The sequence below is a fragment of the Podarcis melisellensis genome, assembly GCF_964234715.1.
Source record: "Podarcis melisellensis genome assembly, chromosome: 12".
Classification (NCBI taxonomy): domain Eukaryota; kingdom Metazoa; phylum Chordata; class Lepidosauria; order Squamata; family Lacertidae; genus Podarcis; species Podarcis melisellensis.
The window spans coordinates 11,025,211-11,095,500 of NC_138544.1; the positions used below are offsets into that span (position 1 = coordinate 11,025,211).

The 70,290-nt window shown below is 42.3% G+C and overlaps 4 protein-coding genes and 1 long non-coding RNA gene across 8 annotated transcripts; 3 read left to right on the forward strand and 2 right to left on the reverse strand.

Moving 5' to 3' along the window:
* Window positions 1-4,057: 4,057 nt before the first annotated feature.
* On the reverse strand, window positions 4,058-23,112 carry LOC309380922 (CX3C chemokine receptor 1-like). Of its 3 annotated transcripts, XM_081931158.1 has the most exons (4): window positions 23,078-23,112; window positions 17,566-17,791; window positions 16,607-16,673; window positions 4,058-5,495 (listed from the first exon to the last, which is right to left on the reverse strand). In XM_081931158.1, exon 4 carries the CDS (start codon window positions 5,480-5,482, stop codon window positions 4,430-4,432), a length of 1,053 nt encoding a protein of 350 aa, XP_081787284.1. In that variant the 5' UTR covers window positions 5,483-5,495; window positions 16,607-16,673; window positions 17,566-17,791; window positions 23,078-23,112; the 3' UTR covers window positions 4,058-4,429. The 3 variants fall into 3 exon arrangements, with proteins under 3 accessions (XP_081787284.1, XP_081787282.1, XP_081787283.1); XM_081931156.1 differs by lacking the exon at window positions 16,607-16,673 and having other exon boundaries at window positions 23,078-23,110; XM_081931157.1 differs by lacking the exons at window positions 16,607-16,673; window positions 23,078-23,112 and having other exon boundaries at window positions 17,566-17,919.
* A 441-nt stretch (window positions 23,113-23,553) lies between these two features.
* SLC25A38 (solute carrier family 25 member 38) lies at window positions 23,554-34,645 on the forward strand. Of its 2 annotated transcripts, none has more exons than XM_081931170.1 (7): window positions 23,554-23,641; window positions 27,113-27,234; window positions 27,937-28,021; window positions 28,746-28,925; window positions 29,071-29,239; window positions 30,492-30,658; window positions 33,381-34,645. In XM_081931170.1, exons 1-7 carry the CDS (start codon window positions 23,573-23,575, stop codon window positions 33,501-33,503), a joined length of 915 nt encoding a protein of 304 aa, XP_081787296.1. In that variant the 5' UTR covers window positions 23,554-23,572; the 3' UTR covers window positions 33,504-34,645. The 2 variants fall into 2 exon arrangements, with proteins under 2 accessions (XP_081787296.1, XP_081787297.1); XM_081931171.1 differs by lacking the exon at window positions 23,554-23,641 and adding an exon at window positions 23,727-23,841.
* A 4,628-nt stretch (window positions 34,646-39,273) lies between these two features.
* RPSA (ribosomal protein SA) lies at window positions 39,274-46,001 on the forward strand. Its single transcript, XM_081931172.1, has 7 exons — window positions 39,274-39,428; window positions 41,532-41,698; window positions 42,838-42,956; window positions 43,191-43,436; window positions 43,968-44,096; window positions 45,465-45,636; window positions 45,852-46,001. Exons 2-7 carry the CDS (start codon window positions 41,566-41,568, stop codon window positions 45,944-45,946), a joined length of 894 nt encoding a protein of 297 aa, XP_081787298.1. The 5' UTR covers window positions 39,274-39,428; window positions 41,532-41,565; the 3' UTR covers window positions 45,947-46,001.
* Window positions 46,002-48,183: 2,182 nt separating this feature from the next.
* LOC309353520 (uncharacterized protein) lies at window positions 48,184-51,931 on the reverse strand. Its single transcript, XM_081882848.1, has 4 exons — window positions 51,814-51,931; window positions 51,087-51,165; window positions 49,599-49,719; window positions 48,184-48,690 (listed from the first exon to the last, which is right to left on the reverse strand). The coding sequence occupies exons 1-4, from the start codon at window positions 51,924-51,926 to the stop codon at window positions 48,455-48,457; spliced, it is 549 nt and encodes a 182-aa protein (XP_081738974.1). The 5' UTR covers window positions 51,927-51,931; the 3' UTR covers window positions 48,184-48,454.
* LOC309353521 lies at window positions 48,870-51,915 on the forward strand. Its single transcript, XR_014161921.1, has 3 exons — window positions 48,870-48,945; window positions 51,108-51,149; window positions 51,788-51,915. It is a non-coding gene; the product is annotated as an uncharacterized lncRNA (long non-coding RNA).
* Window positions 51,932-70,290: the final 18,359 nt, after the last annotated feature.

The window sequence follows — 70,290 nt, forward strand, 5'->3', positions numbered from 1 at the left end:
TAATAATTATGATTATTTGTCAGCAGTTTGCAGAAATCAATTATCTCCAAATGTGGCAGCCTTGAATTTACGAGTCCAGAGCCAGTGCCATAAAGCAGAAGAGAGCAGTTTTGGAGAGCAGCTGTCACCTGGGCTCGCTCGTTAACAGTTCTGATAATCAAGATGTTTCTCTTCCTTAATTGATAACTAGTAGCATGTATCTGGCTCGACCTTGCATTTGGCACTGCCTAGCAAAGTGCTCAGCCCAGCCCAGCTTCATGCAGCCTCAGAGTTTAGGGGAGTTAGAACAATAAAACAATGAGATAAAACAACAAATTAAAACAACAAAAGGTAGCACTAAAAGGAGTTAAGAAATAAAATGGAAGAGGGGATAAAAACAAATGCTAAGGGTCGGTTATAGAGCAGAAACTTGCCTTAGAGTTGGCCTTAGAGCTCAAAACCCTGCTTCAAGCATTCAGCAGCCATCTTCCTACCCAATGTGGTTTATTTACACACCTGAGCCTACTGTGAAGGGGTTCAAAGCATTGCACCCCCAATGCTCTCGCACTCCTTTCTGCAGCACCAAAGCAGTCTGCCCTCCTCGTGCTGTAACCTCCGCCACTCCCACTTGCCACTGAGAAGAGACGGAACAGGATTTTTCTTCACCCTACCAGGCAAACTGCAATCCTGCACATCTCCCTCCTGGACTTTTGTCTTACTTTACTAACTAAATCCAGGACTCAGGGAGGGGTGTTTCCCCCATTTGGCTGTATGACAGTTTTGTTAGGTTAATGATTTTGGCCATCATCAGGCTTTCACCCCACTCGGTGAGCTATTTTGAACAGAAGCTGTTTGGCACAGTTTCACTCACCAAACATTGATTAATTCTAACTTTCATTGGACCAAGGAATTTAGGGTGTCTCGCATCGAACAAACCCATCTCTCTCTCTTTCTGTCTGTCACACACACACACACACACACACACACACACACACACACACACACACTTGCTGACTTGCTCCTCTTTCTTTCTCTTCCCTTTTGGGCACAGCAGTGCAAAGTTTAATACTGTTTTGAGCTGAGTCAGCTTAATGGCTGCTATTTATTTATTTGTACGGCTGTTACGTGGAAGCAGCTCAGGAAATCGTTGTGTCATTTACCGGTAATTCGCAAGCTTGTGGCCTCTGGTCCTGCCAAAAGGAGAAAGGATGGAAGGAAGGCAAACGCTGCACCTTATCCCTCTGAGGTTTGGGCAATTTGCAGCAAGGCCAGGAACTGGTTGACAGGGAGTTACTACAGCTCTGCTGTAGCCGCTGCCTTCCCTCCTTCTGTTTGCGCTGCGGCTACCATTTTGCAATCCTACAGCTTCAAGGATAGCGTCCAGTTTCCCTTTCAATAAGATATGACTAGAAGAAATTGTCAGACAGGAGATATCTGCTTTAAACAACCTAACATTTATTCGTTGTTCATATTTGCAGTGCCGGATTTACGTATAAGCTAAACAAGTTATAGCTTAGGGCCCCACTCTCTTGGAGGCCCCCCAAAAAATTAAAGGGAAAAAAAGGGATGTGCATTTCCAAAATATAAGATAAAAACCAAATAAAATAAAACCTACATACAGCAACAGTGTTTTGTGTTGTGTAGGCTCCTATGATGTAAGTAATGGGCCCTGCCTGCTAGCCTGCTCCCTAAAATATAACTGTTTTGCTCATTTCTGGACCCATTACCTTCAGTAGCTTAGGGCCTCATCAAACCTAAATCTGGCCTTGCATATTTGCTATTTGTTATTCATTGTAAACGCATAGTCCAGCACTAATAAGTAAAGCAGATGTTACAAAAGTGTTGAATATATTTACATGATACTATAAAGACGAAGGATTTATTGACTATTCTTTTAGTGGCTGCTCAGCTATCAGTAGCTCAAACCTTGAAGGCTTTACAAGGATTATCCATGGACAAATTTTATGCAGTATGCTGGCCGATTGGTTGGTTAGCATCTGCCTGTATTGGGAGACAACAGACATGTGTGCCATTTATCCAATATACAATATGAAACTATCTGCAGATATGGCTATGTTGAACAGTATGGCTTTCACTATATTCTTTCCTGGTAATGACTGACTATGATGGCTAAAACAAATTTTACAGGAATGCTGCATAGTTCTTTGTTTGTGTGTGTGTTTTGAAATAATTTTTATTAAAGATTTTCTTGAATTGCAAAAGAACGTGCAATGTCTCTTTTCTTATGCTGGATAGTTGAATAATTCGTATGGCTTAATAAGAATCCTTTATTTATTTCATAAAATGTATACATCTCTTGATTATAAAAACAACAACCTTCAAAGCAGTTTACTAAAGGATAAAACAATAAAAATGAAGAAGAATTACAACCATGCTTCAAAACCTACAAAAGTAAAAATACTGAAATAAATTAAAATTCCCTGAACTTTCTAAGCATTCATGTTAATGCACAATCAGATAACTGTTTGGGGGGGGCATGCTATGTGTGTGTGTTGTTTTTGTTGTTGTTAAAGATTTTATTGATTTTCCATTTTCAAAACAAATATCCACTATCAATACTAAACATTAGCTCTTTCATCCCCCCCACATTGACTTCCCTCAGCTTCCATTTCTGGTTTATTACATCAAATTATACGTTCTGCTGTTTATATACAATACTATGTTATCACAGTGTTATATTCCTTGTTTTATGTAAATCAAATTGTAAATGTCTATTTAAATCCTGCCAACGAGTCCATTTTTTTTGGTGTTTCTGCAAATATATTGTAATAGGTTCCCATTCTTTTTCAAAGTCCCTGCTGTCCTTTTCTCGCAGTTTGTCCGTTAACTTTGCTAACTCTGCATAGTTCATCAATTTTTCTTGCCATTCTTCTTTAGATGGTACTTCTCCAGTCTTCCAATTTTGTGCTATTAGAGTTGCTGCTGTTGTAGCATACATAAATAATATCCGTTTTTCCTTTGGCAGCTCTTGTCCTAAAATACCTAACAAAAATGCTTCTGGTTTTTAAACAAATGTTATTTTAAACATTCTTTTCAGTTCATTGTATATCATTTCCCAAAATATTTTGATAATCTTGCACTCCCACCACATATGATAAAATGTACCTTCCCCTTCTTTACACCTCCAACAGTTCTTTTGTTCTATTTTATACATTTTTGCCAATTTTACTGGCGTGATATACCATCTGTACATCATTTTTATGTAATTCTCCTCCAACAATGTACAATTGGTAAATTTCAAATTCACTTTCCACAATCTTATCCAGTCCTCAAATATATATATATATATATATATATGCAGGTTTTGGTGTCCTCGGGTGTCTTCCCGTGTAAAAGTTGGGGTGTCTAGGCGACGTTTCGACGAGGTCTCACTCGTCATCTTCAGGCTGGTGCTTTCGGCTTCTTGTTACTGGAACAGAGCAGGATCTCAGTGTTTGAGTTCCTATAAATACTGTTGAGGGGGTGTGGTGTATAGCCTCCAATGTTCTGGGCAGAGAGGAAGTTCCCAGGCTAGTGTGCCTTTTCTTCTTTTGTTCCTTAATTACTTGAGGGATATCTTGAGTGATTTCTTGAGTGATATCCTGAGTACCACTTAGGTGGGTCATTAGGTGTGGATTAGTTGCTAAAGTCTTTGTGTCAAGACACAAAGACTTTAGCAACTAATCCACACCTAATGACCCACCTAAGTGGTACTCAGGATATCACTCAAGAAATCACTCAAGATATCCCTCAAGTAATTAAGGAACAAAAGAAGAAAAGGCACACTAGCCTGGGAACTTCCTCTCTGCCCAGAACATTGGAGGCTATACACCACACCCCCTCAACAGTATTTATAGGAACTCAAACACTGAGATCCTGCTCTGTTCCAGTAACAAGAAGCCGAAAGCACCAGCCTGAAGATGACGAGTGAGACCTCGTCGAAACGTCGCCTAGACACCCCAACTTTTACACGGGAAGACACCCGAGGACACCAAAACCTGCATTCCTGTACCCGTGAAAATCTACGAAAGCATATATATATATATATATATATATATATATATATATATACACACACATTTCTGGTTCTTAGTGGCAGAACATGAATTTTGAAACCTATGGGATGTATACAAATGAATCCAGAGATCTGTCCCTAAAAGGGGGCAGCTAGAAGTGACATTTCCTGCTCCCTTTCTCCCCCTCTCAGCCCCCCCTCAACTTGCAACGAATGGTTCCCAGAGATCCAGAGCCTCTGGCAAGGAGCAGAAGGGAAAGAGAGCAGAAAATTGGACAGAAGTACTTTTTGCTCCCTTCGCAGGGGAAGCCCATGATGCTTCCCCCATGGGCGGATCTTTGGACCCAACCCTATTCGCTCACTCACATCTAGGTCAAATTGTAGGCTAGCATTCAGTATACAAAATATTCTTCTGGGCTGGCCTCTAGGGAGCAATCACAGAAGGATGGAGCCATCTTGGTCACTGGTGTTCTGCGTATGGTTGCTGGTTATGGTGACCTCTGGAACAGGAACTGGAGCTCTATCGCAAGGCGCACAGAAAAAAAAGAAAGAGACACATCTGAGAGCCAAGCGAGAAAGCTTCTTTCTGAATTTTTCACCGGCAAAAGCATAGATGATGGGATTAAGGCAGCAGTGGCTGAAAGCCAGCGATTCGGTGATTTGCATGGTGTAATCTAAAAGCCTCCTTGAGCTGCAGCTCTGAAAGAAATCGGAGAGCCTCAATATCTGCAGAAAAAGTGATATGTGGTATGGAGTCCAGAACAGGAAGAACACAACCACCACTAATAAAATCAGCTTCATGGCTCTTCTTTTCCGGTGATTTTTGCAGGACATCAAGGTTTTGACGATCATCAGGTAGCAGAAACTCATGATGCACAGTGGGAGAAGGAAACCAATTACGTTATATTCTATGTAAGTGAAAATGGGCCAGATTTCCTCAATGTGTTCTGGATACAGAGAAGTGCATTCTCTACCTATATTTCGGATGAACACGAAATGGGGAGCTGCAAACAAAATGGCCAGGGTCCAGACTGCAAGGCTAGTGAGAGATCCATGTCGGATTGTTCTGGCTTTCATGATGCACGTTGCCCGGACGATAGCAAAGTATCGATCGATGCTTATGACAGTGATGAAAAACATCCCTCCGTACAAGCCCACGGAATAGAAAGAGGAAACGATCCGACACGGAATGTTCCCGAGTGTCCAACCTTTTACGATGTAAGAAGCCCAAAAGGGAAGAGAAATGACAAAAAGGAGATCGCAAATGGCCAAGTTCAGGAGAAATATGTCAGTGACACTCTTTTGACGCCCACCTTGCACGACGGTCAGAACCACCAGGCCGTTTCCAACTAGCCCTACGGTGAACACAAGGGCGTACAGTATTGGCAGAAAGACTTTGCCAAATGCCTGGATGTCTGTTTTCTCGCACATTATGGCCTGCTCTTCATAGAGATACTCAGTGACCACTTCCAGATGGTCCTCAGCCATGATGAATACTTGCCTGAAAAAGGAAAAGGAGAAGCACAGTTAGCCGTGGAAGAGAGACATGGACTTCTCTCCCGTGGTGGCTGGTGTCCATTGGAATTGGCAGGGAGGCCAACAGTAGGTGGCGCTAGAGCCAATGGCAGGCAGAGCTAACTAATTCTAGAGTTCATATAATCATAGAGTTGGAGGGGGCCCCGAGAGTCATCTAGTCCAACCCCCTGCCATGCAGGAATATGCAGGTGGTCTGTATGGGGATTGAAACTGCGACTTTGGTATTACCAGTACCTAACCAACTAAGCTAACTGGAGAAGGCAGGCAAGTGTTGGTGGATCAGCCTCTGTTGCTTATCTCAAATGCAAAGCAGCTGTGAACCCGACATTAAAGTCCTACAGTTGTGTTAAGTCACCTCTTTTTTATATATAAATTTATTTAATCATTTTATCAATACAAATAACAACCGCAAAAGACACATACACAAAAACCATATTAATGCTAATAACACAATTTGACAATTCAGATTTGAATACACTGATATACCTCTGACTACACCATTTTAACATTTTCCCACCTCTCTCCTTCCCCTACTTCCTACCACTTTCCACCCTAATGCTTAAATATCCCTTCCAGATTTCTTCATATTTATCCATTCTTATTTTGCATCGACATGCAATTCGTTCGTATGTAGCTAATCTCTCCATATTATCAATCCATGTTCTCAATGGAATCTTTTTGCAGCTCTTCCAATTCATCAAAACAAGTTTTTTTGCTTCTAATATAGCACAGTACATCCATTTTTTCCCTCCACCCCTTGTAATCTCCCACATTTCCGGAATATAATTTAGAATTAAATTCAACTCCCCTAAATAACAATTTATTTTTATTACTCTTGCTATAAATACCCTCACCTCACACCAAAAAGATCTTATCATCGGGCAGTTAATCATCATATGTTAAGTCACCTCTTCACATTTTAAGTAACATTTTTGTTTCTTGAAAAACATTTGAACATCATCCGTCTTTTCCTTTTTTTAATCAATTTTATTTTTTCATTTCCTATTTTACATAAACAAATGCATTAAATTCATAAACACACAATCCCTTTGGACTTCCCTCCCCCCTCCCATTATGGATTTTCCCTTCTGCATCTCTTTCATAACTCTATTTTTTTAAAAAATCCTTTGTCAATCCATAGTTCAATTTTTTTATTACAATTTTCCTGTCAATCCTACCAGTGTATGTAATTGTTTGCTATAGCCTTTCAGCAAAAGTTTGTGAGCGGATCATAAATTGCACAGTTTACATTTGCTTCTGACTGCACCTTTACTTGGGAGTAGGTCTCATTGAACTCAGTGGGACTTACTTTTCAGTAGACATTTAAAAGAGTGCAAGCCCTGCTGGTGTTAGTGTGACTCTCCTGCAACTAATTTTTGCACTAGAACAAGGTTGTAGCTCAGTTTTCTGGCAGCTAAGGCAGTTGGCGCTCTGTGCTATTATGACCAGAATGGTTTGGCTGGAAGATACCAGCAAAATTTAAAATTAGTAGTAGATACCTATTTACACAAATGCAGTCCTTTATACTGTAACTGCAATCACCTCAACAACGTACATTTACAGCACATGTCTCCCCCCCAAAAAAACCCCAAATATATCATGGGAACTGTAGTTTATCCTTTACAGACTTGTAATTACCAGCACTCTTAAAAAACTACAGTTCTCTTAATTCTTTGGGCGAAACCCTGTGCATTAAAAGTTGCAACATGCCACCATTTTGAGGTTTTTTGTTTTTTAACGTCTGCATTATTGTTTACAGTTAACTTCCTTAAAATTTTGTGCTATTTTTAGATAGACCCAGATTACCGGAACATAAATTAATCTCGTTCCTTTTTCTACATCACAACCCCCGTGTTGTGGTACCAATCCAAATTGGGCCTTGTGGTGGCAGCTTTTTACCAAGAGAAAAAAGAAGACATGGCAGATCAAATCATGGATGTCTTGTTATTTGACATATTCACAGGTATTAAAATGCTGGAGTTTGTTCAATCTCCTGACTACCATATGTACATTTGTGCCATTTAAGTGGACTCCAAAGGTAACTACCATTTTCTCTGAAGAGGTAACATTTGGTTCTTTTCCACCCTGGATGGAATCTGGATGGAATCTGTCAAAAGGTGATTCAAGCCAACTTTCCAGTTGACAGCAGAACCATTTCATCAGCCTAAAGTGGTATTTTAAATTTGTGCAGCCTGACCAAGACTTGGTGGGGTGTGTGTGTTCCTTTTGCAATCCCAGGGTGATATGGGGCTGCAGTCCTACACACACTGAATTTGAAATAAGGCTGTTTAAATCAGTAAAAGGAACTTTGAGTAAACATTTACAGATGCTTGTCATTTTACAGTGGAAAAAACAAGTACAGTAGAACACTGGAAGCCAGTGAGACGAAGGAAACAATTGGGAAAACAATGTGCAAGTGGAACGAGGTTTAGTGGAGAAACAGTTTTTGGATAAAGCTAGAAGCTGTTAAGTCTGGAGGCATCCTTAGATGTTACAAGAAGAGAGAAAAGCCTGTCTTGCGTTTCATACGATGCGCAGTTTCAGCCTCAGCTATCAGAAGCCTGGGAAACCCTTTGGTGCCCTCTTCTCTGAGGTTCACTCATATTCACTGAAAAGCAGCTCCTCTGCCGCAATACGGAAACTTCAGCAGTCACATTTTGACAGTTCCCACTCATGGTGTTAGTTTCAAGCCAGACCTGATAACCAGACATTAGGTCGCTCTAAGGTGGTGGTTCTCAAAGAGTGTGGCAAGCGAGGGTTGGTGGCAAGGGTGGCAGGAAGATTCAAGAACAAGAAACAGGCAAACATTTCAGTGTTTTACACACACACACAAACACACACACACACACAGAGAGACAGAGAGACAGACAGACAGACAGACACACACACACACAGAGAGAGAGAGAGAGAGAGAGAGAGAGAGAGAGAGAGAGAGAGAGAGAGAATATGGGTTGATAGCTTTTCAAAATGCAGTCGTACCTCAGGTTACAGACACTTCAGGTTACAGACGCTTCAGGTTACAGACTCCACTAACCCAGAAATAGAACCTCGGGTTAAGAACTTTGCTTCAGGATGAGAACAGAAATTGCACGGCGGCGGCAGCGGGAGGCCCCATTAGCTAAAGTGTGGTGCTTCAGGTTAAGAACAGTTTCAGGTTAAGAACGGACCGTTGGAACGAATTAAGTTCTTAACCCGAGGTACCACTGTAGCTTTTTTGACAAATATGAAAGATTGGGAAAGGCTTCTTTGTGTTGTTGAGGAGATGAGAGTTTGTTTCTCAAATGAAACCAAATATAAATGAGATCATCCACACCTCTCATTGAGTTTGTATAGTATAATAATTTTATTATTTGTACCCCACCCATCTGACTGGATTGCCCCAGCCACTCTGGGCGGCTTCCAACATGTATAAAAACACAATAAAACATTCATCATTTAAAAAGCTTCCCTATACAGTGGTGCCCCGCAAGACGAATGCCTCGCAAGACGGAAAACCCGCTAGACGAAAGGGTTTTCCGTTTTGGAGGCGCTTCGCAAAACGAATTTCCCTATGGGCTTGCTTCACAAGACGAAAATGTCTTGCGAGCTTCTGCTGGTTATTTCCCCTTCCCCCCCTTTTTCTAAGCCGCTAAGCCGCTTATCAGCTGATCCGCTAAGCCGCTAAAAGCCGCTAAACCACTAATAGCGCTAATCCGCTAAGCTGTCAATGGGCTTGCTTCGCAAGACGAAAAAACCGCTAGACGAAGAGACTCGCGGAACGGATTAATTTCGTCTTGCGAGGCACCACTGTACAGGGTTGCCTTCAGATGTCTTCCAAAGCTTGTATCTCCTTGTCTCGGGAATCACATAACTCCATACCCTCCAACATTTCTCTGATGAAAATAGGGACGTCCTAAGGAAAAGCGGGACATTCCAGGGTCAAATCAGAAATCAGGATGGCTTCTGTAAATCTGGAACTGTCCCTGGAAAATAGAGGCATTTGGAGGGTCTGGACTTAAGGTACATATGTAAGAGGCTCGTTTATCATTATATTTTGGGAACGATTCCTGTTCTTATGTAGCTGCATTGTTTTATACTTCCTGGATGTCCCATGATCATATTATAAAGCAGTTATGTTCCATGTTATAAACCAAGCACTGCAAGAAATAGTTTCTTATCATTTTCCAATGGATATTTTCTCAATAGAAAACTTGGTGTGGCGTGAGCAAATTTTTATTCTGAAAGGGTGACCCGGGGATTTTTTGTTTTGTTTTGTTTGAGAAGCACTGCTGTAACCTGTTAATCCAGCCTTTCTCAACCTGTGGGTCCCCAGATGGCAAGGCCAGAGCTCAGGGATGATGGGAGTTGTAGTCCAACAACATCTGGGGACCCACAGGTTGAGAACCGCTGCTGGTTAATCCTTAGTTCCCCTCCTCAGCTACTCCCTTTGCACAGAAGCAGCCTGCTGCTATCTTATCTTGCTGGCCCAGGCAAGGATGGTTGCAGAAGCCCAGAGACAACAGGATGAGGCTTCCCATGCAGATGAGGCAAGAAGACAGGTGGAAGTGGTAATGCTGCAAAAGGCCTGTGTCTGCTGACCTTTGTGGGTAGAAGATGCATATTGTGCTGAGGTCGCTTTCATGGTGCTTCCGTCCCTCTCTCTTCCCACACAGCAAATGCCACCTCTGCCCCTCTCATCCCCTCTTGCCCACAGGGGACAGTCCATGTCTTCTTTTGTGTGTCCCCCACCTTCTCTCAGTATAAATTGGGGTGAGGAGGAAAAAGGAACACAGAGTATTGTAGGTTTGGATGCACAGGAAAACCACACTGTGTTGAAACACCCAAGACTTTGAAAAACATTTAATGGGAATTAAATGTTTCACCATACATTTGAAGCACCGTATTTTTTGCTCCATAAGACCATAAGACGCACCTAATTTTCAGAGGAGGAAAACAAGAAAAAATATATATTCTGAACGAAACAGTGGATGTATGATTTTTGTGCCTCATTCTGTGGCCACAGACATGTGATTTGATGGTGAGTTTGGGGTAGCCCAATGCAAAAATCCTGAGAATCCATGTGGATCCGTGCTTTCTAACCACGTTTTTGCGTCCTATTTTTTTTAAAAAAGCATGATCTGCTTTTTGCCCCTGGGCAATTCGGCTCCAGGGACCACACATTCGCTCCATAAGACACACAGACATTTCCCCTTACTTTTTAGGAAGAAAAAAGTGTGTCTTATGGAGCGAAAAATACGGTACATTGAAAACACACGACTCTCTCTCAATGCCCCCACCCCCACCCGAAAGAATCCTGGGAACTTGGAAAAGCATAGAGCTACTCTACCCAGTACCCACTGTAACAAATAACAGTTCCAGGATTCCTGGAGGAAGTCATGTGCTTTGAATGCACTTTAAATGCATGGTGTTTGCAAAAGCTCTTTGCAAAAGCCCTCTTCACATGTGTAGCCGATGCATGAAGGGCATAGCTGGGCCCTGCGGCTGATCCCACACCAAAGGTATGCACACTTTTGAGTCTCGCCTTGACCCCACGATGTCTGTTCCGAGAGAGGACCATCTGGAAGGAGAGACTATGCGCATCAACTCCTCTCCCACATGCTCTTCTCAATGTGCGTGGGGTACAAGCATTTTAAGGGCAGGGGAGAATGGGCACAGCCTGGCTCTGCCCTCAATGTGTATAGCATATGTTGGGGTAAGGCCTTTGGGGCACGTAGCTAAGTCACAGAGCACAGGTTTGAGCCCCGGCGTCTCCAGATAGGGCTCAGGGAAAACCCTTGAGAAAGACTGCCAACCAGGGTTGCCATATTTCAAAAAGGGAAATTCCTGACACCACCAAACCACCAAAATTGTTGAAGGCTTTTTTAAAGAAACCCACCCAAACTGTTGAGCTTAATAGGGGAACAAACCCAAATCGTTGGGTGATTTTAAGCTTTTGGAGCTGATTTTCCCAGCACATTGCCATACATCTGGGTTTTCCCTGATATTTTGCCGCTTCGGCAAAATTCCTTCCTGAAGTCATTTTTACACCCAAAAACCAGGACATGTCGTGAATTTTTGTGACATAGCACAAGCCTATGGAAGTGAAAGCTGGACCATAAAGAAGGCTGATCGCCGAAGAATTGATGCTTTTGAATTATGGTGCTGGAGGAAACTCTTGAGAGTCCCATGGACTGCAAGAAGATCAAACCTCTCCATTCTGAAGGAAATCAGCCCTGAGTGTTCACTGGAAGGACAGATCCTGAAGCTGAGGCTCCAATACTTTGGCCACCGCAGAGAAGAGAAGACTCCCTGGAAAAGACCCTGATGTTGGGAAAGATGGAGGGCACAAGGAGAAGGGAACGACAGAGGACGAGATGGTTGGATAGTGTTCTCAAAGCTACCAGCATGAGTTTGACCAAATTGCGTGAGGCAGTGGAAGACAGGAGTGCCTGGCGTGCTCTGGTCCATGGGGTCACGAAGAGTCGGACACGACTAAACAGCAACAACAGGGCAAGCCTACTGCTAACCAGTGTAGATAAGACTGAGCTTGGGCCTGTAAGGCAGCTTACTATGGGTAGTAATCCTATAGGTCAGGCCAACATGGGAACCTGCAGATGTTGTTGATCTCCCATCAGATCAAACCATCAGGTTTGGGGATGATGGGAGCTCTGGTCTAACAACAAAAAGGCTACACCTTCTCTAGATTCAGAGAAAAGGCTTCCTTCTTCACCTCCAAGTCAGTCCTTTAATCAGCCCTTTGAGGACAGGGAACAGTGTCACAGCAATCATGCTTTCCTCACTTCGCCTATTAAATGCACAGCTAAGCTAAAGACGATCTCTCTGACTACAATGGCTGCTGGATCTTTCTTGACAGTAAAAGAAAGGGGCTGGAGGCCCTTTGATAGAACTGATAGATTGCCAGCAACAGTTTAATCATGGCTGCTGTTTGGAAGAGTTGATTGTTACGAGAGATTGAAAGCTTCACTTCCCGTGGTGGGCTCATTTATCGGTTTTTATTAAAATAAGTGATACGAAAAGTGGAAGAGCATACAAACGCCACAAGCCACAATACAATATCCTGTCTCTTTCAAGCTACCTTCAGTTCTCAAAAAGGTACACCCCCATCTCCAGCCGGTCACAAGCATCTACTGTTAAATACCGTATTTTTCGCACCATAGGATACACTTTTTCTCTTCTAAAAAGCAAGGGAAACTGTGTGTGCGTCCTATGGAGCGAATGCAGGGGGGAGGCAGTCGGGAAAAGCCCCCAAGAGGTGCACACAAGCTCCGTGCGCTCTTGCAGGCTTTTCCCCAGGAGGGAGAAGGGACTGACTGGCCGCATCAGTTGCTTCTCCCGCCTCCCAGGAAAGCCAGAAGAAGCCGTGCAGCCCTTTTAAAGTGTGCGCGGCTTCTGCCGGTTTTGCGAAAGGTGAGGGAATCCCCCCACCTCCCAGAAAAGCCAGGAAAGCCCTGCGCAGCGTCTCCCGGCAAGGAGAGGCTGCACGGGGCTATGGATTCTTTAGCTCCACACAGCCTCTCCTGGGAGGGAGAGGCTGCACGGGGCTAAAGGGGAAGCCAAAACAGCGAGCGGGATCCATCCTGCTCGCTGCCTTGGCTTGTGCCATAGCCGCGCGCAACCCCTCCGGCAGGAAGAGGTTGTGCGCAGCCTGTACACTGCTCTTTGGGGCTGGGGGGGGGGAAATATTTTTTTTCTTGATTCCTCCCCCCCTAAAAACTGGGTGTACCCTATGGTCCGGTGCGCCCTATGGTGCGAAAAATACGGTAGTTATTCGGAGCCAGTCATTATCATGTATGACCTAGCTGAGATTCCTGCATTGCAGTTGGTTGGACCGGATGAGCCTTGGCATTTCTTCCTAAGTCTGCAATTCTATGATTATTTCATTGGCCTGCATCTAAGGATGCTTCAGATGGGACTTAATGCTGAAGACAGATTGCTGGGATTTCGCAAATGGGTAATGCGCAAGACAAGACAAGAGAAAAGCTGTCCCAAGTGGTGTTTATAGGAAGGCTAAACAATTTTCAGCCACAGCTAAGGAACTATGATTACCTGGTTATACCTTAACACCAAGAGAATGTAATACAGTGGTACCTCTGGTTATGTGCTTAATTTGTTCCAGAGGTCTGTTCTTAACCTGAAACTGTTCTTAATCTGAAGCACCACTTTAGCTAATGGGGCCTCCCGCTGCTGCTGCGACGCTGTCGTGCGATTTCTGTTCTCATCTTGAAGCAAAGTTCTTAACCCGAGGTACTATTTCTGGGTTAGTGGAGTCTGTAACCTGAAGTGTATGTAACCTGAAGCATATGTAACCCGAGGTACCACTGTACTAAGATAAATTGTCATGTCAAAGATGATCTGTAGATGGTTCTGATCCATAGGTGGTACTGTATCTGAGACAACGGAAAAAGGACAGGGTTTAAAGGGTTGATAATTTTTGTGCGCAAAGGTGTGCTGTGTTCAGCATGGACTTTTACGTTTGTGGTGACATTGCCCCAAATTTTCAAACAATTGAGATTTTGTAATCAAAGTAATGCATGGAATTCCAGTTTGTAGGGCTGCCACCTGCTGCCCACTTGCCTGGAAAGGAGTCCCACTGAACTCAGCTGGAATTACTTCTGAGCAGACATGCACAGGATCACATTGCTAGAAGAGATTTTGCTGAATTTGATTCATATGATTTCCTATTAGGATGATGAAGAATCTCCTAATGGCTGCAAGAATTTGCGTCCCAGGAACTGATTGTTAAACATTGTTTCAATACAGAAAAAGTTCTTGGAGGAAGCCTAGCGAACTACAGAAATAGGAACACTGCTCTATATTAGAGATGCTTTGGAAAAGGAGATATCCAATGTCAGTCAAACCCACATAGAACCACTAAAATCAGTAGACTAGTTAAGTCCATTGATTTGAATTGGTATACTCTTAGCATGACTAATGTTGGCTTATCACCCCAGAGTTGTAGCTGTAATAATATATACCGTAGTTTAGTGTACAACCACAGGTCGTAACACAAATTATCTTCCACACCTGAACCCTGCAAAAATCAGAATACAACTCTCTTCACATCAGCTGGGATTCCACTCTTCTTGAATTTTTCAGTGCAAATCATTCTTGATTCTAGAGACTTTGGGCAAGATAAGGGAGGTTTGAAAAGCATTCTTTCCGATGCTTTTAGGGTATTCAAATACTTTTAGGTCACAACCGTACCAAAGCATGTTTAAGTGTCAAATGACACATTGTGCTAATTGCATAAAACAATTACTATGTGCAGTTTATAAAAATGTCTACAACCACCACAGGGTGGGTTGGGCAGGATTAGAACCACCACCATCCCACAGTCCCAACAAAAATCTCTCCCTGGAGAGGCTATTAGCCTCAGGAAAGAGGATTTCACTGGCGACATTGGAAAGGTAAGCATAATCTTAATTGTGCAACCTTAAAGGTAAAGGTACCCCTGACCATTAGGTCCAGTCGTGACCAACTCGGGGGTTGTGCGCTCCTCTGACTCTATAGGCCGAGGGAGCCGGCATTTGTCTGCAGACAGCTTCTGGGTCATGTGGCCAGCATGACAAAGCCGCTTCTGGTGAACCAGGGCAGCACACGAAAACGCCGTTTACCTTCCCGCTGGAACGGTACCTATTTATCTATTTGCACTGGCATGCTTTCGAACTGCTAGGTTGGCAGGAGCAGGGACTGAGCAACGGGAGCTCACCCCGTCGCGGGGATTCGAACCACCGACCTTCTGATCGGCAAGTCCTAGGCTCTGTGGTTTAACCCACAGCGCCACCCTTGTGCAACCTTACACATGCCTAAGCATAAGTAAATAAAATAATATAAAGTTGAGGTCATTTTAATCTGTTTCAGTATTTCTGCATGCTTTAAAGTATGGCTGTCGATTTGTCTCAATTTTATTATTTTTCTGCAAAGCACTTTGAGGTGTTTTTTCTCTTCTTCTTCAATCAAGCGGGTATAAGTTTCATGAAATAAATGAATCGTGAAATAAGTATGTCCCACATAGCTTGATGGGGCTCACTCTGAGGGAGCTGCCTAAATGATTGCAGCCTGAAGCTGCAAACCTAAACGCACTTGCTAGGGAGTAACTCCAAATTACAACTACTGGGACTTAACTCTGAGTAAACATGCTTAGGCTAACACTGCAAATCCCGTACACTGAAATGAGCGGAAGTGCTTAGATGTGGCTGAACTGTGGCCATGTTGTTGTCTCTAATTTCATTAATAACCAGGGACTCTGCTCCCCACTCATTCCACATGTTAATCTCCCCCTCATATTAACTCCTAGAGATTCTCCTTCCATTCCATGCAATACTAACAACTCTTTTACCAGCTGCCATCCCGTTATGCCGCCCAATGCACCCCCAAGTTCTTTTCTACAACCTCCCTTTGCTCCCCTTATTTTCACCATGTTTCCACTCCTCCCCCCTTTTTTCTCAGCTCCCCCTTGCACACAGATCTGCCCCATTTCCATGCCTCCTGCTGCCTGTTCTGCACACCATTGTATATTTAAGATGAATCGACTCTTAAGAGCAATCTTGTTGGTTAAAGAAGCTGATGGATTTTGTACAGGCAACAGGCATTGGCTTGTTAATGAAATATCTGTTTTAAATTGCTACATTGAATCATGCTGAAGACAACACATGGTGCCAGAAGTGAAATACATCGTGTGGAGGTGCTATCTCTCTCACATGGGGCAACTGAAGAATGGAGGGGGGAGAATTCAGTGAGTAGGGAAAGACATTGGCAGGGAAATTGTAGGATTAAACAATAATAACATTATTATTATTATTATTATTATTATTATTATTATTATTATTATTATAGTTATTTATACCCAACCTTTTTCCCATCAGAGACTCAAGGTGCCTTGCAGATAAAATAAGAATAGCTAAAAACATAGGAAGAGGTGTTAGTAAAGCAGGAATGGATAGAAATTGAGAGAGGGGAAAGCGGCAGCTTTAAACAAAGGTTTGATTGTTTTTGAAATGGTGACTTAGGTTGGTTCACATTTAAGTGTGAACTGAATCAAATTTCTCCCGATTCCAAAATCTGATACATGCTTACCTAAGCTGAGAGTAAGTCCAGTTGAGCTCTTGGGGCGAACTTTTGAGCAGGCATACATAGGATTCCACTGCCACAAACTGGTGATGTTTCAACTCCACTACTTTGGCCTTGTTGAAATCTCTGTGGCAAACAATTTGATTTTCTGATTGCTTATACAATGAGACAACCCCCTCCGCTTTGAAGATTAAAGTGGAATATATATAATTTATTTTTTAATAAACAAAACAAAGAAAATATGTTTCACGCTGCAGCCAAATCTCGCATTTGATGAATCTAGCACATCCTTAATCAGTTGTCAGCCTTCATAGTTACTTTCGTAGCTATTGGTTGAGAAGGAGATCAAAATTACACGAGCTAATATTGTGAACTAGAATGGCCAGGTAAAAAGGACATTGGGCTCTTGCACCTTTAATAGTAGTTTGTCATGCAAAGTACCCTATTGAAATGCCCTCTCCTATACATTAAAGGTAGTGATGTATAGAAGTGAGAGCTGGACCATAAAGAAGGCTGATCTCCGAAGAACTGATGCTTTTGAATTATGGTGCTGGAGGAGACTCTTGAGAGTCCCATGGACTGCGAGAAGATCAAACCTATCCATTCTGAAGGAAACCAGCCCTGAGTGCTCACTGGAAGGACAGATCATGAAGCTGAGGCTCCAATACTTTGGCCACCTCATGAGAAGAGAAGACTCCCTCGAAAAGACCCTGATGTTGGGAAGGATTGAGGGCACAAGGAGAAGGGGACGACAGAGGACGAGATGGTTGGACAGTGTTCTCGAAGCTACCAGCATGAGTTTGACCAAACCGCGAGAGGCAGTGGAAGACAGGAGTGCCTGGCGTGCTCTGGTCCAGGGGGTCACGAAGAGTCGGACACGACTAAACAACTAAACAACAACAATACATGAAAGGTGCAGGAGTGCTATGGCCCTTCAGATATTATATGGTGCTTCTTGTTCTTACCTTAATAGGCTCTGTCTTGCTTTGAATGGAAATGTGCTCAAATCTGATCTGGGTGATTGCTCCCTCTTCTGCCTTAGACTGATGCAGCCACAGCATAGACTGCAGATGTTGCAACTGTTTCCTCAATTGCAACCCAGCTCTGCAAGGGAAGTGAACTGCTTCTTCCGAGAAGATCTTGCATAGGCTGACCAGGACTGCATGCATGTTTAACTGGGCTCTTGCTGGGCTGGAGAAAAAATATGGGGTGGGATTATGACATGAACATCCACCAGATTCTGAGATGAATAAATCATGTGGCATAAAGAGTGTCCCCTGGAAAGTTAATTTCCCCAGGGTGCCATGGACTTGACTCCCAACAATAATTTCTCATTTGTTTTGTTTTGTATCGTTTATGTCATGTGTTGTGTTGCAAGCATGCCTCTGCTCCGCTCTGAAAGGAAGGACAGGGTATAAAAACTTTTAAATAAATAAATGTCATTTTAGATAGATAGATAGATACAGTTGGTCCCCCCCCTAAAAAATGTTTAGGGGTACTCTCATTTTGACTCAAGAAAATTACCATTTTATAGTTCAAATCAGGGGAAATAAATACACTAAATGGACAAAAGTACAAAGAACATGCATTGCCTCATATTACACAGTTGACAGCTGACAGCTGACAGTCACTTCCACATTGCCATGAGGTTGTGTTCACTAACGTCTTTCCGATAATGGCTTGCTGTTGGTGTCTGTCGCCAGCCCCCTAGTGCAGATGTTATAAGAGAAACCATGATCAGAAAGGGGAATTAAAGAATGACACTGTCTATATCCGTATTTGCTTTATATTCTGTATTGAGTAAGTATATGCATGCTATCAGAGAATGTCGTTTTCTGAGAAATAATGTACCTTTGACTTCAAGAACGAGTCTTTTTAATTGTAGTTCTTCATTTCTATATTTTTAAAGAATGTCTCTTTAAGAATGACTTCAAGAATGTATCTTTAAGAAAGTATTTTTTTACTTGTATTTTAAAGAATGCATCTTTTAGAACATGGGTAGGCAAACTATGGCCCGGGGGCCGGATCCAGTCCAATCACCTTCTAAATCCAGCCTGCAGACAGTCCGGGAATCAGCATGTTTTTACAGGAGTAGAATGTGTGCTTTTATTTAAAATACATCTTTGGGTTATTTGTGGGGCATAGGAATTCGTTATTTTTCTCTCTCTTCAAAATATAGTCTGGCCCCCCACAAGGTGTGAGGGACGGTAGACTGGTCCCCTGCTGAAAAAATTTCCTGACTCCTGTTTTAGAATATACCTTTTTACTTGTATTTCTTTACCTTGTATCGGTCCTTAAAATGTAACTAAAGAATGTAGCTGTTGACTCTGTATCGCTGTGTAGTTTAATGCCCTCATATCCTGTATTCCCTGTTTTATGACTTTGTATTGCGTGTCGAGGTCCCCAGGTCCACCCCAATAACTCACACATCACACAGAATTTTTGTTTAAGGTTTTTGGCATAATTTTGGCCACAACTTTATTAAAATACAAATTTGTGAGTGGTTGCTTAGGCATTGGTTGCGACTATCTGCCCCCACCATGGGGGACAGACTGACATTCCGCACGATGCGAAAGTCAGAATGGGGGAATACACTTGGGGGTTACGCGGAGCAGGGAACCTGCCCCCACCCCAAATGCAACCAGGAGCTCATTGCTATGGCCAGAGCCCCCTTGACAGAGTGGACAAGCAATAGTTAGCCCCCAATTCCTTTAACGGAATCCCTCGCAGCAGCAGCATTAGAGGGGCAGGCACAGCCAATCCATGCCCCTCAACCAACCAAACCATAAACCAATGCCTAACCGCAACCTTACAAGTTGTGACGATTTGCTACGCAGTAGGCAAAAACCAAATGGCCCCAGCCAATCAGCCAGATGGACAAAATTCCTACCAGGCCCCTGCTCCAAAGCAGACGACCCCATGACAGGCATAGCAAGGTCAAAGCGAACAACCCTATTCTAGGGAGGGAGGGACGGGCAATCTGCTGCATGGGTGAAAAGAGGAAGCCCTAGCCTCGTGCAAGGAGTTTTAGCATTTTTGGCTGTCAATCAATAAATGGCAACATTAATTTCTTCCCAACAACAAGGGAAGCCCCAATCACATCAGTGGCCAACGATCAGTTAGCCCGCCCCCAACTTTGGAGTGTCCTGGCGGCCCCCACCGCAACACGTGCTCTCCATGAAGGAGAACACGCTTTACTAAATTAGTGTATAACCAATCTGTGAATATTATTATCCTCTGCTACTCACAAACTGTCAAACTCACAAACTGTCAAACCTTGTAACACCACAGCGCCACCTACTGAGTCTACAAATGAATCCACGAATACACATAAAATACAAACATAAACCAAGTTTAATTAATAAAAATATGCAGAACAGAACTTCGCACCAGCACTGATAAACATTTCCCAAAAATCCAGTCGATCATGTAATCTGCATGCCGATCACCCCAGAACCTCCAGTGATCTTTCCTGTAAATAAAGGAAAAACAGAACTATTAGTCAAGATATGCTGAAAAGGAAAAACAGCTCAACACCTTTTCCTCCCAATCTCAAACAAACGACATCTCCATTAGCACCACTCAAGATCTTACAACAGGGGTCAGCAAACTTTTTCAGCAGGGGGCTGGTCTGCTGTCCCTCAGACCTTGTGGGGGGCCGGACTATATTTTTTTTTTGGGGGGGTGAGTGAATTCCTATGCCCCACAAATAACTCAGAGATGCATTTTAAATAAAAGGACACATTCTACTCTTGTAAAAACACGCTGATTCCCAGACCGTCAGTGGGCCAGATTTAGAAGACAGTTGGGCCTTAGTTTGCTTACCCATGTCTTACAACATCCTACTTACCTGTGTAAATTCTTTCTTCACGCCATTTCTGTCATTTCTCTGTACCATTGATCTGTATGAGAATGAAAAGGCATATACTGGTACCTTGGGTTAAGTACTTACCGTATTTTTTGCTCTATAGGACGCACCTAGTTTTAGAGGAGGGAGAAAAAGAGAAAGAAAATCAATCCCTCTTGCTCTCCAGGCTTTAGCGAAAGCAACATGAAGCCTCCGGAGTGCAGCGGGAGCTCTCACTGCACTCCGGAGGCTTTGGCGGCTATTCCTGAAGCCTGGAGAGTGAGAGGGGGCAGTGCACAGCTACCCCTCTAGCTCTCCAGGCTTCAGCGAAAGCAACGCGAAGCCTCTGGAGCGTTTCGGAGGCGTCGCATTGCTTTCGCTGAAGGCATGGAGCGTGCATTCGCTCCATAAGACGCACACACATTTCCCCTTAATTTTTGGAGGGGGAAAAGTGTGTCTTATAGAGGGGAAAATATGGTAATTCGTTCTGGAGGTCCGTTCTTAACCTGAAACTGTTCTTAACCTGAAGCACCACTTTAGCTAATGGGGCCTCCTGCTGCTGCTGCGCCGCCGGAGCATAATTTCTGTTCTCATCCTGAAGCGAAGTTCTTAACCTGAGGTAATATTTCTGGGTTAGTGGAGACTGTAACCTGAAGCATATGTAACCCGAGGCATATGTAACTCGAGGTACCACTGTATAAGTAAAAGCAGTTTCTTTGTTCCAGGTTCTCACTCTGTCCTTCTTGTTACGTGAGCCAGAACTCTGTTGCAACAGTTTTTGTTCTTTAAAGTAAAGATCAGACTTTACTTTTTTCGTAAGTCCTGTTATTTCCTGAGCCTCTGCAAAAGTGCTCTTTCTGAGGGTCCGGTCCTCCCTACGAGGCTGGGACCCTTTTAAAGGGAGCAATAATTATTTATTTCACAGACAGCAGACTACAGCTTGCAGTTTATTTATTCTTTTATTTCATAACATTTATATTTAGGCAACCACCCATGAACACGTGTTCAATATGTGTGCAACTGTGGACACACACATAACTCAGAAGTGACTGATAAATGTAAAAAATGTCACCCAGAGGGGTGGAGCGGGGTGGGGGCAGAACAGAGGTTTCGCAGGCTTTCCCAAAGGTGTTTCAAATACACGCAATTTCATTGATGCGTGTGGTGCCTCAAAACGTAACGTTAATGGCAGGTTGCCTGCAATGCTTAATTTTTAAATCCACATCTTTGTGCCTTGCAAAAAAACCCACAAAAGAATAAAATTATCAGTAAAACAGTTTAAAACAACTATTTAATTAAAAGAAATAAGAATTAAAGATCAACCAAAAACAGATTAAAAAACACACAGCAACATTTTAGAAGAGGGCAACCAAGATGTTCAAGGGTCAGGTCTGGTCCAAGCCTTATGAGGAATGGTTGAAGGAGTTGGGTATGTTTAGCCTGGGAAAGAGGCTAAACTCGTGTGTAGTCTGGGGATTTCTTTTTAGTATCAGAATTAGGCTCCAAGTCCTTTCCCAAAGCCAATTGTTTTTCCTAAGCTTTTATAATGTGCTTTCATCTATGAAAACTAGCTCATATTCAACCTATGGAGATGCGTGACTCTACACTTTTTCCTAGCTCCGCGGTGATGAGCCAACCACCCGGCTCCCTTTCTGTAACCGGGCTCTTTCGTCATCTCCAAGCGACGTGCTTGGGATGCTGGGAATTGCAGTCTGACAAGATCAGGCGACCCAAACCGTAATAGCATATATCGAAGCAGAATACAGAGCTGAAAACGGCCAAGATCCTTAGCAATTTTTAGGTTTAAATCTAGGATCTTAATATTTTTTTTATTCGAGTTCAGGATCCTTAGCAATTGTTAGGTTTAATTCCAGATCTTAGTAATTTTTAAGTTTAATTCATGGATCTACAATCATTTTTAGGTTTAATTTTAGGATCCTTAATAATGTTTAAGTTCAATTCCTAGATCCTTAGTAATCTTTAGGTTCAATTCCACCAGCATCTGCCGTTAGAGTCTTAAATGAACCACCTGCTCTGTTCCAGGCAAACAAGGTGGAACTCTTCAGTGGTAAGAAAACTGGGCAGGTTCCTAAGATCGGGCTGCTCATCATAGGTATTTAAATAAAACACCGTTATAAATTCCCCACCGAGCCTCGGCAGTGCTGGAAAGGGATTAAAACCCCAGATACATTTTGTCTGCGGAGTTGCGATGTTCATGGAAACCAGCTTGGTACCTAGAAATAGAATTTATTTATATAAAGCACGTGTCAAGAAAATAAAACACCACCAAATACGTTTATTGGAGAGATTACATAGAAAAATAAGTATAATCTGTGCGATGATTTTTAAAAGGGTGCAGAAATACATTAAGAGAAAGTGTGGTTATGTATAGATAGGTAGCCGTGTTGGTCTGCCATAGTCAAAACAAAAAAAATTCCTTCCAGTAGCACCTTAAAGACCAACTAAGTTAGTTCTTGGTATGAGCTTTCGTGTGCATTCAGTGTATCTGAAGAAATGTGCATGCACACGAAAGCTCATACCAAGAACTAACTTAGTTGGTCTTTAAGGTGCTACTGGAAGGAATTTTTTTTGTTTTGACTGTGGTTATGTATGTATGCGGTTATATGCACTCATCAGCCTGGGGATTTGTTCCCAGTGCCAAAATTGGGTTCCCACAAAAGGTTGGGCTCGGTGACCCTCGGGATCCTTTCCAATTCTGCAGTTCCGATTCTATAAAGTGAGTTTTAAAAAGGCACCCGCGCGCTGCTGGCTGCAAACCCTCCTTCCTTCACCCTCTTTTTCTTTTCTTTTTTGCAGGGGGGCTGCCGGCTGCAAACCCTCCTTCCTCTGCTTCGAGGCTGGGCGCCCGTGTGCCAGGCGGCGCTTTAGCCGCTTGTCCTGCGCGCGGGGTTGGACTAGATGACCCCGCGGGTTCCCCCTTCCAAGCCTCCGCCGCGCTCTCCGCGATCACCGCTCTTTGGCGCGCGGTCCTTTGGCCTTGGGGGCGGGGCGTCAGGCGAAGCCCCGCCCCTCCCTTCCCGTGGCCAGGCTCCTCCCCTCGCCTCGGATTGGTCGGGCGTCGGAGGCGTCGCCGCGGCTCGGGGCCCGGCGGCGAGCTGCGTGGGATGCCCTCGGCTGCGGGGCCCGAGGCGGAGCTGAGGAGAAGTTGGCCGGGGGCCCGAGAGGTCATGGCGGTCAGTGGGGGGGGGACCCCTTACTCAAACGGGGGGGGAGGGGTTGGCTGGGCTGGGCTGGCCGGCATCCCCCCCCCCGCAATAAGGGGGCCGGGCGCCTCTGCCGGGTGGTGGTTCGGCTTGCTCCCGAGGAAGCACGGGCAGAGTGGCAGCCCCTCACAGCTTGGGTGGGAGGGGGCCCGCTTCTGGTCTCTGGCTGGGTGAGTGGGACTCGGGACAGGAGCCCTTCTTCATTGTTATTTATTCAACTTGTATACCTGAGGAGGGGTTGGAGGGGTGTATGGGGGGTGGGGGACCCTTCTGGTCTCTGGCTGGGTGGGTGGGACTCGGGACAAGAGCCCTTCTTCATTGTTATTTATTCAACTTGTATACCTGGGGAGGGGTTGTATGGGGGTTGGAGGGGTGTATGGGGGGTGGGGGCCGCTTCCGGTCTTGGGCTGGGTGGGTGGGACTCGGGACAAGAGCCCTTCTTTATTGTTATTTATTAAACTTGTCTACCTGGGGAGGGGTTGTATGAGGGGTGTGTGGGGGGTGGGGGACCCTTCTGGTCTCTGGCTGGGGGAGGTGGGAGTCTGGACAGGAGCCTTTCTTCCCTTATTTATTAAACCTGTAAACCTGGAGGTATAGGAAGGTAGTGTGTATAGGGGGTGGGGTAGGGGTTGGAAGGGGTTAGGGATGGTGGGTGCCTGCTTCTGGTCTCTGGCTGAGGGGAGGTGGGATTTGGGATAGGAGCCTTTCTCCATTGTTATTTATTAAACCACATAACACCAGTTTTGAAAGACCTGAGGTCCAGCGCCGAGGGCCTTCTGGCAGTTTCCTCCCTGCGGGAAGCCAAGTTACAGGGAACCAGGCAGAGGGCCTTCTCGGTAGTGGCGCCCGCCCTGTGGAACACCCTCCCATCAGATGTCAAGGAGATAAACAACTACCAGACTTTTAGAAGACATCTGAAGGCAGCCCTGTTCAGGGAAGCTTTTAATATTTAATAGACTATGGTATTTTAATATTCTGTTGGAAGCTGCCCAGAGTGGCTGGGGAAACCCAGCCAGATGGGCAGGGTATAAATAATAAATTATTATTACTATTATTAATATTATTATTAAACTTGTATACCTGGGGGTGTAGGAGGGTAAGGGGTATAGGGAGTGGGGGTATAGGGACGTGGGGTAGGGGTTGGAGGGGGGTCGGTATATGGGGTAGTGGGAGACCGCTTCTCGTCTCTAGCTGGCTGGCTGGGACTCCGGAGTGAAGCCTTTCTTCATTTTTTAATTTATTGAATTTGTATACCGCCCCTCGGTTCAAAGATCTTGAGGCAGTCCACGAAGCAGAGAACAAAACCCAAAATAACAACAATAATTTTTATTTATACCCCGCCCTCCCCAGCCAAGACCGGGCTCAGGGCGGCTAACACCAAATATAAAAACAATTGATTGAAATACAGCTTTAAAAACAAGGTTAAAATACTGAACAACATTAAAATTAAAATACAGAAGAGAACCACCAAGTTGGGAATTTGTAGCCTCGTGTTGTGCATTGAGGAAAGGGCATGGAAAAGGAGGCGCTAGGCAAGCGCATGGACGACACAGGCTTTCCGTGGCTCCTCCTTAGAGTAGCGTAGAATGGTAGAGTTGGAAGGGACCCCCAAGGGTCATCTAGCCCAACCCCCTTGTAAGGCAGGGATCTTTTGCCCAATGAATCCACCACCCTGAGATTAAGAGCCCTGCGCTCTACTGACTGCTCTATGGAGGGGTTATGTACTACTTTTAGGATTAGCCTCTGAATAATGGTTGCTGGGGAGTGTTGTTATGTTCATATTATTATTTTTATTATTATCATTCTGTTGATTTATACCCTGCCTTTTGCCTTGACAGGGACACAAAGCAGCTTATGGATAAAATAAGAACAGCAAAAAACATGGGGGGGAGGAGGAAATAATTAATAATTTAACATTAATAGAATTAAAACTGTATGTGTATTAAAATCAGATAATAATAAAAACGGCATAGCACCAGCCCTCTCATTAAAAGCGGTCAGTTCCTCAAAGCCTGCTGGAATATGAAGATTTTCACCTGCCAGCAGAAGGACAACAATGAAGGATCTTGCCTAACCTTGCTAGGGAGGGAGCGCCAAAGTTTGGGAGCAACCACCGAGAAGGCCTTGCTTGCGGACTTCTTGTAGGCATGGTCACTTGCTGGCCTTCAGTTGTTCAGCTGCTGCTTACTCGCAGACAAGTGGCCTTATTTCAAAGCCAATGCCACTATATTCTCAGAGATGCTACAGTGGGAATGTTGCCACTGCTGTTGGATGGGTTAGGTCTGGAACGTTCCATGATCTTCCCTTGACTGATTTCTCAATGTTGAGAATGGTCAGTATTTTGTGAGAAGCGCGGCTGAAGATCTGATTGTTTCCAGGCTTGAATTTGCAGTGGAAATCTTGATTTCCTAGCCATGTTCCTGTCAGTGACAAGCACTTCTGAAGTCCCAAAGGACCCCCTTAAATATCTGAAATTGAAATTGACGGGATTTAAGGCAGGAGCCTGTCAAAAGCAGTATTTCACATGTAACTAATGGCACAATTCTATACATCCTTTTTGGAAGTGAAGTCACTCTCTTCAGTGGGACAATTCCCTAGTAAGGGTGTTTGAAGCCACAATAATACCTGGATAAATCACCGGCATAATCCTTGTGCAGGTTAATGTATAGATCGAAAATCCCATGGGTTTGCGTTCTTGAGTATTTGAGGGGCTGGTTCGTGATGACAGCATTAATTCATAATATTATAATTTAATAATTATGTTGTTCATTGGGATTTTAAGCTGTGCTTATCTAGGAGTAAGCCTCATTACATGCAGCATAGGATTGCAGTGTCAGTGTACCGAAGATGCAACGTAATAGACTAATATATTCAGACGGTACATTATGTGTAATAAACCAGGATGATATTTTGTGAGGTTTTACATGAGATTCCTGAGATGCTCATTTAAGGATGGTGACGTATAACTGAATATACACCCATATAAGTATTCTCTTGAGAGATTTACTGCAAAGTAACACATTCCTCAAGACACGAGGAACAACTTTCTGGTAGTTTTAGCAGTTTGACAGTGGAAAAGATAGCTTTGGAATGTGGTAGACACTTTTTCGGTGAGATTGATAAGTATTGGCATGAGGGATGCTGTAGCTGTGGATTTTCTGCACTGACGGGGTTGGGCTAGGTTGCCTATGAGGTCCCTTACATTTCTATAACTAGTTGAAATCATGCACAGTTGTCACAAGACTTCCAACGGGCTTAAACATGTGAGAGGCATTGCGGGACATTGGCATTAAATTGCAACTTGTTGAGCATTTTGACCGATACCATTTATGAAAGCAAATCCTGAATTGAGCATCAAAAATATATATTATGTCTTTGCTGGGGATAATGTGTCTCATTTAAAGGCTTTTTCTTTTAACACTGCACTGTTTTCCTTTGAAGATGCACCCTGTGCTGAAAGCCTTTGTTTGTGGCTCCATCAGTGGGACCTGCTCTACCCTCCTATTCCAGCCTCTAGACCTGCTTAAAACCCGCCTGCAGACCCTACAGCCATCTGTCAATGGGTAAGCATTTGATATTTCAAGAAGAGACGCTTACACCCTTGGTGAGAACAGAAGAGGGTGAAAAGTGTTTGGCAAATGAAGTAGTAAAGGTCTTCCAAAAGGTGTTGCAAGACCATGAGGGGAAAGAGCATATTTCAGCCTCAGTTTTTAATCTAATAAATGCATTTATATGGTGGTCTCAGTCAGTAGATAGCCAGGATGGTTAATAATTCGTAATTATGAGCCATGACTGTGTGCAATCACCCTGGCTTACAATGAGGTTTCCACACTTAAAAAATCATCCTGATTGTATGTCTGAGCCAGTCCTGTTTCGAGTGACTGATTTAGCTAGAACTGTCTTAAAAAGCATGGATAATTTTTACTGGAAGCCCCGAAAAGCCATTCCCACTGAAACAGCAAGTACTCTAGATACCATGAACTGAAATGCCAAAGTAGTGTATTGGCCTTTTCATGTAGTTTTACCGTAAACTAATATGTTAGTGGTCAATAGAGAAGAATGGCAGGATTCCAACCTCTTTGTGTATTAAATGGACATCAAATAACTTGTTCAGAGAAGCAGGAATGGCTTGGTATACCTGCTCATCTCTGGAGGGCTTTGGCCAACGGAAGGAGAAAAGGATTATTTTGCAATGTGTTTCCTATCAACAGACTGTTGTGATTATGTGCGCTTGTTTTTAACCTCCGATTGGGTTTTCCTTGCAGATCAGGCCGTGTTGGCATGGTAACTCTGTTCTTTAAGGTGGTTCGCACAGAAAGTATACTGGGGCTGTGGAAGGGTGTTTCTCCGGTAAGTTGCCTAAATAAAACAGTGTTTTTCTTTTCTTTTGGATTCGTTGAAGTTAACCTCATTTGTCTCCTTGTGAGACGAACACCCTATTAACAAATAAATGAACATGACTAACTTAGTTCCATTAATCTCCATGGCTCTGCTCTGAGTAGGTCTAAGATTGTAGAAAATGTAGCCCCATGTTTACGGTGTCTTGAATTGTGAGCTGGCCATGTAGCTTGAAAAGAAATGCTGTATTTTTTGCTCCATAAGACACACCTGACCATAAGACGCACCTAGTTTTTAGAGGAGGAAAGGGGGAAATCCCCATTTTTTTGAGGATCAGCTCAAAGTTGTGCAGCTTCCTTTGCAAAGGAAACAAATCCTGTTTTTATGGGGTTCAATTCACAGTTCTGCAGCTTCTTTAGGAAAGGAAAGGGAGCCGTTTCTACAGTTTCCAGGCAGATAAACTAATCAGCCAGTCACATGTCACTGTGGAAACAGTCTCCGTCTGCAGAACATTCAACAATGGAGGCCTGGGCAAGGAGGCGGGGCCGGAAAGAGAGCCAGCAATCGACCACACATTCACTCCATAAGACGCACAGACACTTCCCCTTACTTTTTAGGAGGAAAAAGTGCATCTTCTGGAGTGAAAAATACGGTAAATATGCAATAGAATTTCCGTTGTGGTCTTACCACTAAATATTTTCTCTCTCCCCACTGTTGCCCTTTCATCTCTTCACAGTCCTTTGCAAGATGCATCCCAGGAGTAGGGATTTACTTCAGCACCTTATATATGATAAAGCAGCATTTTCTGCTGGATCGTTCTCCTACAGCCCTGGAGTCTGTTTTGCTGGGTGGAACCTCGCGTACTGTAGCTGTAGTTTGCATGTTGCCAATCACTGTAGTGAAAACACGGTACGAGGTGAGTTTTGTAACCTTTTTTTTTTTAAATGGCTGTACTAGTCCCTCAACCGGTTCATATAGGTCAAATGCTGCCCTTCAACTATACAGCCCGAGGACACTTTCATTGCTAGGTGTTCAATTTCACTTTTGTGTTTGGTTTGCAGTGTGGAAGGTACGGCTATGAAAGCATTTATGGAGCCCTGAGGAGCATCTATCGGTCAGAAAGTGTCCAGGGCTTGTTTAGCGGTCTGACTGCAACACTCCTGCGTGATGCGCCCTTTTCTGGCATTTACTTGATGTTCTACATGCAAACCAAAAAGATAGCACCGTATGGTAAGAGTGGTTGTAATGTCCTCACAGCTTCCTGTTCCTGGAATTTAAATTGCAGGGTTTAGATAAGGTACATCAGGCTTTTCCAACAGGATCAGGATGAGCCACTGAAGTATTTATTCACCTGGTTGACCAGAGAATGAGCTGCATGACTGAATGGTGGGTTGACAGGCCACATTTCAATATTTGTATTAATGTAATTTTGCTTGGAGAATATTTGCTATGTACCAGTCATTGTTGGTGTACATAACTGCAAATTGATACACTCGAGAGAGTTGGCAGAGTTTTGGAGACGTGTCATCTTGTCACCTGATAATTAGTGAAGAATATTTCTATGCATGGTTGTTTCTGTGATTTAAATTTAGTCGTGGTGGATGCTGCTTCTGAAACACTCCTTTTAAACATAGTCCTTTGCCTATAGTCTATTCTATGCCTGGTCTCTTTGCAACCCTGTCTTAAGCATGCTTACTTAAAAGAAAAAAAAAGTCTGTTGCATAATAGAATTGCGGCCTTACTCTGCAGGGGGAAAACACCATGATGTAATCTGCTGAGTAATCTGTTTAGTCAGCTACCTAGCAGTGCCAGATTAGCACTGAACACTGTAAGGTCCAGGAAGTTACAGCAGAGCACATTTCTGAGTCAGCAATGGGATGATGCCACAATGAAGTTGAATGCCGTTGAAGCTGGCTTGGCAGACACCTCTTACTTTATTTATTTGTATGTTCTAATAGGACCGTGACAAACGCTCAACGCCGGTTAGTACTTGTTCGAAATGTCAGAGCCAGTTTGAAAGCAAGCTGCAGAGAAATCAAACTAGAAAGTCATAAGGACGGTAGTCAGCTACATTTAATGAACAGGACTATGTTAGGTTCATTTATTTCAGTGGGTTTGCTTTGAGTAAAAACTTGCTCAGAATAGAGCGAGGCATGTGGCAAAGTTTGGGAGGAATAGGCAAATTTGGGTAAGGGGACTGGCTAGTTTTGGTATAATTTTAAAGATAGGACAAGGAAGATGGAGCAAGCAGCTCTGTATGTAAAATGAGGCTCGATTTAAGTGGGGGAACAGTTAGGCAAATGTGACAAGTTGCTTAAGTAAGCTGAAATCTCCTTTTATCCAAGTACTTTTTAGGTGGAATAAGTGGCTGTTACTGAGGTTTTAAGATGATTAAGAAAGATTTGGCATAAGACTTTGTGATCCTTACTTTTCGCCTGCCGAAAGCTAATTGTGAAATGGTTTTTCGCTCGTTCTTTTCCAGACCAAGTGGACCCAGCACTCTCACCTTTAGTGAACTTTGGCTGTGGGACTGTTGCAGGGATTCTGGCATCGCTGGCAACTCAGCCTGCTGATGTTATCAAAACCCACGTGCAGGTGTCATCCGACAAACACCTCCGCATGCGCCAAGCCATTGCCTTCATCTTCAGGGTAAGGTTGAGTTTGCTCATTAACTAATCACATTTTTATACTGTTATTTTTTTTCTAAGGCGTTGAAGGCTTTCCAGCTATGTTTGAGGCAGGAGTAGACTGGTGTCATCGGCTGTTCTTATTTTTATCTGTAAGCCTCCTTGAGTCCATGTTAGGGGGAAAAGGCAGAATAATAACAGATTCTCAGAAACACAGTTTGAGCTTGGATAGGACTTTGGCCTTACAGCTTGTTCTTATCTGTAGCCCCCAAAAGCTGCTAGTGAGTGTTCAGCGATGTGAGCAGGTCTCTTCCCAGAAAGGTGTATTATACCACTATATCTGACCATTGGACCTAGAGCTCAGTATTGTTTATGTACTGAAATTGGGAACTTCTACATACAAACCCTGTTCACACATTGTGACCCATTCTCTAGGCTTGCTATCTCCTCACTCTCCCCTCCAAAACTCTACTAAATTTTACAAATATATAGAATCACTACACATCAACCTTTTGGACTTAGCACACATTGTTCTGACTTTACAATTTTGTTTTAGTGTTGCAAAATTGTGAGAGCATTGTTTTGTGTATGCCTAGACCTTCCCCGACATCTTCCTACCTGTAGAGAGATTGCCTATTACAGTTGTACCTTGGAAGTTGAATGTCTTGGCATTCATATGTTTTGGCTCCCAAATGCCACAAACCCAGAAATTGGTGTTGCGGTTTGCGAATGTTCTTTGGAACCCGAACATCTGGCACGGCTTCTGATTGGCTGCAGGAGCTTCCTACAGCCAATCGGAGGCCGCACCTTGGTTTCTGAACGTTTTGGAAGTCAAATGAACTGCCGGAATGGATTCCGTTTGACTTCCAAAGTACGACTGTACCAGGTCTGAATGAGTACTTTGGCTCTTAAACTGGCAGAGTGTACTTTGATGACAGATATAATTTCTTGAACTAGTTAAATTATAGGATCTGGATGTGCTACTTTCAGGGTTTTTTATCACTCTTGGCTTGCTTTCAGACCGAAGCAATTCTGGGCTAGCTCTGCTCTGGGAACAAATGGTTGTAAACCATATCTTTGTCCTTTGGACACACAATTAAAAAGGAGAAAGATAACACAACCCTTCCCAAGAAATTTATTTAGCTTAGAAATATTTCATTAAGCTAAGTTATCACCAAATTATGCACTTGGGTCTAGATGCACGAGTATATCCTGTTGAATAATTCCTAGCATCGTTCAAAAAGTAGCCATTGAACAGTTTCTTTTGTTAGGTTTCTATGCTGATCAGCTGGACGCATACAAAATGTTTTTGTCTTCGCAAGTGAGAGAATCTGTCAAGTTCCTTCATCAGCATTTGTGCCTAAGCACTGCTGTGTCCATAAGGCAAATGCTTGCCCCCTTTTTTTTGTAAGCATTTGGTATATGTTTTGCTTATCATCCTGCAACATGAGAATACCTTACTTGGGACTCTGATGTTATGGTGCAGACACACTGCTATCTAGGTTAAGGGAACAAGAGCAAGACATAGGGTTGGCTCAAAGGACTACCTGCTTAATGAATGCACACATGAATTTCCTTCCTTCCTTCTCACCTGCCTGGCTAGGGTCATAATTATATTGACCATTCTGGCTTCTTCCTGCTGTTTCTGTGGGGTGGGTGAAAGTCCTGTTGCAACAGTCGTTTGAATAAAGACCGGGCCTACTGGCTGCAGTTTTGCTCCTAATAATAATAATACTTATATTGACCATTCTTAACCCTGACAAAAATATACACAACTCCATTTAAGAAACCTGGATTTCCTTTAAACACGCTTCTGAAACAGTTTGAGCACCCCCCGATTTCTTTCATCCAGCTTTAGTAAGAAACCCAGGGAAAGGAATGGGGAGCGTTGTTAACACCTAGTACCATGTGATAATTTTCATTACGTGATCCTTGCCTAGCTAATGCTAAACCCATAGGTAACAGAGGGAGTGTCTCTTTTTTATGATTTTTCAATTTTATATATTTCAATAATTTTATAATCATTTTGACATTTCAAAACTTGACTTCCTTCCCCCTCTTTCTGCGGTTCCTTAAACTTTTTAAAAAATATTTTCTGCATATCCAAATTAACTTAATTTACTCATTTATTCATCTGCGCACTTTATATATATACTCTTATAAAACTGCAGGTTATTACAGTAATCCTGTCAATGTTCTTATCTCTTTACAATTTATTTGTAAATATTCACTAAACCATTTCCATTCTTTTATAAAAAACTTTGTTATCTGGATTTCTTATTTTTCTGGTAAGTTTTCCCATTTCTGTGTATTCCATAAGTTTTTGTATCCATTCTCCTTTTGCTGGCACCACTTCTTCATTCCATTTTTGGGCAAGTAACATTCTTGCCGCTGTAGTCACATACATTAATAAATTTCTATACAGTTTGGGTAGTTCTGTCCCTATAATTCCCAAAAGGAAAGCTTCTGGGTTTTTTTACAAAGAGGGAGAGTCTCTAGACAGAATAAAAACCCGATGCAGAAGCAGATATGAGAAATGATAGCAACTGTGGCAGCTTTGGAAAACGTTGACCATTCATTCAGGTTTGGGGATTTTTTCTTAGAAAACCCTTTAACCACCCTAACCTTTAATTTCTAACTGAAAATCAAACTTGGTGAACATTTGCTGCAGCATCAATGTGCCTTGCTGAAGGGTTTGCATGCTTAAGAGTAACGACGATGCTTGCTTCTTTCTCCTCCTACAGGATTACGGATTAATAGGCTTTTTCCGAGGTGCTGTCCCAAGAGCTTTGCGACGAACACTGATGGCGGCCATGGCGTGGACTGTCTATGAACAGATGATGTCTAAAATGGGCTTAAAATCCTGAGTGAGTTCTGCCGGAGAACAAAGCGGCCTAATCCAGTTCTTCCACTCGCTGCGGTTGCTTTGTGAAACTGGTGGTCTGATGCTTATGGGAGGTGACTTGCACCCGTTTGTGGGGAAACGCCGTCCAAGCCTGTGGACCAGGCTTTTATAAGTGAGACAGAAGGAAGCAAAATATTGCTTTGGTCATGACGGGAAGAGCATTCCAGGGAGACTTTGCCACACCTGACATACGAGTGCACATCTTGGTGTCGGGTGCATGTGTCAGGCGTGCTGCTAAGGCCTACCTTGTTCACAAGAACCCTTTTCCAGAAGTCCTCTTCAGCCTGAGCCACTTCCAAAGAGAACACAGGAAAGACTCTCAAGAAAGCGGTGTTGGGGTGGCTGAACCTAGCACCCTGAACCGGTGACTCCTAAATTGTGTGCTGACTCTCCTGCCTGCTCTCCTCTTGAGTAATGTGTTCTGCTTGTACGCCCAACAAAAACAGGGTAAAGAGGAGAGGCGACAGGAAGCTTGTTTCAGAGCTTGTCTGGTGCAGTTGGTAAGAAAGAACAAACAGTGCCATTGCTGGAAAGCAACAGTGGGACGCAGAATTTTTTGCATTCCTTATAATAAGGGCAGAGAGCCTGTAGCCTTCTAGCTGTTTGTTGGACTACAAATCCCACCATCCCTATTACCAGAAAAAACAAACCTGACTATTTATTACCAGTGTGGGCTGAGGCTGATGGGAGTTGATAGTACTAATGGAAGGATACAGGTTCCTCCTCCTTGCCTTGTGGGATTGCTTTAGTGTGCCAAACCCTGTAGTCAGTGAGTTTAAGTGGTTGCCATTAAGCACTCCTGTGTCTCTTCAGTCTTCCTCTGTGTGCACGAAACAGTGGAAGAACAAATCTACTTAAGGCACAACTCAGGAGTCAGATGCTGGGACAAATCCCTCTTAAGCTATCTGTTTAAATGTTGCTGTTAGTCCAGCTGCCTTCAGCAAGGGGGACTGTCCTATCTTGCTGTTATTTAGCTTTCTCCTAGCTGAGTATTGCCTGACTTTTCCCCTTCTTTGCACTCCTTGCTCCGGCGATCAGCATCGGAGGCCATGCTGCAGTTGTCTTTTGTGTGAATAAATTAGAGTGGGTGAAAAGCAAACTGGGGGCAGAATGGCATTTAAAATATATTTGTGTTGTCATATGTCTGTACTTTCCATGTTCATAAGAAACCTGGTCCAAAGATCTGTGGCCTTGGAAGCATGTTGAAAGGACTTGGTGATCTCTTTGGCCTCTGAAAGGACTGTGTTTGACTTTGGAGTGCTTGGAGAAACTTGTTTTGGCCATTTTATTATTGGAAGCACTGAATTTTTAAATTGCTGATTAAAAAGAAAAAGAAAAAAAGCTTGCAAGCATAATTTTCTTTCCAACTTAGATTCTTCTAGTTTAGTTTTGGTGGTTCCAATACTTCAACAGTTAAAAGTTTGGCAGTTATAATGCCCTAAACAGATTAGTAGTAAACCTGTGAATCACCTGCGAGGCTGAGTAATTTTAATTGGGCTTAAGGCTGACTTTCAAAGACTCATCTGGCCTTCAGCAATGTGCATGAATAAGTCAAAGCTCTAGCAGTCAGAAAATGTATGTACCAGATGTGAAAAATCAAGTGAGTTTTCACAACTAAATATCTCATCAAGGTCTCATGGACTTGAGTTCCAGAACAAAATTATTTATTTTATTCTTTTCAACAATTTATATATTGTTTAAATACAATAATCTGCATGTGGTATACAACAGTACAAAGAAGGTATAAATCTGTTAAAACTATAAAAATCAAACTACAGTATAAAATCAAACTATAAAAATCAAACTTATGTTAAAATTCCTTCTGAAGTTTTAAAAAATGTCTTCAATAGGCAATGGAGATTCAGCCGGGCCCAGGGTGCCTGTCTGACCTCAACTGGAAGGGAGTTCTAGAAGGTTGGGCCTACAATACCAAATGCACGGCTTCCTAGAATATGAGCCATGCCTCTGATGACAAGATCTAATCAATCTGGAGTTTATTATATTGGTTGCAGTGAAAGATGCGCTCTTGTGTTCTATACGTGCTCAGTCTAAAGAAGGGAGTGGAAAATGCAAAACTTGGAAAATCTTAAAATGGAAGCCACATCCATAGAAATAGCAGCAGCAAAGCCCACATATTGGCTTATTTATTTGTTTTCATGAAATTCATACATCGCTTGCTTGTAAAAAAAACATACCTCGAAGCAGTTTACAAAAAGATAAAACAATACAATTGAGAAAAATTCACAACCATACTTCAAAACAAACAAAAGTTGCAATACTATAATAGATAAAAATTACCTCTTCACAACCTTCCCTCTCTTATACATTGTATAGAGTGGAGTTGTGCTGTGGATTTGAACTCAGGGCCTGCTGCATGTACAGCATGGAGTCATTCTCTGGGGTTGGGGGAAACAAATGCCCTGTGATGTCTCTGTTATGGGTATGTGGTTAGGGAACTAGGTGCTGGAGGGCTTAGAATCCTAGACGTTCCCTCTCTTTTGCTTCTGCTGTGTCTGTTTTTGGCTATCCATGCAAAACATGAATGAGGCTATATTGCTGTAACTGCTCTCTACGTTGCTGAAACGAGTCACTGATTTTGCCGGTTCATGTGATTCAAACTTATTTTAAGTGGTGAGAAAATCTGCCTGTTGTTGTCTCATAGATGAAACAATGGATAGCTCAGTTGGTTAAGAGTGTGGTGCTGATAACGCCAAGGTTGCAGGTTTGATCTCCGTATGGGACTGCTGCATATTCCTGCATTGCAGGGGGTTGGACTAAATGATCCTCAGGGTCCCCTCCAATGCTACATTTCTGCGATTCTAGGACTCCTATAGCGGTTTTACATCGAAATAGACCTAGTGTAATCAAGAGACCTGTGGTGGTTGACTTTGCAGGTTCTACCTGTGCTTTATGTGTTCATAAATTGCTTAAGTGCCAACCACACATTTGAAATGGGAAGGGTTTAACAGATTGTTGTAGAACTGGGTGATCATGGAGCTGAATTTGGTAAGGAAAGCTTCAAAGACAATCTGCACTGCAGCTGATGGTTGCTAGCATACTGTTGAGGAAATAGTGCTTACATGATGGTAATGATGTATTCAGCTCTTTTCATCCCTGGGATTAAGAGCTTCATGGGAGCCAGTGTGGTGTAGTGGTTAAGAGCGGTAGTCACGTAATCTGGGGAACCGGGTTCGCGTCTCCGCTCCTCCACATGCAGCTGCTGGGTGACCTTGGGCTAGTCACACTTCTTTGAAGTCTCTCAGCCTCACTCGCCTCACAGAGTGTTCGTTGTGGGGGAGGAAGGGAAAGGAGATTGTTAGCCGCTTTGAGACTCCTGAAGGGGAGTGAAAGGTGGGATATCAAATCCAAACTCTTCTTCTTCTTCATGCCATACCCTCCGACATTTCTCCAATGAATATAGGGGCCTCCTAAGGAAAAGTGGGACATTCTGGGATCAAATTAAAAATCCCAACAGAACAGCAACAAGGCAGGCTGGACGCCTTTTCTCGACTTAAGTATAGAAGCAGAGGCGGTACGTAATAATAGTTTTGAGGATCTGAGCAAAAAGTTTGCAATTAGGAAAAGTAGGAGGAAGTTTTTCAAATGTAAATAAAGTGGAAGTATACAAAAATAATCATTATTTTCCATCTTACTAGGTTTTGTTTCATTTCAAAAAAGCAAAATTTATTATTTTTTATATTTTGAAGTCGATATATATGGGGGCAACAAAATATTTTTAAGTCCTTAGGGCCTCTAAAGGTCTTAATCCAGTTTTGCTCTGCCTGGGGGCAGCTGCTGAACAGGCTGTCTTATCAGAAGAAAATTGGGTGGAGATGCTTTTTGCTTATCAGCCCCAAACAGCCGCAGACCGCAGGAGAGGCTATAGCAACAAACAGTCAAAACAGCACCTTGCACCTAATGGAATATCCTGTGTTTTTGAGGGGAAGATTGGGGCAAGTGGAGTATATCTGTGGCTATATCTTGAAAGCCATTTGCCCCACCCCAAAGAATGGTGGGCACTTTCGTTTACCCCTCACAGAGTTAAATTTCCCAGCAACCCTTAAGAAACCACAGTACCCAGATTCGTTGTGTGTTGAATGTGCTTTAAAGATGCAGCCTGTGTTGTGTGTCCTTTTTGAGTGGCAAACTGCAGTACACATCCTCGTTCCTTACACAGCAGAACTGTTGCAGGTAGCTGTCTGCCTCAGCATTTATTTTCACATACCTTTATATGATGATTTGCGTAAACTTCTTTTGGAGCAGGGGTCAGCAATCTTTTTCAGCTGTCGGCTGGTCCACCGTCCCTCAGACCATGTGGTGGGCCGGACTGTATTTTTGTTGGGGGGGGGGGGGAAATGAACGAATTCCTATGCCCCACAAATATAATAAAAGCACACATTCTACTCATGTAAAAACACCAGGCAGGCCCCACAAATAGCCCAGAGATGCATTTCAAATAAGAGGGCACATTCTACTCATGTAAAAACATGCTGATTCCTGGACCGTCCGCGGGCCGGATTTAGAAGGTGAGTGGGCCGCATCTGGCCCCTGGGCCTTAGGTTGCCCACCCCTGTTTTGGAGAGTCATCATTTTTCTGAGCAAGGCTGTTTAAGGCCTTTTTGCTCATCACAGACACGGAAAAGGCTGAAAATGTTTGTCCCTTACTGATGTATGCACAACAACAATGCAAAATTTAGACCGTTTCTGCTGGTCTGCTTCTTAACTTTGTACAGACAGAGACAAAAACCTTCCACTAAAATTCCTCACATACCTCTCAAATACAAACGTATATAAGTGAAATTATTATTCTAACAGATATACATTTATTTATTTTTAAAATGTTTTCCAAATGTCATTATATTTGCCCACAGACAATCTATGACTTCAATACTACTTGCTTCCTGTAGGATTGCAGTCTTATCTGCCTACCAAAAAAACGCCAGCTCCTTTTATTCAAGGCTGTTCCTTAAATGAGGTGGAAGAAGGGAGAAGCACCACTTTCAAAGGGAAGGCGAACAAGTGGCCTCTGCTGACACTCACAGCCTGGTACTGGTACTCCACGCGCCTCAGTGCTGTTGCTAAAGCATAGAAATACAAAATATGTAAGGAGGACTTGTAACAAAACGTTTCTCATGGATGTTGCTGCTCAGGGGTTGAGCCCATGCCCTCTTCTAGGATACTCCATTCCGCTTCCCGCTCAAGTCAGCATTCTGTGGCCACTGAGCATGCTCAGTCCTCACTGGATTGTTAGACTAACCTGCAATTTTTCTTTTTTGTCCTTTTGCAAACTTTGGGATCCCCTTGGGCCTGGTGAGTCTACATACTGTACTCTCGAGTTTTAATAAAATAAAATAAAATTTAAAAGTTGACTTAATTAAAAATTTAATTTAAAATTTAATATAATTTTAATTTAAAAGTTGACTTAATTAAAAATTTAATATAATTTTAATTTAAAATTAATTAAATTTAAAATTAAATTAAATTCAAATTTAATTATAATCCCCCTTCATTCATGCCCCGCCTCTTCTTCCTCCAGCGCGCAAGTGGGACGTGGATTTGACTGCGCAAAGCACACCGACGAGCGCAAAAGCTTCGGAGGGTGAATAGCTGCGTGGCTCAGGGACGCCTCGCGCCCTCTTCCGCTTTCCCCGCACATGGCGGCGCTCCAACAGAGCCCCGGAAGTGAGAGGCGGCGCCGCCGAACTCTTCCCTCCAGGCGCGTCCCGCTTCCCCCCGCCCCGGCGCCGAGTCCGTGACGTCACCACACCTTTCCCGGCGGAAGCGCCTCGCGATTGGCGGGCCGGCCGACTATATATAGGCGTCACGAGGCGCCTCGGCCTTCTTTCTCTCCGACCCCAGGGAGGCCTCCATACGGCGTTGTAGCCGCGTGAGTTGGCGCGGGGAAGCGGGCCTAGAATTTGGGGGGGGGGGGAGCGAAAAGGCGTCTTGGGGGGAGGAAGAGGGAGCCGGGGCGGCAGCTTGGGGGGCCCTTGGGGGGAGAGGACGGGGCTGGTTCCCCTTCGGCTGGTGGGCCCTTCGCTCGAGGCCTCGCAGCTGCAGCGAAATAACCCGGCCTGGGAGGCGCCCTGAGAGGCCCCCAGCGCAACCCGTGCTGAGGTTTTAACCCAGATCAGGAATATATACATTGCTATCACTGGATTTCCGTACCGCCCTTCATCCGAGGATCGCAGAGCGCTTTGCAATGTGTGTGTGTGTGTATATATATATATATATATATATATATATATATATATTTATTTACACAAATATAACACACTTTTACACGGGAAGACACCCGAGGACACCAAAACCTGCAAATATAACACATATATATATGTGTGTGTGTCTGTATACACACACACATATATATCACAAATATATATATATACAACACAAATTCGTTGGAAGCAAGAGCAATAACACACCCGAACACTGTTTAAATGGCCCTGGACGGTTCAGTTAGCCAAAAGTCATGGAGAATAGGAATAATTTTTCCTTGGTGCCTAAAGGTAATGGATGCCAGCGATCTCTCCTTGCTTCACCTCTTCACCTGACGTCGTTACGTAGTTAATTTGATGTTCCTTGCCATTTGATGTTCCTTGCCCCCCCCCACAAGGATTCGAGGCAGATTACAGATAAAATAGGGACACAGGTGTGGGGGACAGTCGTTAGAAAGGACAACCACACGTGTATATACACGATATTGAAAAGGACAGTGAAAATGGTGCTGCACCAGCCTTTTCGTTACAGTCAGTTCCCAAAAGCCTCTTGGAGTAAGGTCTCTCTAAAGACTGCAAGGAGAGAGCCGGTTTTAAGTTCTCTAGGAAGAGAGTTCCAGAGTCTGGGAATTCCATCTACTGTACAATGTAAATAAAACACAGTGAAAACGTTAATTTGCCTCAAAATATCTGCTTCCACTTTTTTTTAAAAAAAAAAAGCTCCCAGATGAGTACTCTTCTTTGGCCTTTCTAAGAAATATTACTCCATTGCAGGCATTGAATGGTTTCCCCTGATTTGGAGACCATACTCGCTTTTATATGATGGTTGTGTATATTTTGAGCTTGGCAGCAGAATCATGGGCTTTTGTTGCTTAATAGCCTCCTGGTTGAAACCCTTTAAAAACATTTAAAGAAAGCATAATTTTGATGCAAACATACCAATTTAAGCTTAATAGTAATTAATTTTATATAATAGGCTTAGCATAAAGGTTGCAATTTTTCATTTTGAATTGCTGCAGTTTGTTGTAAGGTGCCCTATTTATTTAAAGCACTTTTATGATCTTCCAGCCAAAAAAGGTTCCCAGAGCAGGTTGCATAAAACCAATGATAGGATCACCCAAGTTTGCGTGCTTCCAGGTTCTTTAAATGACCAGCATAAATGGAAACATCTGAGAGGAGAAGCCCAACAAAGCTGATTCAGGGATCCTACCTTCCTCTGCTGCAGCCTAATGGCTGCTGTTAGATGACAGTTTTAGGCCAGAAATGTGATTATGTTGCCTCTTCAATTGCCACTATATAAGATCTTTCTTATATAAGATCTTTTTCCTGCCCACCTAGCAGTTTGACAGCACGTCAAAGTGCAAGTGGATAAATAGGTACCGCTCCAGCGGGAAGGTAAACTTTGTTTCCGTGTGCTGCTCTGGTTCGCCAAAAGCGGCTTGGCCGCATGACCCGGAAGCTGTCTGCGGACAAATGCTGGCTCCCTCGGCCTATAGAGCGAGATGAGCGCCGCAACCCCAGTCATTCACGACTGGACCTAACGGTCAGGGGTACCTTTACCTTTAAGATCTTTCTTAAATCACAAAGTTACAGTAAATCACATACAGAACCCAAGGGTTTTTTTTATCATTCTTGTATTGAAGAAGACTTTGCAATCATATATGTGCCTCTGCAGTGACAGTAGTTCACTACTGCTCCCATTTTATAGATTGGCATGGAGACCTGACAGTGATGTTCCTATCCCATACTAACATAAGCTGATTCTGTTTTAGGTTTCCTGTCGTTGCTTTAAAAGGAAACTTCACAATGTCCGGAGGTCTTGATGTTCTGCAGATGAAGGAGGAAGATGTCCTCAAATTCCTTGCTGCAGGAACCCACTTGGGAGGCACCAATCTCGACTTTCAGATGGAACAGTACATTTATAAAAGAAAAAGTGATGGTAAGAATCTTGTAGAATGTCAGGGTGATTTTATAATAGTCTGTTGTTTGTGGCGATGCTAGACAGCAGTGGCTTATGAGTACAAAGTAGCATTGGATTTTACATTTTTTCTGTTCAGTTATTTATATATTCAGTCTATATACTACTGCTTAGTGCTTTTCACTTCCTTTAGTCCTATTCCTTGCCAAGAATGCACATGCTGAACTTGCCTATTCAGATACGTGAATTGCTTTTGTCAATTGTTCTATGTCTAAGCCAAGGCTGGGAATTTCTGGCCCTCCAAATGTTATTAGGCTACAACTACCACCATCCCTGTTTATTAGCCATTTTTGCTAGGGCTGATGGGAGGACTCTTAACAATATGTGGAAAGGGTCACATGTTCCCTGTTCCTTGTCCTGACCTATCTTGCAGTACTCTAGGAGTAAACTGACATCTAGGGGTTCTTTACATTTCAGGACAGGTTTTTTGTCCTTTGTTTTACTTCTTTGTGTTCTGATGTTTATCATGGAGACATGTAACAAAGAATAGCTTTGGTGGCTTGAGTAAGATTCGATATATTTCAGGCAGCTTGATCTACATGTTTGGTTTTAGCTGCACGCTATTAAAGCTCAGAGGTGAGGTCAGTTTCTGGCCTATGAACTCTTGAGTGTCGGAAGTGTGCTACAGTAAACGCTGGCAGGATTTTCGCTAACGCCAGGAGAGCTATGCTCTATGACTGGAGTTTGATAGTAGTCACTGCCACATCCATGCCAAGCTTGATAAAGTGAAGGGACATGTTTAATAATACTTTGTAAACATGCAACTCTGTATTTACTGTTGAGTCACTGTGAGTGGGAAGGGAAGCACCTCCTCAAAATTGTCCTCTGAAGTGTAACCACGGCAGAGCAGTAAGTGTGGGAACTCTCATGCCACTTGCACATTCCTTTGAATCATCACTTCCCAGATGAAGGCAAACCAGAGGATGAAATCAGTACTTCCCCATGTCTTTTTGGAGCCATTTTCCATTCTCATGCACTTGTATCTTTTTAACAAGAGGGAAAGAACGAGTGCAAACAACTGCAGTCTGGAAGCAAGATTCAATACAAGTGCGTCCAGTTGCCAGTTTCTATTATTTAAAACACTGTTACGTTTTATGTAGGTATTTACATTATCAATCTGAAGAGAACGTGGGAAAAGCTGCTTTTGGCTGCTCGTGCCATTGTTGCCATCGAGAACCCGGCTGATGTGAGCGTTATCTCCTCCAGGAATACTGGACAGGTATGGGAGTATGTCAAGGAATGCGATTTGTATGGTTTCTCAGGAAAATACATAGTATCATGATAGGGTTGGCTCTAGTATTTTTGCAGATCTGTAAATTGAATAAAAGAGGAACCAAATGTGTCAGCACTTGTCTCAAAATAACCATGCAAGCCAGGCCTCTGTTGAAAATGCAACATAAATTGTAGAATAAATTCAACCATTTCAGCCTTGTTTATTATCTCCCCACTGTAGCGTGCCGTTCTGAAATTTGCTGCTGCAACTGGAGCTACACCAATTGCTGGCCGTTTCACTCCTGGCACTTTCACCAATCAGATCCAGGCTGCCTTCCGTGAGCCCCGCCTCTTGGTAGTCACTGATCCAAGAGCTGACCATCAGCCACTGACCGAAGCCTCATATGTAAACATCCCTACCATTGCCTTGTGCAATACCGATTCTCCCCTGTGCTATGTGGATATTGCAATTCCGTGCAACAACAAGGTAGCGTATTCTCTTTATGTCTATCCGTGGTTTTCTTTTAAAGGCATTTTCTGGGTGTGATTTTCAAAGTTTGCAGTCAAAGCTTACTGCTGTGTTTTGATAGAAGGCAGCAATAAGTTTTGGAGGGGGGAAACGGGTTGTGTGCACATAGTTAGAGCTCAGAGCTGAGGTCAGTTTCTGGCCAATGAACTCCTGAGTGTAGGAACTGTGCTACATCAATCTTGGCAGGATTTTTCGCTAACGCCACAAGGACTTTCACGGTCCAATGAGTGGAGTTTGATAGTGATTCTTGCCACACCTTTATGAGAAATGATAAAGGTAGTTGAAGGACCTACCTACCTCATTTTTAATATATTTTACCCCATTGTTCTGCTTTTGAATTTGCTGAGCAGTCTTACCAAAACTTGATTGCCTGTGTCTTTTAATAAAATATGGGGTTTTTGCCAATTTACCCTATTATTTCCTGATGCTTTTTATTGTTGTTGTTGAGAATCTTAGTCCTAATGGATAAATATCTAATCTGTGCTCCAGGGGGCTCATTCAGTTGGCCTGATGTGGTGGATGTTGGCTCGTGAGGTCTTGCGTATGCGTGGTACTATTTCCCGTGAACACCCATGGGAGGTCATGCCTGATCTCTACTTTTACCGGGATCCTGAAGAGGTAAGCTCGGATTGGCACACAGTATTGTGTTGGTATTTAGGAGGAGGAAGGAAAAGGAGAACATGGCTTTGGCAAAGCAGCATGACCCACACCCTGTCCACGCAATCCCTACCCAGAGGTTCACAGTGTGAGGAGGCACTTCTGGGGCAAAATGTTTCTTTAATGTTTACACCATGTGTGATTGACACCTTATGGTTTCTCTTTTTTTTTTTTAAAAAAAATATTTATTAACAGTTGAAAGATTACAGAAGAAAGCAAAAGAATTAAACAAAACAATACAATACAGAAACAAAAACACTACATAACAATAACACTAAAACATTGAATTAACATAACAAAACAACAACAGTTTAAAACACATCCAATAGTTTCAATATCTTATCTTTCATTCACTTGTTTCAACGACCTCCTCACACCTCCCTTTTTGTATTCCACTATTCCACTTCAATTAACTGTTTCAGCAATTCCTTTCCATCTTCCTCTGTTTTCTGTCCTGTAATTTTTCTTAACATGTTCTAACCTTATTTTTTCCCTTTAATACATTAGTATCTATTTGTGCTTAGTTCCTTATAACATTTCTACTAAAGCCATGTAACTTCATTCCAACATTTTTCTAACATTCATTAATTTTACAGTATTTCTGTAAATAGTCTTTAAACTTTTTCCAGTCTTCTCCACCGACTCTTCTCCCCGGTCTCGGATTCTGCCAGTCATTTCCCCCAGTTCCAGACACCTTATGGTTTCTCAATAGGGGGGCACCAAAGTTAGTCACAGACATAAACTCTTTGTAGAGGAACCTTTCAAACAGCTCTACTGAACCAAGTCTTTGGTAGACCTTTTCCAGCTAGAATGGCTATCAGTGTTCTAACCAGCAACACCCACTCAGCCCCTTCTGGGATTTAATTTCCTCTGATGGGATCAAAGCTGGGTTGCCCTGCCTAGCCATCCCTACTCAGATGGTTCAAACCCCAATTGCTCACACTGACATCCCGACTCCTACAGGGAGAGTCAAATACCTATCTGCTAGGTCCCTGTCTAACCTGCAGACAATCTGTTGCTGCCCTCTCTGACAGGTGCATGGCCCGGTTGATTAGGGCGTGGTGCTTGATAATGCCAAGGTTGCAGGTTTGATCCCTGTACGGGAGAGCTGCATATTCCTGCATTGCAGGGAGTTGGATAAGCCTCAGGGTCCCTTCCAACTCTGTGGTTCTATTGTGACTCTTAAAGCGCTGCATCTAACTGCTTTCTCCTGATTGGCTCTGGGGCTCTCCAGCTCTCATTGGTTGCCGGGTCACCAGGAGGCAGGCCCGTAGCATGTCCGTCGCAGAAGATATCTGTAACATTAGCTTGCGTTAATCTCTCTCTCAGATTGAAAAGGAGGAGCAGGCTGCAGCTGAGAAGGCGGTTACAAAGGAGGAATTCCAGGGCGAATGGACTGCACCTGCACCCGAATTCACTGCTCCGCCGCAGCCTGAGGTGGCTGATTGGTCTGAAGGAGTGCAAGTGCCGTCTGTGCCAATACAGACGACATTCCCAGCTGGTAAGTATCTTGAAAGATGAAACTACATCTCTTGATTGACAGTGAACTGTAAAATTATTTGGGCACTTGCGTCAATGGTGTTTCCATCTTCTCCAAGAGAGGTTTCTGTGATAAAATATTGAGATGTATTAGTTCTCAGACGTGACAGGGAGGGTTGGGGGTGTTTGCCTGAGTTTAACATTTCTGATGGTGGTTTTACATATGTTTTTTTCCAGAGGACTGGAGTGCACAACCTGCCACTGAAGACTGGTCTGCAGCCCCCACTGCTCAGGCAACTGAGTGGGTAGGGACTGCCACAGAATGGTCTTAGTACATCTACAGGAATTCATGAGTACCGTGAAAAATAAAGATCTTTCTTAATACAAGGCTTGACTTGCTTTTCTGATATGTAGTGTTGTCCTGGTGTGCTCTGAGATCCATGAGCTCATATATATAAAATAGGCATCATGCACAATCAAGTCACCCACAGTGTTACAGAATCTTACAATCTGACATTTGATAAATTTTAGAAGTTTATGCATCAAGGATGTTTTATAGTGATTGTGTATTTTACAGGGCATGTTTGAATAATTTTGGTCACATCCATGCTATGATGCCTTACAGTGTTTTACACAGGGCAGGGCCCACTGTGGCAGCTGATAAACTTTATCAGCTAGTGGTCATGTTTTTGAATTAAGTAGACTATTGGGCCAGCACATTAACTTTGAGCAGTATTTAATTTCCGAAGAGACACATCAAAGTCCTTTTTAACCCCTTTCTCCTCTGTGTGAATAGCATTGGGGGCTTTTTAAGAGCTGAAGCTGGTTTGTTCCACAAAACGAAATTTAAAAAATTGTTTCGAGTACGGCAGACCAACACGGCTACCTACCTGTAATGTGTTTCACAAAAGTTTAACGTCATAGCCACTCAGAAAAAAAGGACAATACCTTTATAAAATGTTACAAAATAGTGTGTAAGTTTTCCTGTACTTCAGAAATCTTTACCCGCCTCTATGTTAAAGATGGGGAGAAAAAGGTCTTTGCTGAAAGTCTTAAGAATTTGTGTAGGGGCAGTTAGCAGAAACCTTTTCAGATACTGTAGGTTTCAAATAGCACCCTGGTCTTATGGGAAGGAGCACTCTAGAGACCAATAAAGACAATGCTGCTCAGAGATCAGTCGGTCAGTCTGGAAAGTGGGATGGCTCCTGCCACTGGAGAAGAGGCAAGAAGCTGGGACCCTGCCTGATCCATACTAGATAAGACCTTTATTAGGCTTTCTCTTGACTTTTTGACAAGTAATGGTATCTAGAGGTTCAGGCAGGGTTGGTCTGGCTAGACGAATGCTTCTTCCCCCTGGTATGGAGGCAAAAGACTTTAGGACCCAACCCAAGTTCTCCAATAAGAAGCATCCCTTTACTGGGAATGTCTTTCATCGATAATTGGCAAAACTTTGAGTTTTTTTAAAGTTAATTATAGCTCTATGCCAGTTCTTTTACACAAACATGCATATAATTCACACATATTTTCACTAATGGGATAATCTGAGTCCAAGCAATAGCTAAATGTCAGCCGTGGTTTGGAAAATAAACACAAGGACATACTATAATATACAAATTCCAAGGACCTGTTACTACAACATCATTGTTTAATTGTATGCCATAGTTAAGCCATGCTGAAGGCGGTTTACGACATGAAAGGATTTACAAAATATAACAAAAGCCATAAGCAATAAAAGTCAAAGGGCCACAAAACACACCTGTTCTTAATCAAACCTGCCACAGTGAGGTTTGAAAAAAAAATTCCTATGGGATCCCGCAGGATGCTTTTTTCAAGCCAAAATATGGGACATTTTTGCTGGAGAGGGCTTCAAGTGCACAGGGAGGGGAGAGTTGCATCAATTCACATATTTTGCTAGCATTTGAACCCACCAGGAAAGGTAGGTTAGAAGTAATGTTCTCATATTGCAGATTGGTCATGGTGAGAATGCAGGGAGTGGAATCCTTGGAGTAAGAAGTTTTGAAGCAGTGGCTTTTACGTCACTTATTTTGCTCTTAACAGTTCTTAAAATGTAGCTGCTTTTTATTGGAAAACTTAGAACCTTTAAAGAGACATTCAGGGTTTTTCTTTCATGTAAATGCATCTAAAGATAACTTATTAAAAGCCTGGAAGTGAATGAAAACGTAATCATTTGCAACCTTATTTTTCATGCTGCTTGACCTCAGTCCTAGGGCTATATTTTCAAATAATAATAAATAATATTTTTTTATTTATGCCCCGCCCTTCCTGGTTCAGAAAACCAGGCTCAGGGCAGCTAACAACAAAATAAAACACCTAATTGATGCAACAAAAAAGCATAAAATACAGTATAAAACGTGAATAACAATAAATTCAGAATTCAAAAATCAATTTAGGGGGGAAATCCATCCAATAAACATTAGATAATCACCAGGGCTAGCTGGCGAAATTACTCCTATTTGGGCCAGCAAGGAGACCAGGTGAGAATAAGCTGTGGGATCCCAAAGCGGGTAATCATAAAAAGGGGGAGGGGGAGGGAAGGAAGGAAGGGGAATAAAAGAATAAATGGGGGACCTGTTGTCTTAGCATTGCTCATTCTGAACCCACCTCAAAAAAGATATGCTCCTGATGGTTTAAGCACTGCATATGCTCAAACGGAAAAGGGGGTTTGGAGAAGTGACCACAGGAGGCTGTTTTTATATGATGGACTTTTGACAGTGACGTACTTTAGACCTCAAATGTGGATGTATAAAATTTCTACTTGCAGGAATTGATGTGCAGCATACATTTCCAGTGCACGTAGATGAGTTGTATTTTAATGGTAGTTAATGAGTCTTACCCCTCCCCATTCCGGGGGCTGTTCCCCTAGGCTGTGGCATCTTTGGATTTGGTCTTGGTTGGTTAGGCAGCCCGCCTCTTGGGCTTGGTGGCCGAGTCACTACAACAGCAGGCTGGAGTGTGGCTCCTCTTGTAGGGTTCTCAGGATTACAGTTTCTGGTGGTGCTTGCCTCTTCCTTCATTGCAGGAGTGTTTTTAATGTTGGCAGACTCAGGCTTGTTATCTTGTAAAAGGAAAGGTACATTCAGTGCTTTTTCGCATATTAACTAACCCATCCATGCATCCTTCAGATCTCATTTAGCTGTTATTTTTGTGCACAGCAAAGCCACTGAGGCAAGCAGTTAAATTCCCCTTGATATCTCTATTAGTTGTTGCATTAGCTAAACTTTTATAATAGTTCAACATCAACCTCCAGAGGGACTGCAGTCCACCTTACCAGATGCATGGAGGGACATCCTCATGAATACACAGGATTTGGGTAAGTATCAGTGAGGTCAGAGGGCAATGAAATGCTGACAAGTAAAACCTGAGAATTACACAATTAACAGTGGTATTTTACATAATCAGTAGGTGTAACAGACAACCTGGCACTGGTCAGCTAATTAAGACAATGCTAAAAATCCTTTGCCTCTGTTTAGGCCAGAAATGATAGCACTGAAGTTGTCACCTGATGGCATAATGATGTTTAAAATAGTCTGTGTAAAGTGAGCCAGACTATAATCCAGTCATTGGGCAAAAAAAGGTTTTCACTTTTGAGAGAGAGAGATAAATAGTGTCACCAAAAATGCTGATTATATTTCAAAGGCTGGGTTAACCTAGTTTTCACCTAGTGCCTAAATGAGGCCAACATGGGACAACCTGATGCCATTTAGGGAGGGGGTCCCATAATGTGGGGGGCACTGAGAACACCCTGTCTCATGCAGTCACCTGTCCAACAGAAACTAAAACTGGAATAACAACCAGGGCATCCTCAGTAAATCTTAGTCATATTTTCAGGTTTTTGATTCCCAAGTTGTTTAAACCTTTGTATACCAATACCAAAACATTGAACTGAGCCCAGGGATTTACCAAAAGAATTACTGGTACATTGACTAGCATTGATGGAAGGCCAGTGTGTTGGGCTGTTTTTACCTTCTGTTGGTTTGGGTCCATCCATGGCCTTTGCACATGGAACAAGCAAGTCTTCCAAATCTTGCATTGCGGGATTGGTGGAAGCTTTGTTATTCTTCTTGTTTTTCTCATCTTCACGTTGCTACAGAGCATGGCACATAAAAACGTTAGGGTCATATCCTTTGCAATTAATGGACCTAAGCTCGTCCTGATGATTAATTTCAGTTGGCCTACGCCGAGTAGGACTAGCGTTGGACACAGCTCTCAGGCATCATCATCATCATTTTTTAAAAATAATTATGGTAAAAGCTACAAATTAAGGGAGAACTAAAACAGAGGCTGAGACTTGAGTGTACTCAATATAAACCTGATGTTTTGAAACTGGAAAATTACCTGAAATGCAGCAATATTATTTATTTATAAATACACATACATATGAGAATGGAGAAACAGGGCAGGAAAAATGGTTTAAAACAACAGCCCAGGTTTGAGTAAAGCATTGATGGAGAAACATTGAGGGGAGGGAAGTGACAATTTAAAACAATACCATGATGAATACAATGAGCAGGATGGGACATTGGCAGTTTAAAACAAGGTTTGGGAATAGCGAGAAGGGTGTTTGAAAAAGCTCTGTTGTGTTAGCTTTTTGGTGTCAGCTTCTGTGTTGTGCTCATCTCTGATATTTCTCCTTTTAAAAACCGATTTGTTCTTTTTAAAAAACGACCTCTCAGTGTCCTGCCAGCGTTTAAAACTGTCATTTTCCTCTCAGAGTTTCTTTCTCCCTGCTTTACTTAAACTTCTGCTGTGGTAAAAGAGCTACTGAGAGGGAAATTGTGGTTTAAACAGCAGCAGAGGTTTGAATTAAGCAGGAATAGAGGATCGTGGAGAGAGAGAAAGGTGGCAATTTTAAACAGTTTTGAGGAGAGTGAGCAGGGATGACACTGGGGGAGGACTGGCAGTTTAAAACAAGATCTGAGTACCGAGCGAAGGGAATTTTAAAAGGCTTTGTGTTGTGTTAGTGTCTGTGTTGTACCCAACACTTTTCCTTGTTAAAACTGGTTTGTTTGTTTTCTAAAAAAACCACAAAGCCTCTGTGTACTCTCAGAATGGAGTTCTTCAGGTGGGGTGAGACATTCATCTGGAGAGTGTATTTATGCCAGTGGAGTGGGGCTGGAGGGCTGGGTACATCATATATTTTCAAATGCTTGCCCCTAGATAGAGCAGCACACGGGTATATTTCATATTATAAAAATGTTGTAGCGTTTTTTATATCAGTGTTAAGTGCATCTTAAAAAGTTGGGAATATGAGAATTTATTATGTAGTTTTAATATATAAAGAAGGAGCAGGTAATTCAGGATGAGCTAATATGTACTTAAGGAATGCTAGGAATGTAGCAATCAGCACATGAACTGGCACATGGATTTTTGAACCATGTGGTTCAACAATGGACCAAAACACCTGTGGTGTTTTCATCATTTGTAAGTTCATTTGATAAAATACAAACATACCATTTGCATTTTCTTCTTCAGCTCCGCATTGGCGTGTTGATAAGCTTCAGCCACAGCATTCAGGTAATATATCGCAAGGCTAGAAAATCAAATATCAGTTAAACTTCTGTGACACCTTACAATGGCTTAAAAGTAGACAAAAGAGGCAGGTTTAATTACTGATCTAAGAAATACAATATCAGTTAAACACTTTTTTTTTGTTAATATCCACATTTCCTATCAGTTATTAACAAAAAACAAATAAAAAAACCTTTCTTTTACAACTCTAGCAAAAAATATCAAAGCAGTTTACGAGAATCTATATATAATAAAAACCACAGAAAAATTTAAAATCAGAGGTCATCACCTGTTAAAGAAAGACATTGTCTTAATTGCCTGGATAGGTTTGGCAGCATAGAAAAGTTTTCAGCAGGCGTTTAAAGGTTAAAACAGAATATTTATAAACTATATATAAGCGTATCATTAAAAATATCAAAGTGGGTTACAAAAAACTACTGTTGTTTTTGCTGCGGTGGAAAAATAATCTGTATTATGGATATAAGGAGTGGAGATGAATTAGGGTGAGAAGATTCTGCATAATCCATTAATGGTTGGTTTGATTTCAGGCTACACGCACAGCACGACATTTTAAATCCTAGCTATTTTTAAACCAATAGCCTAAGGATATCTCTTGCTAAAATAAAACTCTTCTTCGCTCTCAGGTCCCCAGGCTATTGGAACAACTTACATCATAAGTAGAATGGCGGGTATAATTAGTCCTGGATTTGCCACATAACCGAAGATCTTGGCCACAAAGGGAGGAAAATCGTGTTGGATGGTCTCTTGGATTACATCGTACATTTTCTTTTCCCACTGGAATGGTGCCCAACGGTTGCAAATGCTCCCCTGAAAGGTTTGGCGGTCGAAACAGAAGGCTTTTTATCACAGGACAAGAAATCAGCCCTCGACAACTTAATTGGCAGAAAAATATTTTTTTGAAGAAACCCCGAAGCCCCGGGGTCACAATTTCAGAAAAAATCTCACTTTTGGCAATTCACTCTAAAATGCTGCCCAACGGTTGCAAATGCTCACCTGAAAGGTTTGGCGGTCGAAACAGAAGGCTTTGTATCACAGGACAAGATATCAGCCCTCGACAACTTACCCGGCAGAAGAATTTTTTTTTAAAAAATCAGCAATTCACTCAAAAAAGGTTTCCAACGGTTGCAAATGCTCCCCTGAAAGGTTTGGCGGTTGAAACAGAAGGCTTTCTTTCACAGGACAAGAAATCAGCCCTCGACAACTTATCCGGCAGAAAAAGATATTTTTGAAAAAATCCCTAAGCCTCGGGGTCTCAATTTCAGAAAAAATGTGACTTTCAGCAATTCACTTAAAAAAGGTTTCCAACGGTTGCAAATGCTCCCCTGAAATTTTTGGCGGTCGAAACAGAAGGCTTTTTATCACAGGACAAGAAATCAGACCTCGACAACTTAACCGGCAGAAAAATATTTTTTTGAAAAAATCCCTAAGCCCCGGGGTCACAATTTCATTAAAAAATGTGACTTTCAGCAATTCAGTCAAAAATGGTGCGCAATGGTTGCAAATGCTCCCCTTTAAGGTTTGGAGGTCGAAACAGAAGGCTTTTCATCACAGGAAAAGAAATCAGCCCTCGACAACTTAACCGGCAGAAAATTTTTTTTTTTGAAAAAATCCCTAAGCCCCGGGGTCACAATTTCATTAAAAATCTGACTTTCAGCAATTCACTCAAAAATGGTGCCCAATGGTTGCAAATGCTCCCCTGAAAGGTTTGGTGGTCGAAACAGAAGCCTTTTTGTCACAGGACAAGAAATCAGACATGGACAACTTAACTGGCAGATTATTTTTTTTAATAAAATCCCTATGCCCTGGTGTCACAATTTCAGAAAAAATGTGACTTTCGCTAATTCACTCAAAAATGGCGCCCAACGGTTGCAAATGCTCCCCTGAAAGGTTTGGCGGTCGAAACAGAAGGCTTTCTTTCACAGGACAAGAAATCAGACCTCGACAACTTAACCAGCAGAATTTTTTTTTTTTAAAAAAAATCCCTAAGCCCCGGGGTCACAATTTCAGAAAAAATCTGACTTTCGGCAATTCACTCAAAAATGGTGCCCTACGGGTGTAAATGCTCCCCTGAAAGGTTTGGCGTCGAAAGAGAAGGCTTTTTATCACAGGAAAAGACATCAGCCCTCGACAACTTATCCGGCAGAAAAAGATATTTTTGAAAAAATCCCTAAGCCCCGGGGACAATTTCAGAAAAAATCTGACTTTTGGCAATTGACTCAGAAATGGTGCCCAACGGTTGCAAATGCTCCCCTGGAAGGTTTGGAGGTCCAAACAGAAGGCTTTTCATCACAGGAAAAGAAATCAGCCCTCGACAACTTAACCGGCAGAAAAATATTTTTTTGAAAAAATCCCTAAGCCCCGGGGTCAAAATTTCATCAAAAATCTGATTTTCGGCAATTGACTCAGAAATGGTGCCAAACTGTTGGAAATGCTCCCCTGAAAGGTTTGGCGGGCGAAAGGGAAGGCTTTTTAACACAGTAAAAGAAATCAGCCCTCGACAATTGAAAAATCCCTAAGCCCCGGAGTCATAATTTCATCAAAAATCTGACTTTCGGCAATTGATTAAAAAATGGTGCCAAACGGTTGCAAATGCTCCCCTCAAAGGTTTGGCGGTCGAAACAGAAGGCTTTTCATCACAGGACAAGAAATCAGCCCTCGACAACTTAACCGGCAGAAAAATATTTTTTGAAAAAATCCCTAAGCCCCGGGGTCACAATTTCATAAAAAACCTGACTTTTGGCAATTGACTCAAAAATGGTGCCCAATGGTTGCAAATGCTCCCCTGAAAGGTTTGGCGGTCGAAACAGATGTCTTTTTATCACAGGAAAAGAAATCAGCCCTCGACAACTTAACCGGGAAAAAATATTTTTTTGAAAAAATCCCTAAGCCCCGGGGTCACAATTTCAGAAAAAATCTGACTTTCGGCAATTGACTCAAAAATGATGCCAAATGGTTGCAAATGCTCCCCTTTAAGGTTTGGAGGTCGAAACAGAAGGCTTTTCATCACAGGAAAAGAAATCAGCCCTTGACAACTTAACCGGCAGAATTTTTTTTTTTGAAAAAATCCCTAAGCCCCGGGGTCACAATTTTATCAAAAATCTGACTTTCGGCAATTGACTCAGAAATGGTGCCCAACGGTTGCAAATGCTCCCCTGGAAGGTTTGGAGGTCGAAACAGAAGGCTTTTCATCAAAGGACAATAAATCAGCCCTTGACAACTTAACCGGCAGAAATATTTTTTTTTTAAAAAATCCCTAAGCCTCCGGGTCACAATTTCAGAAAAAATGTGACTTTCAGCAATTTACTAAAGAAAGGTTTCCAAGGGTTGCAAATGCTCCCCTGAAATTTTTGGCGGTCGAAACAGAAGGCTTTTTATCACAGGACAAGAAATCAGACCTCGACAACTTAACCGGCAGAAAAATATTTTTTTGAAAAAATCCCTAAGCCCCGGGGTCACAATTTCATTAAAAAATCTGACTTTCAGCAATTCACTCAAAAATGTTGCGCAATGGTTGCAAATGCTCCCCTGAAAGGTTTGGTGGTCGAAACAGAAGGCTTTTCATCACAGGAAAAGAAATCAGCCCTCGACAACTTAAGCGGCAGAAAAATATTTTTTTGAAAAAATCCCTAAGCCCCGGAGTTAGAATTTCAGAAAAAATCTGACTTTCGGCAATTGACTCAGAAATGGTGCCCAATGGTTGGAAATGCTCCCCTGGAAGGTTTGGAGGTCGAAACAGAAGGCTTTTCATCACAGGAAAAGAAATCAGCCCTCGACAACTTAACCGGCAAAAAAATATTTATTTGAAAAAATCCCTAAGACCCGGGGTCACAATTTCATCAAAAATCTGTCTTTCGGCAATTGACTCAGAAATGGTGCCAAACTGTTGGAAATGCTCCCCTGAAGGGTTTGGCGGGCGAAAGGGAAGGCTTTTTAACACAGTAAAAGAAATCAGCCCTCGACAACTTAACCGGCAGAAAAATATTTTTTTGAAAAAATCCCTAAGCCCCGGGGTCACAATTTCATCAAAACTCTGACTTTCGGCAATTGATTCAAAAATGGTGCCAAACGGTTGCAAATGCTCTCCTGAAAGGTTTGGCGGTCGAAACAGAAGGCTTTTTTTCACAGGGTAAGAAATCAGCCCTCGACAACTTAACCGGCAGAAATAGATATTTTTGAAAGAATCCCTAAGCCCCGGGGTGACAATTTCATAAAAAACCTGACTTTTGGCAATTGACTCAAAAATGGTGCTCAATGGTTGCAAAAGCTCCTCTGAAAGGTTTGCCAGTCAAAAGAGAAGGCTTTTTATCACAGGATAAGAAATCAGCCCTCGACAACTTAACCGGAAGAAAAATATTTTTTTGCAAAAATCACTAAGCCCCGGGGTCACAATTTCATCAAAACTCTTACTTTCGGCAATTGATTCAAAAATGGTGCCAAACGGTTGCAAATGCTCACCTGAAAGGTTTGGCGGTCGAAACAGAAGGCTTTTTATCACAGGATAAGAAATCAGCCCTCAACAACTTAACCGGAAGAAAAATATTTTTTTGAAAAAATCCCTAAGCCCTGGGGTCACAATTTCATCAAAACTCTGACTTTCGGCAATTGACTCAAAAATTGTGCCAAACGGTTGCAAATGCTCCCCTGTAAGGTTTGCCAGTCAAAAGAGAAGGCTTTTTATCACAGGATAAGAAATCAGCCCTCGACAACTTAACCGGAAGAAAAATATTTTTCTGAAAAAATCCCTAAGCCGGGTCACAATTTCAGAAAAAATCTGACTTTCGGCAATTGACTCAAAAATGATGCCAAATGGTTGCAAATGCTCCCCTTTAAGGTTTGGAGGTCGAAACAGAAGGCTTTTCATCACAGGAAAAGAAATCAGCCCTTGACAACTTAACCGGCAGAAATTTTTTTTTTTTTGAAAAAATCCCTAAGCCCCGGGGTCACAATTTTATCAAAACTCTGACTTTCGGCAATTGACTAAGAAATGGTGCCCAACGGTTGCAAATGCTCCCCTGGAAGGTTTGGAGGTCGAAACAGAAGGCTTTTCATCAAAGGACAATAAATCAGCCCTCGACAACTTAACCGGCAGAAAATTTTTTTTTTTCAAAAAATCCCTAAGCCTCCGGGTCACAATTTCAGAAAAAATGTGACTTTCAGCAATTTACTTAAGAAAGGTTTCCAAGGGTTGCAAATGCTCCCCTGAAATTTTTGGCGGTCGAAACAGAAGGCTTTTTATCACAGGACAAGAAATCAGACCTCGACAACTTAACCGGCAGAAAAATATTTTTTTGAAAAAATCCCTAAGCCCCGGGGTCACAATTTCATTAAAAAATCTGACTTTCAGCAATTCACTCAAAAATGGTGCGCAATGGTTGCAAATGCTCCCCTGAAAGGTTTGGTGGTCGAAACAGAAGCCTTTTTGTCACAGGACAAGAAATCAGACATGGACAACTTAACTGGCAGATTTTTTTTTTTAAAATAAAATGCCTATGCCCTGGGGTCACAATTTCAGAAAAAATGTGACTTTCGGTAATTCACTCAAAAATGGTGCCAAATGGTTGCAAATGCTCCCTTTTAAGGTTTGGAGGTTGAAACAGAAGGCTTTTCATCACAGGAAAAGACATCAGCCCTTGACAACTTAACCAGCAGAAAAATATTTTTTTGAAAAAAACCCCAAGCCCCGGGGTCACAATTTCATCAAAAATCTGACTTTCGGCAATTGACTCATAAATGGTGCCCAACGGTTGGAAATTCTCCCCTGGAAGGTTTGGAGGTCGAAACAGAAGGCTTTTCATTACAGGAAAAGAAATCAGCCCTCGACAACTTAACCGGCAAAAAAATATTTTTTTGAAAATATCCCTAAGACCCGGGGTCACAATTTCATCAAAAATCTGTATTTCGGCAATTGACTCAGAAATGGTGCCAAACTGTTGGAAATGCTCCCCTGAAGGGTTTGGCGGGCGAAAGGGAAGGCTTTTTAACACAGTAAAAGAAATCAGCCCTCGACAATTGAAAAATCCCTCAGCCCCGGAGTCACAATTTCATCAAAAATTTGACTTTCGGCAATTGATTAAAAAATTGTGCCCAACGGTTGCAAATGCTCCTCTGAAAGGTTTGGCGGTCGAAAGAGAAGTCTTTTCATCACAAGACAAGAAATCAGCCCTTGACAACTTAAACGGCAGAAAAAGATATTTTTGAAAAAATCCCTAAGCCCCGGGGTCACAATTTCATCAAAACTCTGACTTTCGGCAATTGACTAAAAAATGGTGCCCAACGGTTGCTAATGCTCCCCTGAAAGGTTTGGCGGTCGAAACAGAAGGCTTTTTATCACAGGAAAAGAAATCAGCCCTCGACAACTTAACCGGCAGAAAAATATTTTTTTGAAAAAATTCCTAAGCCCCGGGGTCACAATTTCATCAAAAACCTGACTTTTGGCAATTGACTCAATAATGGTGCCAAACGGTTGCTAATGCTCCCCTGAAAGGTTTGGCGGTCGAAAGAGAAGTCTTTTTATCACAGGACAATAAATCAGCCCTCGACAACTTAACCGGCAGAAAAATATTTTTTTGAAAAAATCCTTAAGCCCCGGGGTCACAATTTCATCAAAACTCTGACTTGCGGCAATTGACTCAAAAATGGTGCCAAACAGTTGCAAATGCTCCTCTGAAAGGTTTGGCGGTCGAAACAGAAGGCTTTTTATCGCAGGATAAGAAATCAGCCCTTGACAACTCAACTGGCAGAAAAATCTTTTTTTGCAAAAATCCCTAAGCCCCGGGGTCACAATTTCATCAAAACTCTGACTTTTGGCAATTGATTCAAAAATGGTGCCAAACGGTTGCAAATGCTCACCTGAAAGGTTTCGCGGTCGAAACAGAAGGCTTTTTTTCACAGGGTAAGAAATCAGCCCTCGACAACTTAACCGGCAGAAATAGATATTTTTGAAAGAATCCCTAAGCCCCGGGGTCACAATTTCATAAAAAACCTGACTTTTGGCAATTGACTCAAAAATGGTGCTCAATGGTTGCAAAAGCTCCTCTGAAAGGTTTGGCGGCTGAAACAGAAGGCTTTTTATCACAGGATAAGAAATCAGCCCTCGACAACTTAACCGGCAGAAAAATATTTTTTTGAAAAAATCCCTAAGCCCCGGGGTCACAATTTCATCAAAACTCTGACTTTCGGCAATTGACTCAAAAATTGTGCCAAACGGTTGCAAATGCTCCCCTGTAAGGTTTGCCGGTCAAAGGAGAAGGCTTTTTATCACAGGATAAGAAATCAGCCCTCGACAACTTAACCGGAAGAAAAATATTTTTTTGAAAAAATCCCTAAGCCGGGTCACAATTTCATCAAAACTCTGACTTTCAGCAATTGACTCAAAAATGGTGCCAAACGGTTGCAAATGCTCCCCTGAAAGGTTTCGCTGTCGAAACAGAAGGCTTTTTATTACAGGTCAAGAAATCAGCCTTCGATAACTTAACCGGCAGAAATTGTTTTTTTTTGAAAAAATCCCTAAGTCCCGGGGTCACAATTTCATCAAAACTCTGACTTTCAGCAATTGACTCAAAAATTGTGCCAAACGGTTGCAAATGCTCCCCTTTAAGGTTTGGCGGCCAAAAGAGAAGGCTTTTTATCACAGGAAAAGAAATCAGCCCTCGACAACTTAACCGGCAGAAAAATATTTTTTTGAAAAAATCCCTAAGCCCCGGGGTCACAATTTCATCAAAACTCTGACTTTCGGCAATTGATTCAAAAATGGTGCGAAACGGTTGCAAATGCTCACCTGAAAGGTTTGGCGGTTGAAACAGAAGGCTTTTTTTCACAGGGTAAGAAAACAGCCCTCGACAACTTAACCGGCAGAAAAATATTTTTTTGAAAAAATCCCTAAGCGCCGGGGTCACAATTTTATCAAAACTCTGACTTTGGGCAACTGATTCAGAAATGGTGCCAAACGGTTGCAAATGTTCCCCTGAAAGGTTTGGTGGTCGAAACAGAAGGCTTTTTATCACAGGATAAGAAATCAGCCCTCGACAACTTAACCAGGAGAAAAATATTTTTTTGAAAAAATCCCTAAGCCCCGGGGTCACAATTTCATCAAAACTCTGACTTTCGGCAATTGATTCAGAAATGGTGCCAGACGGTTGCAAATGCTCCCCTGAAAGATTTGGTGGTCGAAACAGAAGGCTTTTTATCATAGGATAAGAAATCAGCCCTCGACAACTTAACCGGCAGAAAAATATTTTTTTGAAAAAATCCCTAAGCCCCCCGGGTCACAATTTCATCAAAACTCTGACTTTCGGCAATTGACTCAAAAATTGTGCCAAACGGTTGCAAATGCTCCCCTGTAAGGTTTGCCGGTCAAAGGAGAAGGCTTTTTATCACAGGATAAGAAATCAGCCCTCGACAACTTAACCGGAAGAAAAATATTTTTTTGAAAAAATCCCTAAGCCGGGTCACAATTTCATCAAAACTCTGACTTTCAGCAATTGACTCAAAAATGGTGCCAAACGGTTGCAAATGCTCCCCTGAAAGGTTTCGCTGTCGAAACAGAAGGCTTTTTATTACAGGACAAGAAATCAGCCTTCGACAACTTAACCGGCAGAAATTGTTTTTTTTGAAAAAATCCCTAAGTCCCGGGGTCACAATTTCATCAAAACTCTGACTTTCAGCAATTGACTCAAAAATTGTGCCAAACGGTTGCAAATGCTCCCCTGTAAGGTTTGCCGGTCAAAGGAGAAGGCTTTTTATCACAGGATAAGAAATCAGCCCTCGACAACTTAACCGGAAGAAAAATATTTTTTTGAAAAAATCCCTAAGCCGGGTCACAATTTCATCAAAACTCTGACTTTCAGCAATTGACTCAAAAATGGTGCCAAACGGTTGCAAATGCTCCCCTGAAAGGTTTCGCTGTCGAAACAGAAGGCTTTTTATTACAGGACAAGAAATCAGCCTTCGACAACTTAACCGGCAGAAATTGTTTTTTTTGAAAAAATCCCTAAGTCCCGGGGTCACAATTTCATCAAAACTCTGACTTTCAGCAATTGACTCAAAAATTGTGCCAAACGGTTGCAAATGCTCCCCTGTAAGGTTTGGCGGCCAAAAGAGAAGGCTTTTTATCACAGGAAAAGAAATCAGCCCTCGACAACTTAACCGGCAGAAAAATATTTTTTTGAAAAAATCCCTAAGCCCCGGGGTCACAATTTCATCAAAACTCTGACTTTCGGCAATTGATTCAAAAATGGTGCGAAACGGTTGCAAATGCCCACCTGAAAGGTTTGGCGGTCGAAACAGAAGGCTTTTTTTCACAGGGTAAGAAATCAGCCCTCGACAACTTAACCGGCAGAAAAATATTTTTTTGAAAAAATCCCTAAGCGCCGGGGTCACAATTTCATCAAAACTCTGACTTTCGGCAATTGATTCAGAAATGGTGCCAAACGGTTGCAAATGCTCCCCTGAAATATTTGGTGGTCGAAACAGAAGGCTTTTATCAGAGGATAAGAAATGAGCCCTCGACAACTTAACCGGAAGAAAAATATTTTTTTGAAAAAATCCCTAAGCCCCGGGGTCACAATTTTATCAAAAATCTGACTTTCGGCAATTGACTCAGAAATGGTGCCCAACGGTTGCAAATGCTCCCCTGGAAGGTTTGGAGGTCGAAACAGAAGGCTTTTTATCACAGGACAAGAAATCAGACCTCGACAACTTAACCGGCAGAAAAATATTTTTTTGAAAAAATCCCTAAACCCCGGGGTCACAATTTCATTAAAAAATCTGACTTTCAGCAATTCACTCAAAAATGGTGCGCAATGGTTGCAAATGCTCCCCTGAAAGGTTTGGTGGTCGAAACAGAAGCCTTTTTGTCACAGGACAAGAAATCAGACATGGACAACTTAACTGGCAGATTTTTTTTTTTTAAATAAAATCACTATGCCCTGGGGTCACAATTTCAGAAAAAATGTGACTTTCTGTAATTCACTCAAAAATGGTGCCCTACGGTTGTAAATGCTCCCCTGAAAGGTTTGGCGTCGAAAGAGAAGGCTTTTCATCACAGGAAAAGACATCAGCCCTCGACAACTTAACCGGCAGAAAAATATTTTTTTGAAAAAATCCCTAAGCCCCGGGGTCACAATTTCATCAAAACTCTGACTTTTGGGAATTGACTGGAAAATGGTGCCCAACGGTTGCAAATGCTCCCCTGAAAGGTTTGGCGGTCGAAACACAAGGCTTTTTTTCACAGGAAAAGAAATCAGCCCTCGACAACTTAAGCGGCAGAAAAATATTTTTTTGAAAAAATCCCTAAGCCCCGGGGTCACAATTTCATAAAAAATCTGACTTTCGGCAGTTGACTCAGAAATGGTGCCAAACGGTTGCAAATGCTCCCCTGAAAGGTTTGGCGGTCGAAACAGAAGGCTTTTTATCACAGGATAAGAAATCAGCCCTCGACAACTTAACCGGAAGAAAAAGATATTTTTGAAAAAATCCCTAAGCCCCAGGGGTCAAAATTTCATAAAAAAACTGACTTTCGGCAATTGACTCAGAAATGGTGCCAAACGGTTGGAAATGGTCCCCTAAAAGGTTTGGCGGTCGAAACAGAAGGCTTTTTTTCACAGGGTAAGAAATCAGCCCTCGACAACTTAACCGGCAGAAATAGATATTTTTGAAAGAATCCCTAAGCCCCGGGGTCACAATTTCATAAAAAACCTGACTTTCGGCAATTGACTCAAAAATTGTGCCAAACGGTTGCAAATGCTCCCCTGTTAGGTTTGCCGGTCAAAAGAGAAGGCTTTTTATCACAGGATAAGAAATCAGCCCTCGACAACTTAACCGGAAGAAAAATATTTTTTTGAAAAAATCCCTAAGCCGGGTCACAATTTCATCAAAACTCTGACTTTCAGCAATTGACTCAAAAATGGTGCCAAACGGTTGCAAATGCTCCCCTGAAAGGTTTCGCTGTCAAAACAGAGGGCTTTTTATTACAGGACAAGAAATCAGCCTTCGACAACTTAACCGGCAGAAATTGTTTTTTTTGAAAAAATCCCTAAGTCCCGGGGTCACAATTTCATCAAAACTCTGACTTTCAGCAATTGACTCAAAAATTGTGCCAAACGGTTGCAAATGCTCCCCTGTAAGGTTTGACGGCCAAAAGAGAAGGCTTTTTTTCACAGGGTAAGAAATCAGCCCTCGACAACTTAACCGGCAGAAAAATATTTTTTTGAAAAAATCCCTAAGCCCCGGGGTCACAATTTCATAAAAAACCTGACTTTGGGCAACCGATTCAGAAATGGTGCAAAACGGTTGCAAATGCTCCCCTGAAAGGTTTGGTGGTCGAAACAGAAGGCTTTTTATCACAGGATAAGAAATCAGGCCTCGACTACTTAACCAGGAGAAAAATATTTTTTTGAAAAAATCCCTAAGCCCCAGGGTCACAATTTCATCAAAACTCTGACTTTCGGCAATTGATTCAAAAATGGTGCCAAACGGTTGCAAATGCTCCCCTGAAAGGTTTGGCGGTCGAAACAGAAGGCTTTTTTATCACAGGGTAAGAAATCAGCCCTCGACAACTTAACCGGCAGCAAAAGATATTTTTGAAAGAATCCCTAAGCCCGAGGGTCACAATTTCATCAAAAACCTGACTTTCGGCAATTGAATCAAAAATGGTGCCAAACGGTTGCAAATGCTCCCCTGAAAGGTTTGGTGATCGAAACAGAAGGCTTTTTATCACAGGAAAAGAAATCAGCCCTCGACAACTTAACCGGCAGAAAAATATTTTTTTGAAAAAATCCCTACGACCCGGGGTCACAATTTCATCAAAATTCTGACTTTCGGCAGTTGACTCAGAAATGGTGCCAAACGGTTGGAAATGCTCCCTTGAAAGGTTTGGCGGTGGAAACAGAAGGCTTTTTATCACAGGATAAGAAATCAGCCCTCGACAACTTAACCGGAAGAAAAAGATATTATTGATAAAATCCTTAAGCCCCGGGGTCACAATTTCATAAAAAATCCGACTTTCGGCAGTTGACTCAGAAATGGTGCCAAACGGTTGCAAATGCTCCCCTGAAAGGTTTGGTGGTCGAAACAGATGTCTTTTTATCACAGGATAAGAAATCAGCCCTCGACAACTTAACCGGGAAAAAATATTTTTTTGAAAAAATCCCTAAGCCCCGGGGGGTCACAATTTCATCAAAAATCTGACTTTCGGCAGTTGACTCAGAAATGGTGCCAAACGGTTGCAAATGCTCCCCTGAAAGGTTTTGCGGTCGAAACAGAAGGCTTTTTATCACAGGATAAGAAATCAGCCCTCGACAACTTAACCGGCAGAAATTTTTTTTTGAGAAAATCCCTCTGCCCCGGGGTCACAATTTCATCAAAACTCTGACTTTCGGCAATTGACTCAAAAATGGTGCCAAACGGTTGGAAATGCTCCCCTGAAAGGTTTGGCGGTCGAAACAGATGTCTTTTTATCACAGGAAAAGAAATCAGCCTTCGAAAACTTAAACGGGAAAAAATATTTTTTTGAAAAAATCCCTAAGCCCCGGGGTCACAATTTCATCAAAAATCTGACTTTCGGGAGTTGACTCAGAAATGGTGCCAAACGGTTGCAAATGCTCCCATGAAACGTTTGGCGGTCGAAACAGAAGGCTTTTTATCACAGGATAAGACATCAGCCCTCGACAACTTAACTGGCAGAAAAATATTTTTTTGAAAAAATCCCTAAGCCTTGGGGTCACAATTTCATCAAAAATCTGACTTTCGGCAGTTGACTCAGAAATGGTGCCAAACGGTTGCAAATGCTCCCCTGAAAGGTTTGGCGGTCGAAACAGAAGGCCTTTTATCACAGGATAAGAAATCAGCCCTCGACAACTTAACCGGCAGAAAAATATTTTTTTGAAAAAATCCCTAAGCCCCGGGGTCACAATTTCATCAAAAATCTGACTTTCGGCAGTTGACTCAGAAATGGTGCCAAACGGTTGCAAATGCTCCCCTGAAAGGTTTGGCGGTCGAAATAGAAGGCTTTTTATCACAGGATAAGAAATCAGCCCTCGACAACTTAACCGGCAGAATTTTTTTTTTGGAAAAAATCCCTAAGCCCCGGGGTCACAATTTCATCAAAACTCCGACTTTTGGAAATTGAATAAAAAATGGTGCCAAACGGTTGCAAATGCTCCCCTGAAAGGTTTGGCGGTCGAAACAGAAGGCCTTTTATCACAGGATAAGACATCAGCCCTCGACAACTTAACTGGCAGAAAAATATTTTTTTGACAAAATCCCTAAGCCCCGGGGTCACAATTTCATAAAAAATCTGACTTTCGGCAGTTGATTCAGAAATGGTGCCAAACGGTTGCAAATGCTCCCCTGAAAGGTTTGGCGGTCGAAACAGATGTCTTTTTATCACAGGATAAGAAATCAGCCCTCGACAACTTAAACGGGAAAAAATATTTTTTTGAAAAAATCCCTAAGCCCCGGGGTCACAATTTCATCAAAAATCTGACTTTCGGCAGTTGACTCAGAAATGGTGCCAAACGGTTGCAAATGCTCCCCTGAAAGGTTTGGCGGTCGAAACAGAAGGCTTTTTATCACAGGATAAGAAATCAGCCCTCGACAACTTAACCGGCAGAAAAATATTTTTTGAAAAAATCCCTAAGCCCCGGGGTCACAATTTCATCAAAAATCTGACTTTCGGGAGTTGACTCAGAAATGGTGCCAAACGGTTGCAAATGCTCCCCTGAAAGGTTTGGCGGTCAAAACAGAAGGCTTTTTATCACAGGATAAGACATCAGCCCTCGACAACTTAACTGGCAGAAAAATATTTTTTTGAAAAAATCCCTAAGCCCCGGGGTCACAATTTCATCAAAAATCTGACTTTCGGGAGTTGACTCAGAAATGGTGCCAAACGGTTGCAAATGCTCCCCTGAAAGGTTTGGCGGTCGAAACAGAAGGCTTTTTATCACAGGATAAGACATCAGCCCTCGACAACTTAACTGGCAGAAAAATATTTTTTTGAAAAAATCCCTAAGCCCCGGGGTCACAATTTCATCAAAAATCTGACTTTCGGGAGTTGACTCAGAAATGGTGCCAAACGGTTGCAAATGCTCCCCTGAAAGGTTTGGCGGTCGAAACAGAAGGCCTTTTATCACAGGATAAGAAATCAGCCCTCGACAACTTAACCGGCAGAAAAATATTTTTTGAAAAAATCCCTAAGCCCCGGGGTCACAATTTCATCAAAAATCTGACTTTCGGCAGTTGACTCAGAAATGGTGCCAAACGGTTGCAAATGCTCCCCTGAAAGGTTTGGCGGTCGAAAGAGAAGGTTTTTTATCACAGGATAAGAAATCAGCCCTCGACAACTTAACCGGCACAATTTTTTTTTTGGAAAAAATCCCTAAGCCCCGGGGTCACAATTTCAGAAAAAATCTGACTTTCGGCAATTGACTCAAAAATGATGCCAAATGGTTGCAAATGCTCCCCTTTAAGGTTTGGAGGTCGAAACAGAAGGCTTTTCATCACAGGAAAAGAAATCAGCCCTTGACAACTTAACCGGCAGAATTTTTTTTTTTGAAAAAATCCCTAAGCCCCGGGGTCACAATTTTATCAAAAATCTGACTTTCGGCAATTGACTCAGAAATGGTGCCCAACGGTTGCAAATGCTCCCCTGGAAGGTTTGGAGGTCGAAACAGAAGGCTTTTCATCAAAGGACAATAAATCAGCCCTTGACAACTTAACCGGCAGAAATATTTTTTTTTTAAAAAATCCCTAAGCCTCCGGGTCACAATTTCAGAAAAAATGTGACTTTCAGCAATTTACTAAAGAAAGGTTTCCAAGGGTTGCAAATGCTCCCCTGAAATTTTTGGCGGTCGAAACAGAAGGCTTTTTATCACAGGACAAGAAATCAGACCTCGACAACTTAACCGGCAGAAAAATATTTTTTTGAAAAAATCCCTAAGCCCCGGGGTCACAATTTCATTAAAAAATCTGACTTTCAGCAATTCACTCAAAAATGTTGCGCAATGGTTGCAAATGCTCCCCTGAAAGGTTTGGTGGTCGAAACAGAAGGCTTTTCATCACAGGAAAAGAAATCAGCCCTCGACAACTTAAGCGGCAGAAAAATATTTTTTTGAAAAAATCCCTAAGCCCCGGAGTTAGAATTTCAGAAAAAATCTGACTTTCGGCAATTGACTCAGAAATGGTGCCCAATGGTTGGAAATGCTCCCCTGGAAGGTTTGGAGGTCGAAACAGAAGGCTTTTCATCACAGGAAAAGAAATCAGCCCTCGACAACTTAACCGGCAAAAAAATATTTATTTGAAAAAATCCCTAAGACCCGGGGTCACAATTTCATCAAAAATCTGTCTTTCGGCAATTGACTCAGAAATGGTGCCAAACTGTTGGAAATGCTCCCCTGAAGGGTTTGGCGGGCGAAAGGGAAGGCTTTTTAACACAGTAAAAGAAATCAGCCCTCGACAACTTAACCGGCAGAAAAATATTTTTTTGAAAAAATCCCTAAGCCCCGGGGTCACAATTTCATCAAAACTCTGACTTTCGGCAATTGATTCAAAAATGGTGCCAAACGGTTGCAAATGCTCTCCTGAAAGGTTTGGCGGTCGAAACAGAAGGCTTTTTTTCACAGGGTAAGAAATCAGCCCTCGACAACTTAACCGGCAGAAATAGATATTTTTGAAAGAATCCCTAAGCCCCGGGGTGACAATTTCATAAAAAACCTGACTTTTGGCAATTGACTCAAAAATGGTGCTCAATGGTTGCAAAAGCTCCTCTGAAAGGTTTGCCAGTCAAAAGAGAAGGCTTTTTATCACAGGATAAGAAATCAGCCCTCGACAACTTAACCGGAAGAAAAATATTTTTTTGCAAAAATCACTAAGCCCCGGGGTCACAATTTCATCAAAACTCTTACTTTCGGCAATTGATTCAAAAATGGTGCCAAACGGTTGCAAATGCTCACCTGAAAGGTTTGGCGGTCGAAACAGAAGGCTTTTTATCACAGGATAAGAAATCAGCCCTCAACAACTTAACCGGAAGAAAAATATTTTTTTGAAAAAATCCCTAAGCCCTGGGGTCACAATTTCATCAAAACTCTGACTTTCGGCAATTGACTCAAAAATTGTGCCAAACGGTTGCAAATGCTCCCCTGTAAGGTTTGCCAGTCAAAAGAGAAGGCTTTTTATCACAGGATAAGAAATCAGCCCTCGACAACTTAACCGGAAGAAAAATATTTTTCTGAAAAAATCCCTAAGCCGGGTCACAATTTCAGAAAAAATCTGACTTTCGGCAATTGACTCAAAAATGATGCCAAATGGTTGCAAATGCTCCCCTTTAAGGTTTGGAGGTCGAAACAGAAGGCTTTTCATCACAGGAAAAGAAATCAGCCCTTGACAACTTAACCGGCAGAAATTTTTTTTTTTTTGAAAAAATCCCTAAGCCCCGGGGTCACAATTTTATCAAAACTCTGACTTTCGGCAATTGACTAAGAAATGGTGCCCAACGGTTGCAAATGCTCCCCTGGAAGGTTTGGAGGTCGAAACAGAAGGCTTTTCATCAAAGGACAATAAATCAGCCCTCGACAACTTAACCGGCAGAAAATTTTTTTTTTTCAAAAAATCCCTAAGCCTCCGGGTCACAATTTCAGAAAAAATGTGACTTTCAGCAATTTACTTAAGAAAGGTTTCCAAGGGTTGCAAATGCTCCCCTGAAATTTTTGGCGGTCGAAACAGAAGGCTTTTTATCACAGGACAAGAAATCAGACCTCGACAACTTAACCGGCAGAAAAATATTTTTTTGAAAAAATCCCTAAGCCCCGGGGTCACAATTTCATTAAAAAATCTGACTTTCAGCAATTCACTCAAAAATGGTGCGCAATGGTTGCAAATGCTCCCCTGAAAGGTTTGGTGGTCGAAACAGAAGCCTTTTTGTCACAGGACAAGAAATCAGACATGGACAACTTAACTGGCAGATTTTTTTTTTTAAAATAAAATGCCTATGCCCTGGGGTCACAATTTCAGAAAAAATGTGACTTTCGGTAATTCACTCAAAAATGGTGCCAAATGGTTGCAAATGCTCCCTTTTAAGGTTTGGAGGTTGAAACAGAAGGCTTTTCATCACAGGAAAAGACATCAGCCCTTGACAACTTAACCAGCAGAAAAATATTTTTTTGAAAAAAACCCCAAGCCCCGGGGTCACAATTTCATCAAAAATCTGACTTTCGGCAATTGACTCATAAATGGTGCCCAACGGTTGGAAATTCTCCCCTGGAAGGTTTGGAGGTCGAAACAGAAGGCTTTTCATTACAGGAAAAGAAATCAGCCCTCGACAACTTAACCGGCAAAAAAATATTTTTTTGAAAATATCCCTAAGACCCGGGGTCACAATTTCATCAAAAATCTGTATTTCGGCAATTGACTCAGAAATGGTGCCAAACTGTTGGAAATGCTCCCCTGAAGGGTTTGGCGGGCGAAAGGGAAGGCTTTTTAACACAGTAAAAGAAATCAGCCCTCGACAATTGAAAAATCCCTCAGCCCCGGAGTCACAATTTCATCAAAAATTTGACTTTCGGCAATTGATTAAAAAATTGTGCCCAACGGTTGCAAATGCTCCTCTGAAAGGTTTGGCGGTCGAAAGAGAAGTCTTTTCATCACAAGACAAGAAATCAGCCCTTGACAACTTAAACGGCAGAAAAAGATATTTTTGAAAAAATCCCTAAGCCCCGGGGTCACAATTTCATCAAAACTCTGACTTTCGGCAATTGACTAAAAAATGGTGCCCAACGGTTGCTAATGCTCCCCTGAAAGGTTTGGCGGTCGAAACAGAAGGCTTTTTATCACAGGAAAAGAAATCAGCCCTCGACAACTTAACCGGCAGAAAAATATTTTTTTGAAAAAATTCCTAAGCCCCGGGGTCACAATTTCATCAAAAACCTGACTTTTGGCAATTGACTCAATAATGGTGCCAAACGGTTGCTAATGCTCCCCTGAAAGGTTTGGCGGTCGAAAGAGAAGTCTTTTTATCACAGGACAATAAATCAGCCCTCGACAACTTAACCGGCAGAAAAATATTTTTTTGAAAAAATCCTTAAGCCCCGGGGTCACAATTTCATCAAAACTCTGACTTGCGGCAATTGACTCAAAAATGGTGCCAAACAGTTGCAAATGCTCCTCTGAAAGGTTTGGCGGTCGAAACAGAAGGCTTTTTATCGCAGGATAAGAAATCAGCCCTTGACAACTCAACTGGCAGAAAAATCTTTTTTTGCAAAAATCCCTAAGCCCCGGGGTCACAATTTCATCAAAACTCTGACTTTTGGCAATTGATTCAAAAATGGTGCCAAACGGTTGCAAATGCTCACCTGAAAGGTTTCGCGGTCGAAACAGAAGGCTTTTTTTCACAGGGTAAGAAATCAGCCCTCGACAACTTAACCGGCAGAAATAGATATTTTTGAAAGAATCCCTAAGCCCCGGGGTCACAATTTCATAAAAAACCTGACTTTTGGCAATTGACTCAAAAATGGTGCTCAATGGTTGCAAAAGCTCCTCTGAAAGGTTTGGCGGCTGAAACAGAAGGCTTTTTATCACAGGATAAGAAATCAGCCCTCGACAACTTAACCGGCAGAAAAATATTTTTTTGAAAAAATCCCTAAGCCCCGGGGTCACAATTTCATCAAAACTCTGACTTTCGGCAATTGACTCAAAAATTGTGCCAAACGGTTGCAAATGCTCCCCTGTAAGGTTTGCCGGTCAAAGGAGAAGGCTTTTTATCACAGGATAAGAAATCAGCCCTCGACAACTTAACCGGAAGAAAAATATTTTTTTGAAAAAATCCCTAAGCCGGGTCACAATTTCATCAAAACTCTGACTTTCAGCAATTGACTCAAAAATGGTGCCAAACGGTTGCAAATGCTCCCCTGAAAGGTTTCGCTGTCGAAACAGAAGGCTTTTTATTACAGGTCAAGAAATCAGCCTTCGATAACTTAACCGGCAGAAATTGTTTTTTTTTGAAAAAATCCCTAAGTCCCGGGGTCACAATTTCATCAAAACTCTGACTTTCAGCAATTGACTCAAAAATTGTGCCAAACGGTTGCAAATGCTCCCCTTTAAGGTTTGGCGGCCAAAAGAGAAGGCTTTTTATCACAGG

Coding starts and splice junctions, on each gene's coding strand:
- SLC25A38 (XM_081931170.1), top strand. CDS start 23,573: ATGCCCTCGGCTGCGGGGCCCGAGGCGGAGCTGAGGAGAAGTTGGCCG. Junction 27,235..27,936: donor CTACAGCCATCTGTCAATGG/GTAAGCATTTGA, acceptor TTTTCCTTGCAG/ATCAGGCCGTGTTGGCATGG. Junction 28,926..29,070: donor TAGTGAAAACACGGTACGAG/GTGAGTTTTGTA, acceptor TTTGGTTTGCAG/TGTGGAAGGTACGGCTATGA.
- LOC309380922 (XM_081931158.1), bottom strand. CDS start 5,482: ATGGCTGAGGACCATCTGGAAGTGGTCACTGAGTATCTCTATGAAGAG.
- RPSA (XM_081931172.1), top strand. CDS start 41,566: ATGTCCGGAGGTCTTGATGTTCTGCAGATGAAGGAGGAAGATGTCCTC. Junction 43,437..43,967: donor CAATTCCGTGCAACAACAAG/GTAGCGTATTCT, acceptor TCTGTGCTCCAG/GGGGCTCATTCAGTTGGCCT. Junction 44,097..45,464: donor TTTACCGGGATCCTGAAGAG/GTAAGCTCGGAT, acceptor TCTCTCTCTCAG/ATTGAAAAGGAGGAGCAGGC.
- LOC309353520 (XM_081882848.1), bottom strand. CDS start 51,926: ATGTACGATGTAATCCAAGAGACCATCCAACACGATTTTCCTCCCTTT. Junction 49,720..51,086: donor TGAAGAAGAAAATGCAAATG/GTATGTTTGTAT, acceptor CATGCTCTGTAG/CAACGTGAAGATGAGAAAAA. Junction 48,691..49,598: donor TGGACCCAAACCAACAGAAG/GTAAAAACAGCC, acceptor TCCTTTTACAAG/ATAACAAGCCTGAGTCTGCC.